Genomic DNA, 72089 nt, shown 5'->3' with positions numbered 1-72089 from the left:
ATGTTTTAGCCAGAAGTAAATTGTCCTGCCAATATCAAGGACCCTTTGGCATGGACCAAATGCCCTACTGACCAAATATTCCGTGGATCAAGTGTCTTATAGATGTTTTGGAATAGATCAAATGTCTCTGTTGTTCAGTAACTCAGTCTTGTCTGGGTCATTGTAACTCCATGGACTGCAGCATGCCAGGCTTCTCTGTCCATTTCTGTCTCCCAGAGGTTGCTCAAACTCATGTACATTGAGTCAGTGATGCCATCCAACCACCTCATCCTCTGCTGTCCCCTCCTCCTCCTGCCTTCAATCTTTCCCAGCATTAGGGACTTTTCTAATGATTCAACTTATCTCATCAAGTGGCCAAAGTATTGGAGTTCCAGCAACACTCCTTCTCTGGATTAATTTACTTTAGGATTGATTGGATTGATCTTCTTGCAATCCAATGGACTCTCAAAAGTTTCCCCCAATATCACAGTTCAAAAGCATCAATTCTTTGGATTTCAGCTTTGTTTATGGTCCAATTCTCACATCCACACATGACTAACAGAAAAACCATACCTTTGACTATATGGACATTTGTTGGTAATGTAATGCCTCTGCTTTTTAATCCACTATCTAGGGAAGTCCCAATGCATTAAATCTTGAAATTTCTAAGTTACCTGGAGATCCAGATGAGGATAATAATTTTAAAGGTCCTCAAATGTCTTTATACAATGTGATTTGCTCATTCCTAGACATTTCATCCTGATCGGTGTTTAAAGATTGCAACATACTGGTAGTAAAGATTTAACTGAAAGCAAACAATCAGAGATAAAGATATATTCTTCATCTTAAGAGTCAAAGATTTTTAAAGGTAAAATTCACAGAGTGATAAATGTAAGAATTACTGCAAATATTGAAACCAGAAGATCGAACATGGACCCTATAGAAGACACCATCAAGTGTTATTTTAGTTTTCTCCAGTGAAGTTCTATAAAAGACTAAAATTTTTTATTATTAAATAAATTTATGCAATAAATAATACAGAAAAAAATTAATGAGTTAGAAAAACATAAATATTAATTCAATTCAGTTCATTCACTCATTCGTGTCTGAAGCTTTGGGACCCCATGAACCGCAGCACGCCAGGCCCCGCTGTCCATCATCAATTCCCGGAGTTCACCCAGACCCATGTTCATCGAGTTGGTGATGTCATCAAACCATCTCATACTCTTTCCTCCCCTTCTCCTCCTGCCCTCAACCTTTCCCAGCATCTGGATCTTTTCAAATGAGTCAGCTCTTTGGATCAGATGGGCAAAGTACTGGAGTTTCAGCTTCAAAATCAGTCCTGCCAACGAACACCCAGGACTGATCTCCTTTAGGATGGACTGGTTGGATCTCCTTGCAGTCCAAGGGACTCTCAAGAGTCTTCTCCACTCCACAGTTCAAAAGCATCAACTCTTCATCACTCAGCTTTCTTTATAGTCCAACTCTCACACCCATACATGACCACTGGAAAAACCATAGCCTTGACTAGATGGACCTTAGTTGGCAAAGTAACGTCTCTGCTTTTTAATAGGCTGTCTAGGTTGGCCATAACTTTCCTTCCAAGGAGTAAGCATCTTTTAATTTCATGGATGCAAGCACCATCTGTAGTGAATTTAGAGTCCAGAAAAATAAAGTCAGCCACTGTTTCCCCATCTATTTCCCATGAAGTGATGGGACCAGATGCCATGACCTTAGATTTCTGAATGTTGAGCTTTAAGCCAACTTTTTCACTCTCCTCTTTCACTTTCATCAAGAGGCTTTTTAGTTCCTCTTCACTTTCTGCCATAAGGGTGGTGTCATCTGCATATCTGAGGTTATTGTTAGTTCTCCCAGAAATCTTGATTCCAGCTTGTGCTTCTTCTAGCCCAGTGTTTCTCATGATGTACTCTACATATAAGTTAAATAAGCTGGGTGACAATATACAGCCTTGATATACTCCTTTTCCTATTTGGAACCAGTCTGTTGTTCCACGTTCAGTTTTAACTGTTGTTTCCTGACCTGCATACAGGTTTCTCAAGAGGCAGGTCAGGTGGTCTGGTATTCCTATCTCTTTCAAAAATTTCCACAGTTTCTTGTGATCCACACAGTCAAAGCCTTTGGCATAGTCAATAAAGCAGAAATAGATGTTTTTCTGGAACTCTCTTGCTTTTTCGATGATCCAGCCGATGTTGGAAACTTGATCTCTGATTCCTCTGCCTTTCCTAAAATGAGTTGAATATCTGGAAGTTCACAGTTCACTTATTGCCGAAGCTTGACTTGGAGAATTTTGAGTATTACTTTACTATTGTGTGAGATGAGTGCAATTATGTGGTAGTTTGAGCATTCTTTGGTATTGCCTTTCTTTGGGATTAGAATGAAAACTGACATTTTCCAGTCTGTGGCCACTTCGGAGTTTTCCAAATATGCTGGCATATTAAGTGCAGCACTTTCACAGCATCATCTTTCAGGATTTGAAAGAACTCAACTGGAATTCCATCACCTCCACTAGCTTTGTTCGTAGTGATGCTTCCTAAGGCCCACTTGGCTTCACATTCCAGGATGTCTAGCTCTAGGTGAGTGATCACTCCATCGTGATTACCTGGGTTGTGAAGATCTTTTTTGTACAGTTCTTCTGTGTATTCTTGCCACCTTTTCTTAATATCTTCTGCTTCTGTTAGGTCCCTACCATTTTTGTCCTTTATTGAGCCCATTTTTGCATGAAATGTTCCCTTGGTACCTCTAATTATCTTGACGAGATCTCTAGTCTTTCCCATTCCATTGTTTTCCTCTATTTCTTTTCATTGATCGCTGAGGAGGGTTTTCTTATCTCTTCTTGCTATTCTTTGGAACTCTGCATTCAGATGGGTATATCTTTCCTTTTCTCCTTTGCTTTTCACTTCTTTTCACAGCTATTTGTAAGGCCTCCTCAGACAGCCATTTTGCTTTTATGCATTTCTTTTTCTTGGGGATGATCTTGATTCCTGTCTCCTGTACAATATCACGAACATCCATCCATAGTTCATCGGCACTCTATCAGATCTAGTCCCTAAATCTATTTCTCACTTCCACTGTATAGTCATAAGGGATTTGATTTAGGTCATACCTGAATGGTCTAGTAGTTTTCTCCACTTTCTTCAATTTCAGTCTGAATTTGGCAATAAGGAGTTCATGGTCTGAGCCACAGTCAGCTCCCAGTCTTGTTGTTGCTGACTGTGTATAGCTTCTCCATCTTTGGCTGCAAAGAATATAATCAGTCTGATTTCAGTTTTGACCATCTGGTGATGTTGATGTGTAGTCTTTTCTTGTGTTGTTGGAAGAGGGTGTTTATTTTCTATGACCGTGCGTTCTCTTGGCAAAACTCTATTAGCCTTTGCCTGCTTCATTCTGTAGTCCAAGGCCAAATTTTCCTGTTATTCCAGGTGTTTTTTGACTTCCTACTTTAGCATTCCAGTCCCCTATAATGAAAAGAACATCTTTTTGGGGTGTTAGTTCTAGAGGGTTTTGTAGGTCTTCATAGAACTGTTCAACTTCACCTTCTTCAGTGTTACTGGTCAAGGCATAGACTTGGATTACCATGATATTGAATGATTTGCCTTGGAAATGAACAGAGATCATTCTGTTGTTTTTGAGACTGCGCATTTTGGACTCTTTTGTTGACCATGATGGCTACTCCATTTCTTATAAGGGATTCATGCCCACAATAGTAGATATAATGGTTATCTGAGTTAAATTCACCCATTCCAGACCATCTTAGTTCTCTGATTCCTAGAATGTCGACGTTCACTCTTGCCATCTCTTGTTTGACCACTTCAAATTTACCTTGATTCATGAACCTAACATTCCAGGTTTCTATGCAATATTGCTCTTTACAGCATGGAACCTTTTTTCTATCACCAGTCCCATCCACGACTGGGTGTTGTTTTTGCTTTGGTTCCATCTCTTCATTCTTTCTGAAGTTATTTCTCCACTGAGCACCAGTAGCATATTGGGTACCTACTGAACTGGGGATTTCCCCTTTCAGTATCCTATCATTTTGCCTTTTCATACTGTTCATGTGGTTATCAAGGCAAGAATGCTGAAGTGGTTTGCCATTCCCTTCTCCAGTGGACCACATTCTGTCAGACCTCTCCACCATGACCCGTCAGTCTTGGGTGGGCCCACATAGCATGGCTTAGTTTCATGAGTTAGACAAGGCTGTGGTCAGTGTGATCAGATTGGCTAGTTTTCTGTGATTGTGGTTTCTGTCTGTCTGCCCTCTGATGCCCTTTTTCAGTGCCTTCTGTCTGACTTGGGTTTCTCTTACCTTGGATGTCGGGTATCTCTTCATGGCTTTTCCAACAAAGCATAGCCACTGCTCCTTACCTTAAACTTGGGGTAGCTCCTCTCAGGCACTGCCCCTGATCTTGGACATGGGGTAGCTCCTCTCTGCCTTGCTTCTGAGCTGTCCAATATAATGTAAATTATATCAGTGATTAATAACCAATATTGGTTGTTGTTTAGTCACTAAGTCATGTCTGACTCTTTGCAATCCCATGCCAAGCCCCTCTGTCCATGGAATTCTCCAGGCAAAAATACTGGAGTGGATTGCAATTTCCTTCTCCAGGGACTATACAATGTTACCTTATACTAAAATCAATAAAAAGAAAAAGTTGATATATATTGAGGTTACATAACAAACATGAAAAACACTGAATAAAAGAAAATTATTATGAAAATGAATCATTTCCAAGTCACAAAATATACCATCAACTTTATTTTTATTGATTTATTTTATTCCTTTTTACTGATTCATATGGATTGTTTTTATTCTTCAAGCATAATTCCTCCCTGGATTCTATAAGGAAAAATTTTAATAAAATGTTATCACCTGAAATAAATATTCTAAAACTGACTTGAATGCTGAATCTATTTGAATGTATTTCAAGTCCAGAGTCTGTGAATAATAGGCTACATCTTTAAGAATTTTTTGAAAGAAAACTGGCTTTCAGTGTAGGTTTTCATCAACATCAAAGAGAATAAAACCATATATATTTTAGCATTAAAGGAGAAGTGTGAGAAATCTGTACTATAGGCAAATTTAGCACATATTTTACATATAAATCCTTTAATTTAGCTGTTATAATAAACTAAATCAGAATGCTGGTAGTCTGTGATTAAGCATCAAATATGATACATTCATGTCTGGTAAAGAAAAAAATTGATTAGCTAATAAGGTATCTCTCTCTTCACACATTTAATCATTGATCCCTTTTCTGAAATGTTTACTTAGCTTTTTCCTGAATTTTGAAGTACTAATTTCTTTATAACTACACAATATGCTCTCAAAATCTTTATTAAATATAGATTTGGAAAACTAAAGCATAATTGTATCTCTTCTGTAGTTGAATTTTAAAATAATTTTAGATCATTTTGCTGAGGACAATAAAATATAATATTCTTTTAGTTTCATATTGTCTCTATAGAAAATTACCACAACTTGGCTTGAAACAACATAAATTTGTTACTTTATGTTGCTGAAAATCAGAAGTCAGAATGGAACTCACAGGGCTAAATTTCTTTCTGAAGCCATTAATGTTGAATTCATTTCTCTCCTTTAACAGCTTCTGAAAAGCATTCCTTAGCTGCTGGCTCCTTCCTCCAGCTTCAAAACCAGCAATGACCATTGGAGGTTTTCTCACAGTGTCAGCTCTGTTTCTGATTCTTCTGCCTCTCTTCCCAGATTAAGGCCCTTTCAGATAATTTTAAATAGTTTTTTTACCCTAAAATCAGTAGATTAACAACACTGATTTGATTCTGTGACCTTAATTCTCTTTTTCCGTGTTCTATAACATTTTCATAGGTTCCATTGATAAGAATATGGACAGCTTTAAGGTGTGAAGTAGCATTATTTTTTCTCCCTCAATTCTCATTATAAAAATGTAAATCAATTATTATGTTTGTTATTCATTAAAAATACTGATTATCTACAATGGGCAGGGCACTATGATAGGTGTTGATGATACATTAATAACATGGTTCTTACTCACAAGATATATGGTACATAATGAGAGAGTAAGGGTTGTTAATAGACCATTAAATGTGCTAAGTTGCTTCAGTTGTGTACAACTTTTTGCAGGCCCATGGACTATAGCCCACCATGCTCCTCTGTCCATGGAACTTTCCAAACAAGATTACTGGAGTGGGATGCCATTTCCTATTCCAAGTGATCTTCCTGATCCAGGGATCGAACCACACTTCTTGCATCTCCTGCATTGGCTGGAAGATTCTTTATCACTAGCACCACCTAGGAAGCCCAACACCATTAAATATTATGTATTAAAAATATATTGAGAAGGGCAAGAAAATACACCAAAAAGGTCCTCATTATCCACTAGGGATGACATTTTCTTGCTGAAGATGGTGTCTTTTAAACTGAGGTTCTGGAAAAAATATAAATATCCCATGCGTACCTATGTGCATGGATATGTGTATATGTACATGTGTGGCTATACATGCTTGTAATGCATGTTCATGTAAATGAAGATTTTGTGCAATGAAACTGAGGTGGAATGGCACAAAAGACAAATTTTAGGAAATAAATTATAGAAAACCTCTATATTAGCATACAGGAAATAGATGATATTGTTGGTGGTAAACACGGGGATTAAGAAATAAATCAAATGGGTAGGAACATTTTTGTCTGTATAAAGAGATCAAGAATATCTTTAACTCTGAAAACCTGATGGAGAATTAATTTCATCAGACCTGTATTTAAGAGGATTATTCTAACTGCTATTGGAAAATTAAACGGAGGTTGGCATAGAATTATGAAGGATTAATGACAAGCTCACAGTTTGTTGCAATTATCAAGAGAGAAGAGAATGAGATACTCCAAGTAACTGAAGCAACCTGTTATGTGAAACAAGCAGGTTCGTTTTAACCTGTGAAATCTTTAGTGTATGAGTGCCTATCAACAGTTTCCCAGCGTAGACACATCCACCTCTTCATGGAGAGATGCTCAGTCCACAAGAAAGTGCAAGGTTTTATGTCATATCATATTATACAGTCTGGATTTTCAAAGAAGTGTGAAGTGCAATACTTATAAATGTATCTGTTCAACTCATGTCTGCCATAGGAAAGGTGGTTTTTAGTGTCCACAGCTCAGAAATTTCTAGAAACTTCAGTTAATGTATGTGTAACATATATATAATATATATTTAAATTTTTCCTAACTGCATATGTGGACACTGCCTTCATTTTCTGAGCCAACATTTCAGTAGCTCCTTGCCCCAAACAAGCTTCTACAGCTAAACCGCATGCTAAATTATTTAGCAATTAACCTATTGAGACCATTTCCCCCATTTTCTCTAGAGAATCACAGCACTTTCAGAGAGACAGGACAGTTATTTTTATTGTTATGGATATCAAAGGCTTACAACACTCAACACAAGAATTCAACTTCATTATTTTCTCTATTAAGTGCAATCTCCTTTCTAATTTACCTTTAATGTATTAAGGGAGGGTTCTCATGTTAAAAAAATAATAATCATGACATAAGTAAACAGTTAATATGTCAAGATTTTATTGATAAACAGATGGCATTAGCATCATAAAAATGGATTTCTGCCAGATTTTGGACAAAATTGTTAAGAAATGAATACAATAGTAGAATGAGTAAACCACTCTAAAGTTACCAAGAAATATGTTCAAGCCATGTACTGCAAATCCACCAAGCAGGAAAAGAGGAGGTCCACTGAAAGGGCAGTCAGATTTCACATAGGGAAGAAGTTGGAATGGTTGTTCTGTGAAGATTTTTTTTTTTTAATTTAACTCTTGGGGCTTCACCGATAGCTCAGTTGGTAAAGAATCTGCCTGCAATCCAGAAGAACCTGGGTCAGGAAGATCCCCTGGAGAAGGGATAGTCTATCCACTCCAGTATTCTTGGGCTTCCCTTGTGGTTCAGCTGGTAAAGAATCCACCTGCAATGTGGGAGACCCAGATTAGTTCTCTGGGTTGGGAAGATCCCCTGGAGAAGGGAAAGGCTACCCACTCCAGTATTCTGGCCTGGAGAACTCCATGGACTGTATAGTCCATGGGGTCGCAAAGAGTTGGACGTGAATGAGTGACTTTCACTTTCACTTTAAAAAGAGAGATTTGCTTTTAAGGCACAGTGAATTGGGTCAGGAGAGACACAAACTCACAAAAAAATAAAATGGGAGGAAAGATGAAAATCATAAGAATGGAAGCTTGAGATAGGAAACATGACTACTGAATTGCATTTGATATAGCATAGTACCAAAGGCTAATAGAAATGAGAACTATCATGAATTGATCTTGAATAGTAGAATCAAAGAAATTTTTTTTTCCAGTTAGCAGCTGAGGTCTTCATGTAGGTTTTCAAATAGAGCATTGATAGGAAACTGTTCAATGCATTTGAGGATTATGCCAATAATGACACAACATTTTTATTAATATTACAGATAGTTCCCAACTTATGATGGCTCCATTTAAAATTTGTCAACTTTATGATAGTGTGAAATTGATACACATTCAGTACAAACTCCACTTTGAATTTTGAACTTTGATCTCTTCCCTGGGCTAGCAATATGTACTAAGGTACTAGAGCCTCAGCTTGCAATCAGTTATATTATTATGAGCATGAATAACCAATACACTTAACAACCTTTCTATACCCAGACAACAATTCTGGTTTTTACTTTCAATACAGTATTCAATAAATTACATATTCAACACTATAAAATAGATGGTGGTTTGATTATTTTGCCCCAATTGTAGGCTAATATAAACATGTTCTGAGCATGTTGTAGGTAGGTAGGCTATGTATGCTGTGCTTAGTCGCTCAGTCATGTCCAACTCTTTGCGACCCCATGGCTGTAGCCTGCCAAGCTCATCTGTCCTTGAGGATTCTCCAGACAATAATACTGGAGTGGATTGTCATGCCCTCCTCCAGGGAATCCTCCCAACCCAGGATTGAATCCAGGTCTCCCACATTACAGGTGGGTTCTTTACCATCTGAGCCACCAGGGAAGCCCAAGAATGTTGGAGTGTATAGCCTATCCCTTCTCCAGGAGAGCTTCCTGACCCAGGAATTGAATCAGGGTCTCCTGCATAGGTTAGCTCTTTTGTATTTCCCTACAAATTGATGAATTTTCTCTTCTTGAAAAAAATCTGATTATAGTAGGATTTTGTACAATGTTGAAGATATTTTGTATGATGAGACTGGCAATTCAGGATTAATATTTTCATCTTGGCAAGTATATTGGTCAAATGGAGGAGGATGGAACTCAGAAAAGGCTTCTAATTGATTGTAGGCACATAGACTTCTCTGTTTAATGACATGACACTGGTAAAATTTAAGGGCTATAAATTTGGAACTGATTGGAGGAAAACCTTCCCATGGTGTGGTGACCACTGGCAAAATACTCTGTATCAGGAAATCAGAAAAATACTATAACTTCCCTTTAAAATGGACTATATAATTTTATGGCTGGTGTAACATGTGTAGCTATGAAAGTTAAAATAATGATGGGTAAAGTAAAAAGAGGTAATTAAATATCACACTTCAGTGCATTAACCATTTATCCACAGGGACAAAAGAAGTGCTTCTTCTCTAATTGATGCTAGTAAAATATGTTTGAGTTGCTATGCTTTAATAAGATCTATTTTATTTTGCTATTGCTGAAACATCATTTATGGTTTTGTGTTAAAAATGGATTGCAAAAAACCTCGAATAGCCAAAGCGACCTTGAGAAAGAAGAATGGAACTGGAGGAATCAACCTACCTGACTTCAGGCTCTACTACAAAGCCACAGTTATCAAGACAGTATGGTACTGGCACAAAGACAGAAATATTGATCAATGGAATAAAATAGAAAGCCCAGAGATAAATCCACGCACATATGGACACCTTATCTTCGACAAAGGAGGCAAGAATATACAATGGATTAAAGACAATCTCTTTAACAAGTGGTGCTGGGAAATCTGGTCAACCACTTGTAAAAGAATGAAACTGGACCACTTTCTAACACCATACACAAAAATAAACTCAAAATGGATTAAAGATCTAAACGTAAGACCAGAAACTATAAAACTCCTAGAGGAGAACATAGGCAAAACACTCTCCGACATACATCACAGCAGGATCCTCTATGACCCACCTCCCAGAATATTGGAAATAAAAGCAAAAATAAACAAATGGGACCTAATTAACCTTAAAAGCTTCTGCACATCAAAGGAAACTATTAGCAAGGTGAAAAGACAGCCTTCAGAATGGGAGAAAATAATAGCAAATGAAGCAACCGACAAACAACTAATCTCAAAAATATACAAGCAACTCCTACAGCTCAACTCCAGAAAAATAAACGACCCAATCAAAAAATGGGCCAAAGAACTAAATAGACATTTCTCCAAAAAAGACATACAGATGGCCAACAAACACATGAAAAGATGCTCAACATCACTCATTATCAGAGAAATGCAAATCAAAACCACTATGAGGTACCATTTCACACCAGTCAGAATGGCTGCGATCCAAAAGTCTACAAGCAATAAATGCTGGAGAGGGTGTGGAGAAAAGGGAACCCTCTTACACTGTTGGTGGGAATGCAAACTAGTACAGCCACTATGGAGAACAGTGTGGAGATTCCTTAAAAAACTGGAAATAGAACTGCCTTATGAGCCAGCAACCCCACTGCTGGGCATACACACTGAGGAAACCAGAAGGGAAAGAGACACGTGTACCCCAATGTTCATCGCAGCACTGTTTATAATAGCCAAGACATGGAAGCAACCTAGATGTCCATCAGCAGATGAATGGATAAGAAAGCTGTGGTACATATACACAATGGAGTATTACTCAGCCATTAAAAAGAATACATTTGAATCAGTTCTAATGAGGTGGATGAAACTGGAGCCTATTATACAGAGTGAAGTAAGCCAGAAGGAAAAACATAAATACAGTATACTAACGCATATATATGGAATTTAGAAAGATGGTAACAATAACCCGGTGTACGAGACAGCAAAAGAGACACTGATGTATAGAACAGTCTTATGGACTCTGTGGGAGAGGGAGAGGGTGGGAAGATTTGGGAGAATGGCAATGAAACATGTAAAATATCATGTAGGAAACGAGTTGCCAGTCCAGGTTCGATGCACGATGCTGGATGCTTGGGGCTGGTGCACTGGGACGGCCCAGAGGGATGGTATGGGGAGGGAGGAGGGAGGAGGGTTCGGGATGGGGAACACATGTATACCTGTGGTGGATTCATTTTGATATTTGGCAAAACTAATACAATTATGTAAAGTTTAAAAATAAAATAAAATTGGAAGAATAAAAAAAAAAAACAAACAAAAAAAAAAAATAAAATAAAAACTAAAAAAAAAAAAAAAAAATGGATTGCTATTTGGAAGGACATGGTGTCTATTACAACACTTGGCATAGTACAGATATTCAGGCAACTTGTAGCCTTCCTTTGTATTTCAGATCATAGCAGCTTGGGGGTATAAAATGGTTTACAATCTCACTTATATCCTCTGTTTCTCTCCATTATAAATCTTTTCAATACTTTCAAAATTTCATGCAGTTTTCTTTTTCTGAGAGCAACAAGTGATTATATAATCCTGATATAAATTATGACCAATCTTAGGAAGTTTTCAGAGTATAATTAAAAATTGTAATTTAAAAGAAGCTCTACTTTTGCTTTTTAAGGCCTCCAGTTATGAAAATAAAAGGGAAAGTGTTTGAAATACTGTAAAACTAGTCTGAGAATAGGTAATGAAGTTGGCCCAACACTAGGCTTTCAGTCAGCCTCTATTATTTCATGTAACATTGTAATTCAGGATGATCTTAACAAAATTTTTAATGCAATTGTTCAATCAATTTTAGGATCAATTTTCCTCTCATCTTTTCAGATTCTTCTGGTTGGCCTGATAATTAACTTGACATGGAACAGATCAAAGGAAAAATCAAACAAAAGTTTAGTAATAGGTGTACATGGAAGTGACCCTCCAAAATTGAGTAATTCACTAAAATGTCTGAAGCAATTACCTTAAAATTATCTTTGGCAAAAGACAAAAGATGTTGGGGATAATGGTTTTGGGTCTCAAAGGTGAGGAAGGCAATTTATATAATAAAGCAAATGTTTGGTAAATGAAAGTTTGTTGAGCCATGCAGAAGCAATAGGATACAAAGTAGACTCTGATTTTTAAGCCCTGCCAAGTTTTTCCCACCACACCTAGCCTATATTTTTTGCAGATATCTCAACTAATGGCTCTACTTCAGGAACAGATCCTCCATCTAAATTCTTTTACACAGTTCGAGGGAAGGTTAAAATTTCTTTCTCAGTCTTTTGAGCTTTGATTGTTTTCAGCTTGAAATAATCTGCATGCTGTAGAGACACATTTCAGGGTGGCAAATTTTAGTTCCCTAGAAATATAAAATAAAATCATTTAAAATTAAAATTACATGTGACAGTTAAATAAATAATAGACTAAATTGAATAAACTGTATCTCTGGTGTGTCACTAAATTAGCTTCAGCAATGAGTTTATTATCTCTCTTATGACTGGTTATTGCACTATTTCAAAAACATTTTATAATTGCAATTTTTCTATATTGAATCCTAGTTTTATGTGAGAAGCTGTATTTGATAATATATCTGATTAACTCACTTAATTACCACAATACATTTCCATTATCAATATATTGCCTTAACTTTATAGTTAAGTGAATTAAAGCAAAGAAAGGTAAGATCACTCAGAGATCACCAGTTACTTCAGGGGAAATCTGGGATTCACTCTCAGATTGGATTCAAAAGCTCTTATTCTCAGTTGCTGTGTTTGAAAACCTATACCAAAATTACCTCACTGTGATACAGTTCATGTGTAGACACAAGTATCACAAAGTAGTCATTAAATTCTTTAACAAAAGACACTACAATTTGCCCAACTTTATATGCCTGTTATCAATAACAGTTGTTCATATATTGTGCTTCTGCCACTTGTTGGCTGTGCAAGATTGGGAAAGTCAACTTACTTCACTCCGCCTCAGCCATCGGAAAAGGCAATGGCCCCCCCCACTCCAGTACTCCTGCCTGGAAAATCCCATGGATGGAGGAGCCTGGTAGGCTGCAGTCCATGGGGTTGTGAAGGGTTGGACACGACTGAGCAACTTCACTTTCACTTTTCACTTTTATGCATTGGAGAAGGAAATGGCAACCTACCAGTGTTCTTGCCTGGAGAATCCCAGGGATGGGGGAGCCTGATGGGCTCCGTCTATGGGGTCGCACAGAGTCGGACACGACTGAAGCGACTTAGCAACAGCAGCAGCAGCATGGGATGAAGATGACGCCTAACCGCCCCCACATATTCTGTGAGGTCAAATGGCCCCCCGTGGGAGTAGGATGGCCACCAGAGAACAACATGAACTTAAAAATAATGGAAGCAGTCTATACAGTAGTACAGGAGAGTCAGGAAACCTGGATCAAAATCCATATATTGACTCATGGCTAGGGTTAGCTCAAGACCCTCTTATTTGGACAAGGTTCTGTATCCAGAAGGGAAAGGGAAAAATATTAATGGCACAAAAATTGACTAGTGGTAAAAAAGGAAATTCTACAGGATTTGGACGGGGATGACCTTCCCCCTCCCCCATACTGGATAATAACGGGCTGCCTAGTTCTGCACCAGGACTGGAGGCGGGCTTAATGCCTGATCCACGGCCAGATGAAGTCCTGCGGCAGCTGCTGCTTCTCTGCCAGCTCTCCCAGAGGTCGTAGAGCTGCCACCTCGGCAGGCTCCAATCCCAGTGACAGAAGCCTCTGACCAACACTTCCAGGATCCGGCTCCAGCTGAACAGCCCAAGTTATACCCGCCTCTCCGGTGAGTACTGACAGAAAGTGGAGGGAGACGTTGAAAGTAAGCAGAGACTGTGCTCTGCTAGAGAGCCAGAGGGAACAAAAGAGAACAGACAAGAGACTTACAATGCTAGCTACTGCTCTGGGAAAGTCTATCTCAGGCCCTCCAGAAAACCTTCTCTGCCCCAAGGACAGGACAGTCCTTCAACCAGTCCCACCGGAAGCCCTGGACCCCGTTACAGCCAAACCAGCGTGCCCGGTGCCAAGGTTTTGGCCACTGAAATAATAATGCTAAGGCAAGGAAGGAGAAGGAAGCTCCCACAGTTGTGGGGCTTGCTGACTTGCAAATCAAATAGGGTTGCCGTGGCTCAGAGATATTAGGTCCCTGAGAACCCATGGTAACCTTAAAATGTGGGACCAAACATCCTTGAGTGACCCCTGTTGGGAAGAGACTTGCTGTCCATACTAGGAGCACAAGTGACTTTCTCCCCGGAGGAGAGGCCCACCTTCCAGATGGACACTATGACTTATTTGCTCTCTCAAGATGAGTGGAGGTTGCATGAGCCTCCGAAAGAAGAACCAAGTGGGCCAGAAGAGCATGAAAGAGAGCTAACTCAATTATTCCCTGAGGTCTGGGCAGAAAACAACACCCCGCCCACCCCGGCCTCAACTAGGCTGGCTAAATAGAGGCCTGAGCTTGCATATCACCCCACATCAATAGATTGAAACAAGCAGGCATTCTGGTAGAGTGCCAGTCGGCTTGGAATATGCCAGTCCTGCCATTCAAAAAGGAAGGAGGATAGGACTATAGACCTGTACAGGATCTCAGGCTAGTCAACCAGGCTACTATGACTTTACACACCACTGTTCTAAACCCCTATACCTTACTTAGTCTCCTCCCACCGAGGACTAAAGTTTATACTTGCCTAAATCTCAAGGGTGCCTTCTTCTGCATACGCCTCACCCCAGTGTCACAGCCCATCTTTGCCTTTGAATGGGAAGATCCAGTCGGGGGCATCAAACAACAGCTCACCTGGACTCCCCGACTAGGGTTTAAGAATTCCCCAACCATCTTTGGGGAAGCCTTGGCTTCTGACCTGAACTCATTCCACCCGGAAAAGTACAGATGTTGGCTCCTACAGTATGTGGATGACCTGCTTCTGGCTGCCGAGACCAAGAAAAAATGCTGAGAAGGGACAAAAACACTGCTCCAGCTGCTGATGGAAGTAGGTTACCGGGTGTTGAAGAAGAAGTCACAGATTTGCAAGGAGGAGGTAAAATATCTGGGGTTTGTTTTAAAGAAGGATACAAGGTTCCAGACCCTAATTGGGTTCTATATACTGATGGCACTAGCCTGATAAAACAAAGACAATGGCTGTCAGGTTAGCCAAAGTGGAATTATTGGTATTGGAGGAGCTGGCACACACTCTGGTAAGCCAAACACACTGGTAAGCGACCCACCTAGGCCATACTGCCTCCCCACAGGTTAATGCTGCCTCTCAGGTATTCAGACAAAAACCTCTGGGTATTTAGCTGAAAGGCACGCTGCCCTTTGAACACCTGGGAGTGGACTTCACTGAAATGAAACCTCACCGACACCACTGTTACCTGCTGGTCATGGTATGTACGTTCTTCGGATGGGTAAAAGCTTTTCCTACCTGGACTGAAAGAACATCAGAAGTAGCCCAGTGCCTGCTTAGGGAAATAGTTTCCAGATTTGGATTTCCTACTAGCATTAGACCAGACAATGGCCTGGCTTTCATAGCTAATTTAGTACAACAAGTAAGCAAAACTTTAAACATCAAATAGAAAATGCACACTGCATACAGGCCCAGAGTTCTGAGATGGTGGAATGAACCAACCGGACACTTAAAGAGACTGTCCAAATGGATCATGGAGACTGACTGCTCCTGGGTGGACTTGCTTCCGATGGCTCTTCTCAGACTCAGGATGACCCCATGGTCCCAAGGCTATTCTCCATACGAAATTGTGTATGGGAGGCCCCCTACCATAATAAAACACATGTCAACAAATTTGCGTCAGGTAAGGGGAGATGGGATTTCACAGCAGATGGAACTGGGTAAGGTAATAAATCGGGTAACTAAGTTTGTACAAGAAAGGGTACCGTTCCGCCTTGGGGAACAGATTCACAAATTTGTGCCTGGGGATCAGGTGTGGGTCAAGGACTGGAAACATGACTCCTTGGCCCCACATTGGAAGGGTCCATATACTGTTGTTCTAACCAGCCCTACTGCAGTTAAAGTTGCAGGTGTCACTCCCTGGATCCTCCATATGAGGGTGAAGAGAGCATACCACGCAGACCTAGAAGACGCTGAGTGGACTATACAAAAGGACCGCACTGATCCCCATGAAACCAAGATCATCTTAAAGAAGAAGAGGTGAAGCTCTACAATTAACTGCTGCTACAAAGACTTGCCAGTATCATCTTGAAACTAACCATAGTTTCAGCACAAAGAGGGACCTGTGCTATAATTAATGTTGAATGTTGTGTATATATTCCTGATTTATCCGGCAACATATCAGCCACCCTAGGTGACATGAAAGGTCAGGTAAAAGCTATGTCTGATAATGATCTTTCTTTTTAGACTTCAGTCCTATCTTGGGTGAAGGGTGATTGGTGGAAAACTATGTTTACCATTGTTAGAGTTGCCTTGATAGTTCTGCTTTGTGGATCCTGTATTTTACAATGTATTATGAACTTTGTAACCCAGAAGTTGGTGTCGTTCTCCCAAATTGGCAGTCAGAGAGCCAGGGTGCAATATATCCCTATGAGTGATGCTCATACTATGAATTAAGAGTATCAAGAGGCGGGAATGAAGTAGGAAACAGACAGAACAGGCTCCATCTTGAAAGCAGGACTCCATCTTGAGCCAGACTATGGACTTTGAGCTATATGCTCAGTATCTATGGAAACAACATACCAACTGGAAAACCAGGCCCCCCAGATGGAAGAACCTGAGGGCTCATACCTAGACTCTCCATTGCCTAAAAGAATACCCTAATTATCTGTGTAACAAAATAGAATCATAAATTCTATTATGCTTATTGGGGTATGACCACAGGCCTATTGATAATTGTCCACTGTTAACTACCTAGGCTTAAGGCATATGAATCACGGGTTAACTTTGATTGTATCTTTCTCTTCCTTTGTTCAGACTAGTTTCAGGGAATTTGGGGAGGTGGGTTTGGGCACACACACTTAGGTATATAAGGTTTTCACAAAAACCGGTTGGGGTCCTTGGCTAAGAGGAGACTCTGCCTTGGGCCCGCCGGTGTAATAAACTGCACTTCCCTATCTGCATTGTCCTTCTGAGTGAGTTTGTTTCCTGGAATGCGTGGCTACAACACTATTGTTTGTGTAAAAAAGTTACCATAAAATTAGTGGCTTACACAATACAAATTTACTATCTTAAATTCTGAAGGTCAGATGTTCATAATGTATCTCTAGTTTAAAATCAAGGTGTGGGCAGGTCTGTGTTCCTTCTAGGGCCTAGGAGAAAATCTTCATCTTTTCTAGTTTCTTGAGGTTGCCCGCATTCCTTGGCTTATGACCCATCTTCTCCCTGTTTTCAAAGCCAGCAAAATTTGGCCAGGTCCTGCTCATGTGGTAATCTCTCTGGTTTTCCTCTTCTTCTTATCTCTTCTCCTTTTAAGGATTGTTTGGGGTTATAGTGGGGCCACTGAAATAATTCAGGATAATCTCCCAATTTTAAGGTCATATTATTAGCAACACAAATTCCACGTACAAGAGAAAGTCATTTTCCTTTTCACACAACCTCACATATGCACAGATACAGGCCTTAGCCTCTTTGGGGACAAATTTTTTGGACATCTTTGGAGACTACTATTCTGCCTACCATTGAGTAATACTCACATGTTGAAAAACTGCTTTGAAATTTATCCTTTCTATTTTAAGAACTAAAAATATGCTCTCCAGTGCTGAGATACCAAAAAAAAAAAAAGATTTAAAATTCACAATACAGCATGGTCTTTTAAAGTCAGAATTTTTAATTCCTTAGGAGAGTTTAATTGTGTGGAAATCAGGGAAGTATGATTGCTCCTTTCTTAGCACAATTGTTACTACAGACAAATGATTTAAATGAAAGATCAAACTCATTATATTTGTAATTGCTTGATTTGCTTTTGTACAGTCGTTCTAAGATATTTGACTAAATGATGAAATCCTGAAAACATCAAATTTGCTATGGTCTTGGAAATAAAAACAATAAAAACATTTGATCAGCATTATTTTTGTTAATCTTGACTATTAACACTTCAGTTTTATTGTGTTGGTTAGTAATTCAAGAAGAAAATCCTTTACAAGGAAGGAGGGGATTAAATTTCAAGAAACTTCTTTAACTCTATTCATTTATGAGTTCTGACAATTTGTCAACTCCATTTATGCTGAAGGTACACAATGCTAATATTTGTCATGACATGTACAGAAGAAAAGTGCTTAGTGATACATTTTCCATATAATTTTAATATTATTTTTTAAGAGATATGAATTCACAAGTTAAATGTCTAGATGTATAATCTCAATCTTTTTAATAGACATATTAGTTTTCCAGAATTGGATGCTTCTGAGCGACTAAATTGACTGAATCAATTAAGTCCATTGAGGCTATGGCAGAGGAAATATTTTTAAATGTAAATGCAATCACAAATGTGTAGAAAATAGTGAAAAAAATATATTGAAAATATTTCTTTACCCACTAGCAATATTAAAAATGTAAGGTTTTTATTCAGACCTGAGTAAAATTCTTTCCAAAAATTGGGTAATTAAATATTCAAAGACACATTAAATGAAACTAATACATGCAAATATAGTTGCTGCTAATATGATTTAAATTTGACTAAATTAACAGTATTAGTGGATCAGCAAGTAAATTGGTGATAGAAATAAAGGCTACCTGATTTTAATCAGAAATTATGTTTTCTGTATGTTGGTGAACAATTACTTTGAAAGATAAATGTGTTTAAAGGCAGCATATTTTAGGAAGTTTATTTACTTCCAGTTTAGTCATAGATTTGCATGTCTGTTTCCAAAAATACCCTCATCTATGGTTTAAATATTTAATAGAATACTCATCAACTCTAGGGGCTTCCCAGTTAAATGGTAAAGAATCTGCCTGCAATGCCGGAGACACAAGAGACATGGGTTCAATCCCAGGGTCAGGAAGATCCCCTGGAGTAGGAAATGGCAACCTACTTCAATATTCTTGGACAGAGGAGTCTGGTGGGCTACAGTCCATGGGTCACAAAGAGACAGACACAATTGAGGGACTGAGCATGCGCGCGTGCTCACACACACACACATACACACATCAACTCTAAGACTTCTCCCAATAGTACTCACTGGAGTGCTTTCAGAGTATATTACTAAAATATTCAGTAAAGGTAAAGACATGCATATCCTATAACCCAGTTACAGGTTATATAATTATGTAAACACAGAGAAACATGGAGGCTTGTAATAAAAAGTTCAGTTCAGTTCAGTCGCTCAGTCATGTCCGACACTTTGTGACCCTATGAATCATAGCACGCCAGGCCTCCCTGTCCATCACCAACTCTCAGAGTACACTGAGACCCACATCCATCGAGTCAGTGATGCCATCCAGCCATCTCATCCTCTGTCGGTCCCCTTCTCCTCCTGCCCCCAATCCCTCCTAGCATCAGAGTCTTTTCCAATGAGTCAACTCTTTGCGTGAGGTGGCCAAAGTACTGGAGTTTCAGCTTTAGCATCATTCCTTCCAAAGAAATCCCAGGGCTGATCTCCTTCAGAATGGACTGGTTGGATCTCCTTGCAGTCCAAGGGACTCAAAAGAGTCTTCTCCAACACCACAGTTCAAAAGCATCAATTCTTTGGCGCTCAGGCTTCTTCACAGTCCAACTCTCACATCCATACATGACCACTGGAAAAACTATAGCCTTGACTAGATGAACCTTTGTTGGCAAAGTAATGTCTCTGCTTTTGAATATGCTATCTAGGTTAGTCATAACTTTCCTTCCAAGGAGTAAGCGTCTTTTAATTTCATGGCTGCAGTCACCATCTGCAGTGATTTTGGAGCCCTAAAATATAAAGTCTGACACTGTTTCCACTATTTCCCCATCTATTTCCCATGAAGTGATGGGACCAGATGCCATGATCTTCGTCTTCGGAATGTTGAGCTTTAAGCCAACTTTTTCACTCTCCACTTTCACTTTCATCAAGAGGCTTTTTAGTTCCTCTTCACTTTCTGTCATAAGGGCGGTGTCATCTGCATATCTGAGGTTATTGATATTTCTCTCGGCAATCTTGATTCCAGCTTGTGCTTCTTCCAGTCCAGCATTTCTCATGATGTACTCTGCAAATAAGTTAAATAAGCAGAATGACAATATACAGCCTTGACGTACACATTTTCCTATTTGGAACCAGTCTATTGTTCCATGTCTAGTTCTAACTGTTGCTTCCTGTAGGAGCGATAAAGTGAGGGAAGGGGGACTAAGTTCACACCAGTGGAATAGGTAAGCATACTGTAGAATATTTATGCAGTAGAATAGTAGACTGAAGTCAAAATAAAAACAAACTGTAGATGTAGCCACTGGCATAAATAAGCATTAACAAATTAGAAGTGAAGACAGTTTAAAATAGAGATATAATAAACTTAGATAAAAAATGCAAACAGTGCATATTAATCAAGGATATATTAAATTCATTAGGGATGAATTTAAATGAATAAAATATGAAGATATGCATGAAAATGCATTGGAATAAGGGTAATCACTATTTCTTGCTTCTTGGATGGCTCAGCAGTAAAGAGTCCACTTTCAATGCAGGAGACACAGGAAGTGCGAATTCCATCCCTGGGTTGGGAAGATCCCCTGGAGAAGGAAATGACAACCCATACCAGTATTCTTGTTTAGAGAATCTCCAGGGACAGAGGAGCCTGACGGGTTACAGTTTAAAGGGTCGCAAAGAGTCAGACACAACTGTGACACTAAGCACATATTTCTTGCCAGACAGGAGAATTCATTCAGGAAAGGAATATATAAGCCTTTCAGTATATTTGTAATGGGTGAATTCTAATGTTGGATGCTGACTACATCAGGTTTTCTAAAAATGCACTTCAATACATTTGAATTGTATAAATTGTCGTATAAAGCACCCTTCCATTGCACAAATCTGATCTGTTAGTTCATACTTTCTGTGGTGCCACTTGTCTGTGTATGTATAACAAAACTCTGGAAAATAAAGTTAGTAGGGATATTCCTTTCCAGAGGTTTTTGCCTCAAGCAGAATCTCCAAGGTGCCAATCCTGATACAACTTGTAGGGTGATTTCCTTTAGAAAATAGGCCAAATTCCGTCTCCATCTCCCTTAGATACTGATGAGGGAATGTGGCCAGCAGTACATTCACAAAATGGAAAGAGTTGGGTGTTGGCTGTCCCTTAACAATTTACAGTCTGCTCTCTCTGAGACAGACACTGGCCTCTTAGCATACTAGAAACTCTAATTCCTCTGCAATCAGGTAATTTGGGAACAAAAATTGTCACTCAAAGTGTGACATTGAAAATCACTGATCTAAAAGATTCTTACCAGAATGTTATATTGAGGTCATAGCAAACTCCTTCCCTAAATACCAGCTTCTATTATTGCTATTAGCAGTTACATTGTCACTGTATTTCTCATTTCTTTGAGTCCCACTGTTATCTATACATATGTGAAAAATTCTTTTGTATGCAACAGATTTTTTTTTGTTTATTTCTAAGTATGTTTAGTGAATACTGGATGAATAAATAAATAGGAACCTCTGGAGAATAAGCTTGTCTACTTTGAGAATCCCTGGTGCCAAAACTGAATATAGTTACTAGATTCTATCTTAGGTGAGATTTCAACACAGGAACATACTTGTCTTAGTCTATTCAGACTTCTATAACAGAATACCATAGGAAAGGTAACTTATAAGCAATAGAAATTTATTTGCCATAATTCTGGAGTCAGGGAAGTCCAAGGTGTACTGATACGGTTAGGTTGTAGTGAAGACATTTTTCTAGGTTGTAGACTTCAAACTCCTCACTGTTTCCTCACTTTGTGGAAAGGGCAGGAGAATTCTGTGGTTTTTTAAAGGGTAATAATCCCACTCATGAGGGCTTCCTTGGTGGCTCAGTGGTAAAGAATCCTCCTACCAAAGCAGATGACAGATTTAATCCATGGGTTGGTAAGATCATCTGGAGGAGGAAATGGCAGCCCCCTTGAGTACTCTTGCCCAGAAAATTCCTTAGACAAAAGAGCCTGGCAGGGTATAGTCCACAAGGTCCCAAAGAGTTGGACATGACTGAACAACTAAACAAAAACAACAATCCCATCAATGAGGACTTGACCCTCATAACCTAAGCACCTCCCAGAAGACTCACCTCTTAATAACAATACATTGGGCATTAAAATTTAAACATGTAAAATTTGGGAGTATACAAATATTCAAGCCATAACAACCTTTGTATGATGATACCAGGAATAATAAGCATCATTGCAAAATTATGTATCAACTTATATTTATGAAATCATTAACTCAAAGCCATTGTCAATGAATCAAAAGTTGTCTTATAAGCATGTAGTTATATGTATTATAGTACATTTAGAATTTGGACCTTAAAAACTATATAAAGTTGGTATGGTAGACCTTAATGATTAGGCTGTAAATAATTTCAGAGCAAAAATACTTTATGTTGTAACTACTCTATGATATAACTCTGCTAAGACAGAATTGATGTAGTAATAGTACATTGTATTTTTTCTTGATGTCATTACTCGAAAACACAAAACAGTTTCCATTCCTTGTCCTCTTCCTCCACCTCTTCCTACTAATCTTTCATTTACTTGGACTTTAAGAACAGTTAAATCAAGCAAAACGAATATTATCAAAGATTCATTCCATGTTTTATTTGTCTTTGGTTATAAATATTTGAAAAGGAGATGAAAATGTAGTACAGCAATATCCATTTTGTTATATAAAGATGTTCAGAGAAAAAGAGATCTCTTTTTCTCCTTGAATCAACCAAGTTACAACTGAGAATTAATTTTAAATTACTTTTCAATGTAGCATTGCTTTTTCAAGATAATTAAAATTCATTATATTATGCACAATACTTAAATACTATGCTTTTCTAAATCTCATAGGACAAATAGAAAGTTTAATAGATTGACTACAAAGTTCTTTTGATTGTATAGCTATCCGATAGAAAAATCCAATTTCGTATTCTAACTGCATTTGTTGAAAAACGCAACAATGATTTCTTTAAAATTCTTCCTGGGATGACTACAGGCACCCAAATTCCATTCTGAAAAGGCTATAGTACTTGTTCCTTGACATTTTCAAAGTTCATGTGATCCTGAGAAATGATTAAAGGTTATCTCTAGAGCATATTGTTGATGACAGTTTCCTTAGTTTGCTATAGTTCATAGGTAGCAAAGAATGCATTGTTTTAAGAATTTTTATTTTCTCTTTTACTCCATCCCTCAAGACACAGTTTAAGCCATTCATTGTTCCATAAGCTGATGTAGACTCCTATTCACTGGGATAGTATATCACCTACAGTGATACAAACACATAATTTGAGTCTTTAAGAAATCATTTTATTTCTATCACTCTCTTTGATGTTCCATGTAAATGATGTATTACTCCTTTACCATAAACCAAGAAAAATAGAACCCAAGAATAATCTTGTAATAAATTACCAGTTGTTTTATTTGTACAAAGGCTATATAAAAGAAAACTAATGGAATATATTTACACTAGAGATGCTTTCATTCTTAACATGCATTTTTATTCTATTATAAACTTGTTTGCTTTATTAAAGCTCATTTAAAAATCAGATGATAAACATACATAAAGTTGATTAATTATTTTAAATTTTAAACTAAGTACCTATAACACTAAATATGTTAATGTGAATAGAATTTCCAGAATTTTCTTCTCTAGCCCAAGGAGTGAAATGGTTCCTACTTTAGAGACCACCAATCAATGGTCTCTTGTCAATTTGCAACTGTTAACTATTGTTTAATCAACCCCAAGATTTTATGCTCTGCTTAGTTAATAATTGGTGTGGTTGTTTAGTCATTTTTTCTGACTCTTTACAACCCTAGAAACTATAGCCTGCCAGGCTCTTTGTCCATGGGATTTTCCAGTCAAGAATACTGGAGTGAGTTGCTGTTTCATTTCCTTTTTCAGGGGATCTTCCTGACCCAGGCATAGAGCCTGCATCTCCTGCACTAGTAGGTAAATTATTTCCACTGAGCCACCAGGTTATCCCTAATTAATAATTGTATTTATTAGTTGCTCAGTTGTGTCTGACTCTGTGTGACCTGGAATTATCCAGGCAGGAAAAGTGGAGTGGATTGCCTTTCCCTTCTTCAGGGGATCTTCCCAACCCAAGGATTGAACCCAAATCTCCTGAACTGCAGAAACTCTTTACTATATGAGTCACCAGGGAAGCCCAATAAATAATTAATATATGTTAATTCTCTCTTTCTCTTTCATACTTTCAAATGTGAGTTTTCAAGAGAAATAGTCTCTTTAGCCCATGGAAATACTGTGGCAATATTTTTATTACATAGTAAATTCAGCAAGACAGTTTTTAAAATATTTTACACTCAGATATCTGCTGATCTTTTTTTTTTTTTTTCCATTCTTTCTCTCCTTTCTCTTATCTTACCCTTTGTTATATGATGCATACTTTAAACTGTTCTCATTTTACAGATGATATAGCTGAGGCTGCTGCTGCTGCTAAGTCACTTCAGTTGTGTCCAACTCTGCGACCCCAGAGACGGCAGCCCACCAGGCTCCCCTGTCCCTGGGATTCTCCAGGCAAGAACACTGGAGTGGGTTGCCATTTCCTTCTCCAATGCATGAAAGTGAAAAGTGAAAGTGAAGTCACTCAGTCGTGTCTGAATCTTCACAATCCCATGGACTGCAGCCCACCAAGCTCCTCCTTCTTTACATTTTTAATCATGCACTCCAATACAGTTGTCTTAGATTCACTTCCCCCCATCTTGCTTACCTTCTTCAACCTTCTACTTTTCCTTTTTGTTCTGTCTATGAAGTTCTTGTTACCCTATGTATTTCTGGTAGTTCCACTCAATGAAACACTTAAATTGCCATTCCGCCTCCTTCCTAATTGGGGTGAGAAGAGCCTTACCTGCTAGATCCCAAAGTGAGAAGGGGGATCAGTGTGTCTTCACCTGACGGTCAGCGTGGCCGAACCAGAACACCACATGGTCCAAGACTGTTTCTCCCTTAACTTTCAAAATCCATTCTGCTTTGGTGGACTTGACCAGGTGCGGATGAAAACACAGATGGGTTAAATATTCCACGTCCTAGGCCATCTCCAGAAAAGCCAATTCGTACTCACTTATGTATCCCCTTCCTTCTGGCCTGACAATTCCAAGGGGGTCAAGAATTTCACAGCAGATGGGACACCTCCTGGGGGAGCACACAAGGAGCACACAAGGACCAAGTTTCTTCCCCTAAAAATCCCCTGGCAATTGCTTAGTAATAATTTTCCCCAAGATGGCATGGACAACATCTCCTAAATGACCTTCACAAATTTCCTTCCTAAGCCCTAACACACTCATCGACCTGTGCACCAAGTAACTGCCACCTGTCTATTCCAGGCTTCTGTGGGTCCCCACTCCTTCTAGTCCCTCCCAGGGGGGTGATCAGGCCCCCTCTTCCACCATGACGGGTGGGTTCCTCCTCACCTGAGCACCCAGTTCCCTTGCTGCTGTTCACTACCTGCCAAAGCGAAGAAACTGGGTGTTGAAAGGCTGAATTCTTCCAAAGGGGTGAGGCGCCTTCCCTGCTTTAGGAAATTCAAGCCACAAAGCCTCGGGGTGGCCTCAAATGAGACCTGTCTCTTCAAAGTGAGGAGTTTCCCAGCCAATGCACCAAATGTAGCCACGCATTCCGGGAAACAAACTCTCTCAGAAGGACAATGCAGATAGTGAAGTGAGGGCCCAAGGCAGAGTCTCCTCTTAGCCAAGGACCCCAACCAGTTTTTGTGAAAACCTTATATACCTAAGTGTACGTGTCCAAACCCACCTCCAAATTCCCTGAAACTAGTCTGAACAAAGGAAGAGAAAGATACAATCAAAGTTAACCTGTGATTCATATGCCTTAAGCCTAGGTAGTTAACAGTGGACAATTATCAATAGACCTGTGGTCATACTCCAATAAGCATAATAGAATTTATGATTCTATTTGGTTACACAGATAATTAGGGTATTCTTTTAGGCAATGGAGCGTCTAGGTATGAGCCCTGGGGTTCTTCCATCTGGGGGGCCTGGTTTTCCTGTTGGTATGTCGTTTCCATAGATAGTGGGCATATAGCGCAAATCCACAGTCCGGCTCAAGATGGAGTCCTGCTTTCAAGATGGAGCCTGTTCCATCTGTTTGCTCCTTCAATAGGAAACCAGCTCTACCCCAGAAGATATTTAAGGTTTTTCATGTGTGTAATTCATGGTATTTCAATGAATAGAATGTCAATCTACAAATATTTCATATTTTGGAATGTATATATGCATCAGGAAATGTATCCCACTTTCAGTCAAAATTCACAGACATGTTTTACTCAGAAGCTTGGATTACCAAATAACTATCTAAATTAAAAATAGGAAGCACATTAATTCTGGGTAAATCTATCTTTTGTTTTTAGCATTTCTTTGTTGATGCTTCTTTTAGGTAGATAGAACTCACTTGCTGCTCTGATATTCTCTAATTCTTTTGCTTTGTGTGTGCCACTTTGATATAACTTTCCTTCAATTATTCCTACCATTTAGATTTAAACATTTCTACACACTTATCTTATTTCAGATTGTAAAGCTTGTATTTTATTTTCTCAAGGATCGCTTTTTTGCTACTAATCACCAAATCCAGGATAAGGCAGTAGTAAGAGCAAATCTTTTTTTTTTTTTTTTCTGTGATTAGATACGAACACTGTTTCTTCAAGTAAGTTATTCAAATTCAGCCAGCATTGGTTCGTGTATAAAGAGTTCATTCCTGAAGAAATAAGTGTCTTCTGCTGCTTTTTTTGAAGGGAGTTAAAATTTTTGTTTTTTATTTGAAGTATAGTTGATTTACAGTGCTGTCAGTTTCAGGTGTACAGAAAAGATTCATTTTTACACATATATTTATCTGTTCTTTTTCAGATTCTTTTCTATTATAGGTTATGATAAGACATTAAATATAGTTACATGTGCTAAAGAGTAAGTCCTCATTGCTTATCTAATTTAGGGGGATTTTTATTAATTAAATTGATTAGTTCAGGAAGGCTGACCAATTTCATCTAATCTTGCACATTTCTGAGTCACTTCAATCTACTTAGTCTTTTTTTTCAGTGGCTATTTTACACAGATGTTTTCTCTCATTGTCATGTCAAATGGTTCATTTGCCTGTTAGAGAGCCATGGATTTCTTTTATGTTAATTCTGACTATGTTAATTCTGACTTTGGTCGAGTGGCTAATGCTTCCTGCTGCTTAGAACTACCTTTAACTCATTCTGGAGAATTTACCTAGCACTGGATTGCACTCCTAGAAGAGATTGGTTTTCCTTGCTCCTCCTATTAAAAAAAAAAAAAAAAATTATAAGAGTATAGTTGTTTTACAAGTTTCCGCCGTACAGCAAAGTGAATCAGCTATAGTTAGTGTTAGTCACTCAGTCATGTCTGACTCTTTACAGCCCCATGGACTGTAGCCCATCTGGCTCCTCTGTCCATGGAATTCTCCAGGCAAGAATACTGGAGTAGGTTGCCATTCTTCCCCACTCAGGGTTGAACCCAGGTCTCCTGCACTGAGGCAGATTGTTTACTATCTGAGCCATGAGGGAAGCCTGAATCAGCTATACGTGTATATACATATATTTACTGGTGTTGACCTGAAGATCCTGGCACACTTGAGCCAGGTAATTGTAGTCTTTCCATGAACCTCCTACAACACTGTACCGAATCGTGTTGGATGTGTCTCTAAGACTAGGAAATGTGAGCTGAAGAAGAGTCTTTTTAGGGAAAATGAGCTGCAAGCCTCCCTCCATCGAGGCGGAGGGGGGGGGGGGGGGGGGGCGTGAGGGGGCAGGGAGTAATCAAAGTAAAATGAAACTTTAAAAGAAAAAAAAATAAATTTCTATGATTAAATGGATTATTTATTTAAATAAAGGAAACAGTGTTTTTGAGTTCTGTGGCTTCAAATAAATCATTTATCTTCTTAAATAGGAACATCTCATTAAATCTGTTGGGAAAAAGTGAACTAATCAAGGATGGCAACCTGGAAACAGGCAACTCAGCAGACCTGGGTTGTAAAAACCAAACACATTCCAAAGAAAAACCTGTCTTCAGAACGAGCCCTTGGCTATATCTGAACCTAACCTCTGATCTCTTAGGATGCTCTGCTTGGTAAGATTATTATTAATTTTTTAATGCCTGAGGCCTTGGACCAAGCCTTACCAGTCTGACCAGATAAATTTATCCTAACGGTGTGATTTGTGGTGAATGCCTAGTTTCTCTTTGGCATTCATCAAACATCCATGAAGTCTGGATGCAGTCTGAGAAACTGAAGTCAATCACGTCAGTACTTCATGTATACTATCACTGCTGCTGGGAGAATTAAATCTATGCCTTTATGATTCCACTGGTCACGGACACCTGAAAGCTTGTACCTGGTTTCTTTGGCCTTCTCCCCATCTGCCTTTTCACTTTGCTGGTTTTGAACTGTGTCCTACATTATGTAATAAACTGTAACCATGGAAATAACAGATTTATATGACTAGTAAAGTCTTCAAGTAAATTATGGAGGCTGAGATGAGTCTTGGGACCCTGATATAGATGAGAAAAAGAATGTTATTGTAGAAAAATACATCTTGTTTAATAAAAGTCCTAGACTCCAATTACAGTTGCCATGAAAGTATTAGCACCAGTCAAAATAAAATTAGCAATAACAAAAAATTAGGCAGTGCATTTTCCTAGTTCTTTTTGTTATATAAACAGCAAAGATGATCATATTTACTCAAAAATAGAAACATTAAGGAAATTAGGGCTACAGAGTCTATCTGCCTCTTATAGTTTACGATTTGATATGATTTTTTTCCATTATTCACAAAAATTCATCTTTAATCATATAATTTAAGTAAGTGAAATCAGGGTCTCATATGTTTAATTTTGATTTATAGTAAACTTTACAAAATATGGTTAGAGATATGACAGGTATGTAATATGTATTGATGCTTAAGATGTAGTTGAATTTTCTTTTAGCATGCATTCGTATACATGCATGCTTAGTCACTCAGTCGTGTCTGACTCATTGCAGTCCCATGAACTGTAGCCCACCAGGTTCCTCTGTCTGTGGGGATTATCCAGGCAAGAATACTGGAGTGGGTTGCTGTTTCTTCTTCCAGGGGCTCTTCTCGACCCAGGAATGGAAACTGCATCTCCTGTGGCTCCTGCATTGACAGGTAGATTCTTTTCTACTGAGTCACCTGGGAAGCCCACATTCATTTACAGAAGATGCTGAGGATCTGAAATTATTTCTCAGATGTCTTTGCAGCTAATTTTCTGGATATACTTTGGTTACTCAAATAGTATAAATTTAGATTTGAATTACTGGAACAGGGAGGTAGGAGTTGAGATGTCCCTTGTATTGACACAGATGAGGAAAGAAAAACAATGCAGTTAGGTCAACTCTGCTTTCTAAGTTTTTTTAATTTTTATTATTATTTTTTTTCTACAGTGGAGCTTATGATCATGGTAGAGGCAGTTTTATTTGGAAGTGAAATCAATCCTGGAAGTGTGGCCAGAACGTTTATTTTAATATACTTCTAATGATTTTGTATCCTCCTAATGGCCAAATTGAAGTGAAAGCCACTCAGTTGTGCCTGATGCTTTGCAACCCCATATACTATACAGTCCATGGAATTCTCCAGGCCAGAATACTGGAGTGGGTAGCCTTTCCCTTCTCCAAGTGATCTTCCCAACCCAGGGATCAAACCCAGGTCTCTTGGCATTGCAGGCAGATTCCTTACCAGCTAAATTACAAGGAAGACCCAGGGATACTGGATTGGGCAGCCTATCCCTTCTCCAGGGGTTCTTCCAGATCCAGGAATCAACCCTGGGTCTCCTGCATTGCAGGAGGATTCTTTACCAGCTGAGCTATCAGGGAAGCCCTAATACTGGCTAATAAATCCCTTTTGATTTAAATTTGCCAGAAAATGTTCAGTTGCCTGAAAATGAAATCAAGGGATTCAATAAAGGGAGGAAAAGAGTCACCTTTAATTTATGATGCTTCACAGCTTTACTTGAAAAAAGTTTTCAAAAAAGAACATCAATATTTCACAGAATTTTCATGTTTTCTTTTTCTTCAATAGAAGACAACCATTGCAGTGTCAATTCACCTAATAAATCCCCAACCTACCAGAGTGAGCTCTTCTCACATAAAAGGCACTGTCAAAACCTTTGTTCTGAAAGGCTCTTTATATTTTAGTTCAAGTATGCAGGAAACAACATAAAAATGATATTATTAACTGGATATAGATAGTTTTCTGTTAAAACCATAAAATGGTTATGCCAACATGAGAGTCACTTTTAATATACTCACCTCAAATCATTTATTTCTTCATCTCTGTCAGAATCTCTGGAGAGTATCAATATCAGTATGTAACAAATGCATCTCATTTTCTGTAGTTGACAATAAAGAAATAGCTGGGAGCACATGCTGAATCATAGCCCAACAAAACTTGTGCTATTCACTATAACTCCTCCATGCCCTAGGTGCCTCCTAATCTAGAATTCTGAGTGAAGGACAATTATCACTCATAATTTCTCTTCAGGTATCTCAAAGAATTTAAGAGCTAAGTAAAGTTAACAGCTAAGTAAAGTTAAAGAGTCTCAGTTTCCAGAACTTTTTGTTTGCAAAGTTATTTACATTTCTGTGCCTGTAACCTGTAAGTAAAACTGAAGAGTCACTTAAAGAAAATCACATTGTCTTGGGAAATTATTTTACAAAACAGACACAAGAGAGACCTGAAGGATCCTTACCATATTCTAATGTGTTTATAATCTTTGTTGCAAAGGAAAAAACCTTCTTGGTATTCTGTCCTTTACTTATATAAGAATTATTGTTAAAATTCTATTCTGAAAATAATAAACACAAAGCTTTAACCTTTTATAAATATTTAATTCCATTGAAAAATGCAAAAAAACACATACGTAAGAAGTAAATGTAGTTTTAGTTACCAAATAGTGAAAAATGGTAACTGTACCAAAAACTATAATCAAAGCAGTGATAGCAAGTAAAGCTGTAATCTTCTAAATAACCCAGGTAATATATGTGTGTAAGTTGAAAGAAATAGTAGTGGTAAAATATTTTGAAATACTGTTTCAATTGTAAGTTTGTGCCTCTAAATAATAAAAAAAAATGTAGGAAAATTATAATTGTGCATATTCTCAACTCTAAGAAAAAGTATATGTGTGGTCTTTCTTAGTTCTCAGTCATCTGAGTCATACTGTAAATACCTCTCACCCCCATGTAAGTTTCATTTAAATGACCATAAAAATCACTCGGGTACTTTTAATTTGGATCTCCCTGAAGAATTTAAGGAATTATAAAGAATTGACCCTTGAGGAGGAAATGGCAACCCATTCCAGTATTCTTGCCTGGAAAATCACATGGACAGAGGAACCTGGCAGGCTACAGTCCATGAGGCCACAAAGAGTCAGACATGACTGCACACACATGCAATAGATGAATAGATTAAAAATGCCCTCTCCTACATAAATTTCTCCTCTACTACACTTTGTGTTTTCCGATCACATAACAAGAGTTCAATTTTGGCAAGAATCCTGCTAATGCAATTTGGAGAGAATTCTCCTACCCCTGTTATTAGATCATCCTCAACATCTAATTAAATTCTTCTATCCCACATCATCTCCTAGGTGATACCTGATCACCATGACATACCTTCAAGGAAGAATTGTGTTAGGTCAGTTTACAGTGAATCTCTCTACTATTTATGCTTCCTCTCAGTAATTTCCCATCTAACAAATCACCTACCAAATCCCATCTAACAAATCACCTCTCCCTCCCTCCCCCACCACACACACCAAATTCTCCTTGGCGATTAACCCCTATTTTTCTTTTTTGTTTTTAAAGTTGAGCCTGATAGCTCTCCCCTACTGTGATACTCTTGACACCTATGGTGATAGGCCTTACTTTTTTAACAGACATCAAAATAAGTTTTTCTTTAACCCTGCTACCTAAACAAAACAACTAAAAACTATCTTTCTGTTTCTTACTTTGGCAAAGTTCCTCATGGGATAGTCTACATTTGGTCTCAAATTCTTCTTTACCACTTTTCTTTTCAGCCCACTTTAATCAGCATTTTACACCTAATATTCCACCAAAACTGTCTTTGTCAAGATCACTGAGATGGAGACATTTGATCAAAGTCTTAAAGGAGGAAACGGAGAAAAACTACTCAAAACTGCGGACCAAGAAAAACAAAGGAGACAGTAAGGCTCAGTGTAGTAGAAGATGTGTTCAGAAAGGAAAAGATCTTAGATGGAGGAAGGATTGTAGGTCATGAAGATAAGGTCAGCTCTACACTGCCCTTAGAGAATTTGAAATAGAGCACGGATAGGGTAAGGAGATGGGCTTCCCTGATGGCTCCATCAGTGAAGAATCTGCCAGCAATTCAGGAGACATGGGTTCCATCCCTGGGTCAGGAAGATCCCCTGAAGAAGGAAATGGCAACCCACTCCAGTATACTTGCCTGGAGAATGTCATGGACTGAGGAGCCTGGTGGGCTACAGTCCATGGGGTTGCAAAGAGCTGGACACAACTGAAGTGACTGAGCACACATGCATGGTAAGGAGATTACCCTGGCTATGGTGCTGGTGCTGTCAACAGACAGAAAAGGAGATGACTGGAAGCAGGGAAACCACTTAGGCTATGAGAATAACCAAGGATCTAGATAACATTGCCTTTGGTCCCAGTGTTTGTGGTGGATGAGAGCAGTAAATTGCTGATAAAAATTGGAAGTATTTCCAGGGTTGAGTCGACAAGATTTGCTGAAGAAATTGACATAGAGTATGAGGAAATGAATCTAAGATAATTCAAGGATCTCATTGTTATCAATGAAGAATACAGTATTCTCATTTTCAGTCCTATAAGGGGATTGGATTTATAGGGAGACTTGAGATTTCAGTGTGGGAAATGTGAAGACAAGAATGATATGAAGTTGGGGGAGGTAGCTTTTTCTAAGAAATTGAAGCATGCTTCATCCTGAGGATAAGGATTCAGTTAAAAAGGGTGGATGGGGGAGAATGAATCAGAAGAGAGATGGGAATATTGCCTGAGAAATATCACTGTGGAGGAAAGTACAGATGGAATGTAATGTATAAAATATGAGTTTTGGGCTTGAAGAAATGCACAGGAACACAGTAAGGGGCTGTGTTTTCATCTTAATTGCTCTTTCTGGAGCACTTTTCTTAGAATGTCCTTATTGAAATATCTTCCCAATGCTTTGCTTTGTTGAGATATATGTTGCATGCTTTGAAATCAATAGATATTAAATATAAGTACTATATGCTTTGGTAAATGCATATATCCATGCAGAATGTGCTTTTATTGAAATATAGACATAACTCCCTTTATCTCAGTTTCCAATCAATAATGTCTTCATTTTGACTAAATCATTGGAAGCAAATTCTCTTCTGCTTTTTTTCACCATAAAATAGCTTTGTCAGGTTTAAATTTCAGAAATATGTTGTTCAGTTGCTAAGTTGTGTCCAACTCTTTGTGATCCCATGGACCACAGCTGGCTAGGTTCTTCAGTCCTTCACTATCTACCTAAATTTGCTCAAATTCATGTCCACTGACTCAGTGATGCTGTCTAAACATCTCATCCTCTGCTGCCTCTTCTCCTTCGGTCTTTGATCTTTCCCAGTATCCGTGTCTTTTCCAATGAGTTGGCTCTTTGTATCAGGTAACCAAGTACTGGAGCTTCAACTTCAGCATCAGTCCTTCCAATGAATATTCAGGGTTTATTTTCCTTAGGATTGATTGATTTGATCACCTTGCTGTCTAAGGGACTCTCAAGAGTCTTCTCCAGCACCACAGTTCAGAAGCATCAATTCTTCTATGCTCAGCTTTCTTTATGGTCCAACTCTCACATCTGTACATGACTATTGAACAAACAATAGCTTTGACAATATGGACCTTTGTAAGCAAAGTGATGTCTCTGCTTTTTAATATGTTATCTAGGTTTGTCATAGCTTTCCTTCCGGAGAGCAAGCTTCTTTTAATTTCATGGAAGCAGTCACTGTCTGCAGTGATTTTGGAGCCCAAGAAAATAAAATCTGTCACCATTTCCACTTTTTCCCCATCTATTTGCCAAGAAGAGATGGGACTGGTTATCATTATCTTAGTTTCTTAATGTTGAGTTGTAAGCCGGCTTTTACACTCTCCTCTTTCACCTTCATCAAGAGGCTCTTTAGTTCTTCTGCCATTAGCGTGGTATCATCTGCATATCAGAGATTGTTGCTAGTTCTCCCAGCAATCTTGATTCCAGCTTGTGATTAATCCAGCCCAGCATTTCACATAATGTAATCTGCATAAACGTTAAGTAAGCAAGATGACAATATGCAGCCTGTCATACTCCTTCCTTTTAAATTTCAGAAATATTGAATGATAAACTATGAAGTCCTCTGCTATTGTGAATTTTAATGTTGTGGATTTATAATGTTATGTGTGTGTTAGTCACTCAGTCATGTCCAACTCTTTGCAACTCCATGGTCTGTAGGCTGCCTTGCTCCTCTATTCATGGAATTCTCCAGGCAAGAATACTGGAGTGGGTTGCCATTTTTTCTCCAGGGGATCTTCCTGACCCAGGGATCAAACCCAGGTCTCCAACACTGAAGGCAGATTCTTTACTATCTGAGCCACTAGGAAACCTGTATATTAGAGTTGGACATGACTGAGCAATGCACACATAACATTATAAATCCCACAACATTAAATTTCACATTAGCAGAAGAATTCATATTTTATCACTCCATATTTCTGAAATTTAAAAGAAAGGAGTATGATAAGGCTGTATATTATAAGGTTATAGGAATCAGTAATTTGTCCTTTTTAACTCCATAGTTGTAGTACATTGTATGAATATATATATTTATACCAGATAAGAGACATTTAGGTTGTCTTCTGTTTCATGTTTGATTATGAATAGATTTGCCAGAAATCTTATTGTAAAATTCTTTATGTTGGCATTTGATTTTATTTCTCTTGGATATATGCTTAGTGGTAAAAATGTTGAGTTATAGAAAAGGTATATTTTTAACTGTATAATAAGTTACCATATTGCTTGCTAAAATGATTGTTTTACACTCCCTCAAGCAATGTAGAGTTCTGGTTGTTGCATTCCTTACCATCATTCAGTTGGATGTGGTGCTCTGTCTCATTATGGATTTAATTATATTTCATTAAAGGTGTTGAATATTTTTTTCATATGGTAACTTACTTATTTGCCATTTTCCTCCATAAAATGTTTCTTCATGCTATTTTAATTGTTCATTTTCTTGTTTGTATCTTTAACATCAGAGTTATTTTGTTTAAACTTAAATATTTTGGGATTCACATGTATGTTATAAACATTTCTACCAATATGTTACTTGCCTATTCTTTAAATATATATATGTGTGTGTATATGTATATATATATATATATATATATATATTTATATATATATTTGACTGGATTGGGTTTTAGCTGTGGCACACAGGATCTTTCTTGTAGTGTTCAAGCCCAGTGATTGCCACATGTGGGGTTAATTGCCTAGTCCATGGCATCTGGGATCTTAGTTTCCCAACCAGGGATCAAATCCATGGCCCCTGCAGTGGAAGGTAGATTCTTAACCATCTGATCACCAGGGAATTCCCTCCTTAGTATTCCTTTTTTTTTAATGTAAATTTAAAAATGATTTTTTTTTCTTTTTATACCTGATATTTCATTGGTAGTATAAAGAAATGCAAATTGATTTCTGTGGTTTAATCTTCTATCCAGCTACCTTAAGGAATTTATTTATTGAGTTGGAGTAGCTTTTGTATGGAGTCTAAAAATAATCATGCCTTTAAAAGAGCATTTCTCTATGACCCAATCTTAAGGATGCTAGCCAATTTAATTTTCTGTCTCCGAACAGTATTTGTCTCAGTATTCTGTGTTCTAAAAAGCAGTTAACATGCACTTTAAAATATTTATTTTCTTGATTATTGACCCAGCTGTATCTATACTTCAGGGACTATATTTGTCATTTTCATCTTGGTAGTTTCCACTCTCCATAAAATGTCTGGAATATTTTAGTCACTTCATAAATAATTTTAAAGCCAAATCATACACTAAAAAATTATTATTGCTGTATTATGTAAGCATTCAAATGATCACTACTGCAGTCTTAAAAAAATGGATTTAAATTGTAGCTTAATGGAAGAGTGAAGCTTAAATGACAAAATGGAAAAAAGGAATTTCAAACATGCTATATACACATACACATTCTAACTTTAAATCAGTGTAGATAGGAGAATAGATCATGTCAATTATGGTATATGGGGAATAATGTCTGAAGTTTAGGGGAGAAACAAAAATAATTAGTAGGGATAAAATTAGATTTGAAGAGACTTATGAACATGCAATATTATGTTGAATGGAAACACATAATTGTTCATTTATTCTAAATGAGTTTATGTTAATACAGATAATTATATCATATCAACTATGTGATTAGAATCAGTCACCTTTTTTCCTCACTTGTCCTGTGTCAACACTGTATGTGACATAACTTAATTGATGGAAGTATACTCTATCTTAGATAATTTTTCATAACTTCAGTATCTGATATGATGTTATGGATCTTATATTTACATTTCCTCTTATGCTTGAAAGATGTCATTTATAGTTTCCCTTTCTTTCATGACAGCACATTTTATTATCAAAATGAGATTCAGATTATGTGATATGATATATTGAGTTCAGTTCAGTTCAGTCGTTCAGTGACGTCCGACTCTTTGTGACCCCATGAATTGCAGCACACCAGGCCTCCCTGTCCATTACCAACTCCCGAGTTTCACTCAGAGGCTCATGCCCATTGAGTCAGTGATGTCATCCAGTTATCTTATCCTCTGGTGTCCCCTTCTCCTCCTGCCCCCAATCCCTCCCAGCATCAGAGTCTTTTCCAATGAGTCAACTCTTCACGTGAGGTGGCCAAAGTACTGGAGTTTCAGCTTTAGCATCATTCCTTCCAAAGAAATCCCAGGGCTGATCTTCAGAATGAATTGGTTGGATCTCCTTGCAGTCCAAGGGACTCAAAAGAGTCTTCTCCAACACCACAGCTCAAAAGCATCAATTCTTCGGCACTCAGGCTTCTTCACAGTCCAACTCTCACATCCATACATGACCACTGGAAAAACCATAGCCTTGATTAGACGGATCTTTGTTGGCAAAATAATGTCTCTGCTATTTAATATGCTATCTAGGTTGGTCATAACTTGCCTTCCAAGGAGTAAACATCTTTTAATTTCATGGCTGCAGTCACCATCTGCAGTGATTTTGGAGCCCAAAAAAATAAAGTCTGACACTGTTTCCACTGTTTCCCCATCTATTTGCCATGAAGTGATGTGACCAGATGCCATGATCTTAGTTTTCTGAATGGTGAGCTTTATGCCAACTTTTTCACTCTCCTCTTTCACTTTCATCAAGAGGCTTTTTAGTTCCTCTTCACTTTCTGCCATAAGGGTGGTGTCATCTGCATATCTGAGGTTATTGATATTTTTCCTGGCAATCTTGATTCCAGCTTGTGTTTTTTCCAGTCCAGCGTTTCTCATGATGTGCTCTGCATATTAGTTAAATAAGCAGGGTGACAATATACAGCCTTGACTGTATATTGTTAGGGTTAGGGTTGGGAAGATTCCCCAGACAAGGGAATGGCAACCCACTCTAGTATTCTTGCCTGGGAAATCTCATGGTCAGAGGAGACATCTATAGCCCATGGGGTCTCAAAACAAGTACTCCTTTTCCTATTTGGAACCAGTTTGTTGTTCCATGTCCAGTTCTAACTGTTGCTTCCTGACCTGCATATAGGTTTCTCAAGAGGCAGATCAGGTGGTCTGATATTTCCGTCTCATTCAGAATTTTCCACAGTTTACTGTGATCCACACAGTCAAAGACTTTGACATGGTGAATAAAGCAGAAATAGATGTTTTTCTGGAACTCTCTTGCTTTTTCAATGATCCAGTGGATGTTGGCAATTTGATATTTGGTTCCTCTGCCTTTTCTAAAACCAGCTTGAACATCTGGAAGTTCAGGGTTCACGTATGGCTGAAGCCTGGCTTGGAGAATTTTGAGCATTAGTTTACTAGCATGTGAGATGAGTGCAATTGTGTGGTAGTTTGAGCGTTCTTTGGCACTGCCTTTCTTTGGGATTGGAATGAAAACTGACCTTTTCCAGTCCTGTGTTACCACCTGCCAATTGAGTAGACATGGGTTTGATCCCTGGGTTAGGAATAGTCCCCAGACAAGGGAATGGCAGCCCACTCTAGTATTCTTGCCTGGGAAATCCCATGGACAGAGGAGACATCTATAGCCCATGGTGTCTCAAAACAAGTCAGACATGACTTAGTGACTAAACAACAATAATAACATATTGAGCTATCTCCATATAAATATGTGTGTGCTCAGTCATTCAATCATGTATATAAATTCAATAGACACATGATATTACAATACTTAATTTTCTTAACTTGTCTAATTTAATAAAGAAACTTAGGTCATGAAACCACAGAAGTTTGGATCTGGTGAAACATTAAAGAAAGTTTATGCTCAAAGATGCTTTAAAACATTGATTCTTAAGGTAATTAGGCCCCAGTACAAAGCTCTACTTTTTAATTTACTAATTGTATGACTTTGGCCAATGTAGTCTTTTTGACTCAGATTCCAAATATGGAAACTGGTGATAAAACTCCCTCTGTCATGTATTAATTAAATAATTATTAAAATTAATTTTAATTAAAATTAAAAGAAATAATATACATAAAAATTTTTGCCCAATGTGTGATATGTAGTAGGCCTTGGTCAATGGTTTTCATTAATATTCAAAAAAATCACTTCACTATAGTATCATTTTTTCCAGTTATTTCATTCATCTAAAATCTTCCATCGTCTAGAGGGAGTTTTGAATCCTGTGCTTTAGAGCAAGGCTATATATTATTATACTAAAAGAGTATTTTCATTACTAAAAGTTGTATTTTTCAGAGAACATAGTGTAATCATTGATTTTCTATAAACAAAGTTGCTAGGTGCAGTGAAAATTTAACATTTGAAAATGCAGGCTACAAATAACCAGTTTTGCCTCAACAAGGCACATCAAGTTGGCTAATTTAGTTTGCACTGACCTTGTGCCTTTGTGTTTCTTTTCCATTCTCTTCCATCAAACTGACAAACTCATTCACACTCAATATATTTTTTTCTGGAATTTATATATAATGATTTTTAAAATATTAGGTAAAACACACTAGAATACCAAACTTAGACTAAAGGCATGTGTGTGCTCAGTGGCTCAGTTGTTTCCACCTCTTTATGACCCCAAATGGGATTTTCTAGGCAAGAATACTTGACTAGGTTGTCATTCCCTTCTCCAGGAAGAAAAGGTATAATTCCTGACAAAACTATAGAAAAATAAGGACAAAATGTTGAGAAAAATACATCATATAACTTCAATAGTTTTCTTGGCACTTCCCAAAATATTATTACATAGAAGACTGCTGGTTCTAAGCACAAGTAACAGAAGACTAGAAGGAACTTTTGTATTGATGTCTACATTATCTACTTAATTGTTTTACTATACATTAACCTACTTCAACCATATAATGATTATATCTTAATTATTTAATATTTAGATTGTCTGGATTCTATAGAGCTAATATGTTCCATTTAGAATCTTTGATAACAAGTGCTTAATATTCAAAGATATTAATTAAAAAAGTTGTCTTTGGTAAAAGTTTTTCTCTAACATGTATTTAATTTGTCTGTGTGACCATAATGATTGCCTTCTGAAATCGGGCAACTTTTATGAGGAGTCCAAAGTAATCAATGCTTACCTTGAATATTTTGCTCTTTTGTTGACCCTGGTTTTACAGTATCAAATGTGACTACTCAGCATCACTCATTAAGTATGCACTTATTTTAATAACATATTTCAATAACACTTATGTGGTAGAGACTTTTATTATTTTTTCTTTCCTAATTACAACTGTGTTTCTTTGCATTTAACAGAATACGTTGCAATTATTAAAAATGGTACTGCTTATTCAGCCTGCATCTTCAATCATGTGTGAAGACTGTCACAGGGGAATGAACAAATTACTTAATTAAAGTTGTTTTATATAAACCACTTTTATGAATGACTTTTAATTTCTGAAAATAATAAAAGTTGTATGTATTTAAAAATATATTGCATACTAAATTAACTTATAATGGTCTTGTCAGATCCTAGAATATTGGAAATATTTCATACATGTTTAATGGGCATGAGCTCATGACAGGTCACTAATGGAGCCCATTTAATGTATGACTTAGGAGTATATATATACATATACTTCATATAAATCAACCTCAAATTAGATATGTTTCCCTATGATTAGTCATGGAGAGCAAGCATAACTAAATTAGATGGGTAAAAACAGGTTATGTTTACTCTCACATAATATTATCTACATATAAATTATAATCAATGTGTCCCAGAATACTATCCTTTTACTTTAGGAGGGAAAAATCTTAAAAAGGTCTTCTTCATTATCAACCTCTGCTCTCCCCAGCCACCATAGTTTATAAACTGGTTATTTTTAGAGGGAGAAACATATGAATTGAGCAATTAAACACTGATTCAGCTTCAGTTCAGTCACTCAGTCATGTCCGACTCTTTGCCACCCCATGGAATGCAGCATACCAGGCTTCCCTGTCCATTACCAAAAGCCAGAGACTACTCAAATTCAAGTCCATTGAGTCAGTGATGCCATCCAATCATCTCATCCTGGTGGGCTGCCATCTCTGAGGTTGCACAGAGTCGGACATGACTGAAGTGACTTAGCAGCAGTAGCAGGCATATTGAGTGCAGCACTTCCACAGCATCATTTTTTTAGGATTTGAAATAACTCAACTGGAAATCCATCACCTCAGCTAGCTTTGTTTGTAGTGATGCTCTTAAGGCCTGCTTGACTTCACATTCCAGGAAGTCTGGTTCCAGGCGAGTGATCACACCATTGTGATTATCTGGATCATGAAGATCTTTTTTTGTGATTTTTCCTACTTTCTTCAATTTAAGTCTGAATTTGTCAATAAGGAGTTCATGTTCTTAGCCACAGTCAGCTCCAGGTCTTCTTTTTTCTGATAGCACAAAGCTTCTCCATCTTCGGATGCAACGAATATAATCAATCTGATTTTGGTATTGACCATCTGGTGATGTCCATGTGTGGATTCAGCTCATATTGGAAGAGGGTGTTTGCTATGACCAGTATGATCCCTTATAAAACTCTCTTAGCCTTTGCCCTGCTTCATTTTGTATTCCAAGGCCTAACTTGCTTGTTTCTGCTTCTTGCCTGTTGCCTTTTTTTTTTTTTTGCCAACCCAAAAAAGGCAATGGCAAAGAATGTTCAAACTACTTCACAGTTTCACTCATCTCACACCAGCAAAGTAATGCTCAAAATTCTCCAAGCCAGCCTTTAACAGTATGTGAACTATGAACTTCCAGATGTTCAAGCTAGATTTAGAAATGGCAAAAGAACCAGAGATCAAAGTACCAACATCCATTGGATTATAGAAAAAGCAAAAGACTTTCAGAAAAACATCTACTTCTGCTTTATTTACTATGCCAAAGTCTTTGACTGTGTGGATCACAAAACTGTGGATAATTCTTAAAAAGATAGGAATATCAGACCACCTGGGCTGCTTCCTGAGAAATCTGTATACAGGACAAGAAGCAACAGTTAGAACCAGACATGGAACAACAGACTGATTCCAAATCAGGAAAGGGGTAGGTCAAGGTTGTATACTGTCACCTTGTTTATTTAACTTATATACAGAGTACATCATGCAAAATGCCAGGCTAGATGAAGTACAAGCTGGAATCAAGATTGCTGGGAAAAATATCAATAACCTCAGATACGCAGATGACACCATCCTAATGGCAGAAAGCAAAGAACTATGAGACCCTTGATGAAAGTGAAAGAAGAGAGTTAAAAAATTGCCTTAAAACTCAGCATTCAAAAAACAAAGATCATGGCATCCAGTCCCATCACTTCATGGCAGGTAGATGGGGAAATAATGGAAATAGTGAGAGACTTTATTTTCTTGGGCTCCAAAATCACTGAAAATGGTGACTTCAGCCATAAAATTAAAAGATGCTTACTCCTTGGAAGGAAAGTTATGACCAACCTAGATAGCATATTCAAAAGCAGAACCATTACTTCATCAACAAAGGTCAGTCTAGTCAAGTCTATGTTTTTTCCAGTAGTTGTGTTATGGATGTGAGAGTTGGACTATAAAGAAAGTTGAGTGTCAAAGAATTGATGCTTTTGAGCTATGGTGTTGGAGAAGACTCTTGAGAGTCCCTTGGACTGCCATGAGATCCAACTTGTCAACCCTGAAGGAAATTAGTCCTGAATATTCATTGGAAGGTCTGATGCTGAAGCTGAAACTCCAATATTTTGGCCAACTGATGGTAAGAGCTGACTCATTGGAAAAGACCCTGATGCTGGGAAAGACTGAAGGCAGTAGGAGAAGGGGATGACAGAGGCTGAGATGGTAGGATGGCATCACTGAACTGATGGATATGATTTTGAGCAAGCTCAAAAGTTGGTGATGGATAGAGAGGCCTGATGTGCTCTAGTCCATGGGGTTGTAAAGAGTCAGACACGACTGAACAACTGAAATGAACTGAATTATTTTACTAAATTAACTACAGCAAACCTTTTCAAATTAGAAATTGTGTGTTAGTAAGCATTAGTTCTATGTATCCCACAAGAGGTAGCTTGTTAATTATCAGGAAATAGTTTAGAGAAGAAAGATATTTAAATTGCTGATTAATTAATTAATACCTCCATCTCCCTCCACCAAGGAAAACTAGTCACCTCTAAAATTATATGTGGTATGTGAATTTTAATTTGTTTTATGCAATGTAGATTTTTATAATGTTATTTAAGGTTCAACTGGAAAATAATATTTGAGTACTAATTAAAATGATTAGATGAAATTTTAGGTGTGGTTTCACACAAAATGGATAAATTTATTTACTGTGTGATAAGTACTTAATTATGCCTTATATGGTTGTTCAATATGTTCCTGAATTCTTAATTCAGCAGTAATTATGAAAATGATAACTTGAATTATTGTACTCTTGGAAAATATTTCATAACTTTTGATAGCATATTGTTTGCTATTTAGTTATTTTAGAGTAAACCCAACAGTGAGTTTGTCACTTTTTATACATTCCATACTTGGCTATTTATCTAATTTAAAATTATAGGTAGTGTAGACATACATGTACTGGATCCTCCATAAATAAAAATAAAAATAGGCTTCATATTATAAAGTTATAAAATGATATACATTCTCTTGCTGTCCTCACATTTATGGTTGGATATAAGATTTGGAATATCAGTTTTTATTGTGAATAGCAATAATCTTAAAAGAGTTTTTACTTTTAAAAATATAACTATATTAGAGATATACTGTAAATATTGTACAATTTTTAAGATATCTGAACTTGAAGACACCTATAAGATCATCAAGAAGTCCAACCAAAATTCAAGATACAAATTAAGATGTTTTTCTTTGCAAATCTAATGAACTGATTTGGGAAACTAACTCTTTTCAAACTTTGTTTCTTTTGACTTGAACTTTTACTGCTCTGCACTTTAAGATTCATCCTCATGTAACAAAGTGGTAGGAGTTTACAGTTTAAAAAATATCAACAGTGAAGGAAAAAAAGAAAAAAAAAAAAAAAAACCTCTAGCCAATCAATCAAATACTCTTTAAAGGAAAATGGTAGTAAGTGTTCTGAATTTGAGCCAAAAGCAATAAAACAAATAAAGTGAAGTAGTGAAGTCACTCAGTCTTGTCCGACTTTTTGCTGCCCCATGGACTGTAGCCTACCAGGTTCCTCCATCCATGGGATTTTCCAGGCAAGAATACTGGAGTGGGTTGCCATTTCCTTCTTCAAAGGCTTTCACTAATATAAACATATTTTCTGTAACTAAGAAAAAGAATCCTTGTTTAGGTCTACAATACCTCAGATAATGCCTGCAAAGACCAGTTCTTAAACCTTTGCACATAGATTAATTATTATAATCTAAATATACCTAGAGTCATAAGCAGCCATATATTTATGTATCAGAATAATAGAAGAATATTCAGAAGTGGAAGAGTAATAAGTGTTTTTTTTTTTTTCAGTTCGGAGTCTAAAAGCTTGATTTATCTTATATGAGAAAACTCAGGCAACCAGGCCACCTATAAGTTAAGCCCCTTTTACTACCCTTCATTTTGCTCTTTTTAATGTAATTTCTATCCTTAATCAGCTATGTGAAATATAAAAAAGAAATGTTTTCCAAGCTTCAGGCTGCTGTATTAGCATCTCATTTAAAGTAGCTCTTTCATCTCCTTAAGTCAGCGTGGAGTAACTTTTTTATTATATGAGTTTCACATTATTAAGAGAATTCCCCACCCAAGCATAGCTACATTGAGTAGAAAGAAAATCAGTTTAATAGAGAAATTTGTTTCTTTCTAATCACAGGTTGCAGTCCTTGGGGTCACAAAGAGTGGGACATGACTTGGTAACTGAACAGCTACAACATCCACAAATATTGGTATACCATATATATATATATATATATTTTTTATTCTATCACTTGTATGAGCTTTATTTAAAGTAACTCAAGTTACTCCTGTGAATGTGAAAGTAGAATATGAGGCATGGAATGTGAAATTCAGTAAAATGTAAAATTCAGTTCAAAAATCACATATTTATGCCAAAAATGCATGAAAGGATTGAATGAAATGAAATGATCTTGTGGTCTGTTTTACCTACTAATAAAATTAAACAATGTTGCGATTCCTTCAAAAAATTAGACCATGTTACTCAGAAGCTTATGCAAAGCACAAGATAATAATCCTTTCAAGAACTCTGAGCATATTAATTGCAAATAATATTCTGTAATCCTATCATCTAGTTTGGGCTTCTCCAGTGGTTAAGCAGTAAAAAATCCACCTGCCAATGCAGGAAACACAGGTTTGATCCCTGGGTGGGGAAGATCCCCTGGAGAACAAAATGCCAACCCACTCTAGTATTCTTCCTGGGTAATCCAATGGACAGAGGAGTCTTGTGGGGCTACATTTCTTGGGGTCGCAAAAGAGCTGGACAAGACTTAGAGACTAAACAACATCTAGCTTATTTACAGTATCTACAAATCTGGGATCATACTACAAGTGCTCAGCCTAGACATGACCACCTCTTTACCTAATATATTAGGCAACTAACAACTAATTTTAGCATTCAATTCTCATTTCCCTGATTATAATATGAGAATATTAAACTTTGCCTTGAGTATTGTGAGAAATAATCATATAATGTTTATAAACTTCCTTCCAGCTCCAAAGTAGAAAAGTCACAGATGTATTTCTTATAGTCACAATGGATGTTCTCATAAATGCAAATCAGGAAGTGTTATTTTTAACTATAATCAAAATTTAAAAATGAGAATGAGAAACAGAGTCAAAGATAAAGATGATACAGTGCACAATGTATATTTTAGCTGTTAGAGGAGTGAGTTTCCATGTTTTATAATTTTTACCTCCAGCCATGCTAAATAAAACAAATGTAAAGAATGTGTCAGATGGTCTAACGTACAGTTGAGTAACAGTAGTCCCTCCTTATCCAAGGATTTCCAAACTGAAGGCTTCCAAGACACAGATTCAACCAACCTAGGATTTGGGGTTGGTTGAATCTGTGAATGGGGAAACTTCAGATAGGATAGGAAAGGCCAAATGAAGTATTTGAGGACTTTGGTATTCCCTGGCATCCTGGAATTAGCATTGCAGATAAGGATAAGGAGGGATGATGGTACTTCTGTGAAACTGGAATCACTCAATGAAAACCAAATTAAATTGAGTCACATAATATAACTTTACAATGGACACCCGTGCAAGTTAGAATCTGTCAGAGGGCGACAGGGAGGCTTATCTGGACAGGGTTTTAACTACATTTTGGGGGCTTCACTGATAGCTCAGTTGGTAAAGAATCTGCCTGCAATGCAGTATATCCCGGTTTGATGGGTTGGGAAGATGTGCTGGAGAAGGGATAGGCTACCCACTCCAGTATTCTTGGGCTTCCCTTGTGGCTCAGCGGGTAAATAATCCTCCTGCAATGCCAGAAGACCTGGATTTGATCCCTGGGTTGGGAAGATCCTCTGGAGGAGGGAAAGGCTACCCAGACCAGTATTCTTGCCTGGAGGATACCATGGACTGTATCTTCCATGGGATAGCATAGAGTCAGACATGACTGAGCAACTTTCACTTTCACATTCATACCAAATAAAGTAATATTATGATACTCTTTCTTACCATTATGTTATAGAGAGAAAAGTAATACAATTGAAGTAAAGACAAGGAAAACTAAACACAATTCATATTTTAATAGTTCTCCAAATTCAAAATATATTAGAAATTTTGAAAAACAATATATAGAATTAACATATGTATTTGGGCTATGCCAAAATTTGGTGAGTTGATAAAAGTTTTAACCTTTCTCCTTCAACCTTTCTATTGGTGAAATTGGGCTATGTTATCACATTGAATTTTTGGAGTCATAAATTTAAGAATAATCAATAATGTGAAGCCTGTAGTGCTAATCTCATTGTTCTTTCAGAAAGATTGATAGAAAGGCCTGGCTTTAAAACACTAAGCTGTCCAGTTTTGGCCCATGACAAATAGCATCAACATGATTATATCTGCAATAAGAAAATAAAACTCCTCCCAAAAGCTTAAAGTCTGTGCTAAATAAAACACTGGGAACCATTCAGCATTTTGTGTTCCTAAATGACTAAATTTTACTTAAGCAAAATTGATGAAAAAAGGAAACAATGGCAATTTTAAAAATCTGATTTAATTTAAATGGCTTTTGATCAAATATCCAGCTTTGAGCAGCAAATATTCCCTACTTAGTAACTTTGCCAAATATCTTGCTTTGTGTTTGGCCACTGCAACATAAAAGTGCTTATGTTGGCCGTAAAACTAAAGGGGATTAATTAAGCTGTATAAACAAATATAAATGTGGTATTATAGTGCTTCAAGAAAATCAAGTTTTGTTTTATTTTTCCCATCTAACCCTGGTCTCCAAAACTGCCTATTAGAAGTACATATATCTTACATAAATTAAACATTATGAGCTGGATCTTTTTTTTTAAACTAAGCTATTTGAAAATCAATTTACTTGCCTCATTTTTCTTTTAAAAGCCCAACTAGAAATAAGTAAAATTATATTTTAAAATTTTAGATATAAATGACAGAAACATAAATTAAAACCTCCTGTGTGTGTGCTAAGTCACTTCAGTCATATCTGACTCTAGGATATGTAGAGTGTAGCCTGCTAGGCTCCTCTGTCCATGGGACTCTCCAGACAAGAATACTGAAATGGGTTGCCATTTCCTCCTCCAAGGGATCTTCCTGACCCAGGGATTGAACCCACATCTCTTAAATCTCCTGCATTAGCAGACAAATTCTTTACCACTAGCTCCACCTGAGAATCTCCAAACCACCTGAAGTTCCCTAAATATAGTGTACTACTTCTTTGAGTAAACTCTAACCAATACATATTGGGGCTTTCTTTGGCAAGGATTCTGTGTAAATATTAAATTAATACTAAATATTTTGTCATTTTATTGAGTTTTTTTGAGACTGAGTATTTTTGTTGTTTTGTTCAGTCACTCAATTATATCTGATTCTTTGCAACCCCATGGACTGTAGCATGCCAGGCTTCCCTATCCTTCATCTTTTCCCAGAGCTTGCTCAAACTCATGTCCATTGAGTCAGTGAGGCCATCAACTCATCTTGTCCTCTGTCATCCCCTTCTCCTCCTATCTTCATTCTTTCCCAACATCAGGGTCTTTTCTAAAGTGTTGGCTTTTCGCATCAATTGTCCAAAGTATTAGAGTTTCAGTTTCAGCATCAGTCCTTCCAATGAATATTCAGGGTTGATTTCCTTTAGGATGGGCAGGTTTGATTTCCTTGAAGTCCAAGGGACTCTCAAGAGTCTTCTCCAACACCAGAGTTTAGAAACATCAATTCTTTGGTGCTCAGTCTTCTTTATGGTCCAACTCTCACATCCATAAGTGACTACTAAAAACCCATAGCTTTGACTATACAGACCTTGGTTGGCAAAGTAATGTCTCTGCTTTTTAATATGCTGTGTAGGTTTGTCATAGCTTTTCTTCCCAGTAGCAAGCATCTTTTAATTTCATGGCTCCAGTCGGCATCTGCAGTGCTTTTGGCATGTAAGAAAATAAAGTCTGTCACTGTTTGCATTTTTTATCCAACTATTTGCCAAGAAGTGATGGGACTGGATGCTATGATCTTTATTTTTTGAATGTTGAGTTTTAAGCCAGCTTTTTCACTCTCCTCTTTCACTTTCATCAAGAGGCTTTTTAATTCTTCTTCAATCTCTGCCATCAGCATAGTGTCACCTGCATATCTGAGGTTATTGATATTTCTCCTGGCAATCTTGATTCCAGCTTGTGCTTCATCCTGTCTGGCATTTCTCATGATGTACTCTGCATAGAAGTTAAATAAGCAGGGTGACAGTAAACAGCCTTTACATACTCCTTTCCCAATTTTGAATCAGATTGCTGTTGTGTTGCTTTCTGACCTGCATACAAGTTTCTCAGGAGGCAGATAAGGTAATCTGGCATTCCCACTTCTTTAAGAATTTTCCACAGTTTGTTGTGATCCATACAGTCAAAGGATTTAGCATAGTCAGTGAACCAAAAGTAGATGTTCTGGAATTCTCTTGCTTTTTTGATGATCCAGCAGATGTTGGCAATTTGATCTCTGGTTCCTCTTCCTTTTCTAAATCCAGCTTGAACATTTGGAAATTCTTGATTCACATACTGTCAAAACCTAACTTGGAAAATATTGAGTCTTGTTTGCTAGCATGTGAAATGAGTACAATTGTGCAGTAGTTTGAACATTCTTTGACATTGCCTTTCTTTGGAATTGGAATAAAAACTGACCTTTTCTAGTCCTGTGGCAGCTGATGAGTTTTATACATTTTAGATACAATTTATGTATTCAATATATGCTTTGCAAAAATTTTCACCCAGTCAGTGTTTGGTGTTTTCATATTTTCATTCTTTTAACAGTATCTTTTAAAGAGCAATCATTCTTATTTTCCCTCTCTGTCTCCTCTTTTTGTTGTTGTTGTTTTTTCCCTTGATTGAAAACTGGATTGTGCTTTTGATGTCTTGGCTAAAAAAAATTTCCCATAATCCAAGAACACATTATAGTTTTGTTTTGCATTTCTTTAATAATTATTGATGTTGAGCATCTTTTCATGTGCCTCTTAGCCATCTGAAAGTACAGATTTTTTTTAACTCCCCAAAAATTAAATATTTTGAAGACACAGTTCTGGTATAAATATCCACACTTTTGAATACTCTGAGTTTGCAATATTAGCATATTAAAATAATTATGTCATAAAATTAATGATAGTATATCATGTTTCATAGAGAGAACAAAATTTTATTAGGTAATTTTATCTAAGATTAAAAGTAACATGGAATTTACAATGAGAATGTAAATAGCAAATGATGACTATCTTAAACTTATATAAATTTTAATGCCACTCTTACACAGTTTCTTTGACATATTTTGTTAATAGTATGAAATAATTAGTGAAAAGAGAAAGAACATTTTAGTATAAATGTTAAAGTACAAAATATACTTGAAGCATATACTATTATGTATGACTTTTCAATATTTATTTTACAAAGACTGACTGTAAAATGAAAAAATAATGACATTTTATGAAAATATTCAGAATTTTTATGTTAAGACAAGAGAAAAGGGAAAGTTGGTTTTTTTTTTTTGGTGTGTCTATTGTATTTTCAAGTACTATAAATAGAATATCAAAAATAAAAAGAAGAATTTTAAGAAGCACAGTAAAATATAGAACTTACCTTTTTTGTTGCTAGAATGCTTGGAAGTTATAACTGAAAGAGCTCTTGACCTTATGAGCACCTCCATCTTTTATGAGAGCAAAAATATCTCAAGTGGTACAATGCTTCTCTTTCTACCCCTAGTTTCATTAATTTAGATATACAGTAAATGTTCTTTTTCAGTATTCTTGTTTGGTCAAATCAAAAGAAACCGTAATAACTGTGGGATCACAGGGAAAATGATGATGGATTGGTCAAAGTAAAGTAAATCGGTTGCAGTATTGTTCCGTCAGTAGAGATGAGTGAGGATACAGCAGCCTTTCCTTTTAATTTTTTTTTCCCAAAAAAAAAAAAGAATTTTATCCTTGAAGCAAGTACTGCCTCCAAACTACTATTGATCTTATTCACTGTTAATAGAAACATACAGTTCAGGAAATTCTAGAAACTAAGTGTATATTTTAAATGTTTTAGTTAAAATGTATTTGGTATATATTTCAATGGGAAAATCAGAGTGCTTGCACCCTTCCCTAAGTTCATAAAAGTTTGCTAATGCATTATTTAATAAGCATATCCTGCCATACAGAAAAAAAGCTAGATAGGTACCTAACCACGATTAAGTTGTTATTTTGAGGTGAAAGTAGCAAGGAAAATAAGCCACCAAATTTTACTTTTACCTTTAATTGACTAACTACTAGAAAATAGGTTTTTATTTCCTTCAGCTAGCTCTACAATTCTGTTGTCATTCTCTTTGGTTTCTACTATTAGCCCTAACACAAGAAGGAGATACAAAATAAACAAATCTAAGTTCCTAGGGGCTTCCTCATGGATGGCTCAGCAGGTAAAATCTCCTCCTACAGAGCCAAATACCACTGAACACACAAGTTCCTAACCTCTCCAAAATATATTAAATCTCTCAAAATTAAATTAGCAACCAGACTGTGCTCAAATTAATAACCTAAAAAGAATACAGGACTTTTCTTTTCTTTCTTTCTTTTTTTTTTTTTTTTTGGTAAAGCATTTTGAGAGCATATGCAAAGTTTCTGAGTGGTCTGTTCCTCAAAGAAATAGGTTTTTTGCACTTTGTCACTGATTTACAGCTTTGCTTACTTTAAAATTTTTTTCTAGCTTTATTGAGGTATAATTGACAGTTTCCACTCCAGTACTGTTGCCTGGAAAATCCCATGGATGGAGGAGCCCGGTGGGCTACAGTCCATGGGGTCGCTAAGAGTCCGACTTGACTGAGCAACTTAACTCTCACTTTTCACTTTCATGCATTGGAGAAGGAAATGGCAACCTACTCCAGTGTTCTTGCCTGGAGAATCCCAGGGATGGGGGAACCTGGTGGGTTACCATCTATGGGGTCGTACAGAGTCGGAATCGATTGAAGTGACTTAGCAGCAGCAGCAGCAAACATTGTATATATTTAAGTGTACAACTTGATGATTTGATACACTATATATAGTAAAATATTCACACAGCTAATTAAGATACCCATAAGTTCACATAGTTACTTTTTCCTGTTTTTTGTGTGTGCAGTGATAAAATTTTGATCTACTCCCTTAGCAGATTTCAAGGGTACAGTACAACATTGTTAATATAGTCACATGGTTGTCCATTAGATCTCTATGACTTATCTTCTTACATAACTGAAACTTTGTAGTTTTCCTTACTTTTTAACATGCCAAGAATTTTTAGTTTTTCTGAGTCTAGGAGTAAGATAACTAAATGAAATGGGAACTTTAAAACTGAATCAGGCTTCATTGGCCTTTCACTTAATGCCTTGAAGATTTAACATACAATGGTCTCTACTAAAATGCTAACTACATAAAAAGATGGAAGAGAATAATAATCACACTGATAAAAATTTTACTTTTGACTTTATTTTACTTAAGAAGTCCAATTCTTAAGATTTAGATAAATTGTCTCATATTTCGTTTAATGTTTGAAGTTTTCCATGTGCAATGAAAGTGATCATTTGACATAAGAAAGGAAGAATACTATTCCTGGAAACTGTTGTAACCACTTTCTCAGAAGAATAAAGAATCTGACTAGTAGTGAAGAGTCTGCCTGGTCAAACCGTGCTAGTTAGTAATCGCTTCACCCATCTAATACTATCTTAACTTCAAAACACTGAAGCAGATTGGTTCTGGAAAAAAAGAAAAGTGACTTGAATAAGTATGTACTCACCATTCATTTTAACTCTATTGGATTTGGAGAGTTGATGTATGGCAATTTTGAGCAATTGCCCAATTTAAGAGGAATTATTTCAGATAGTGTTCACTGTAATTTTAAAGTTCCTGTCTTTTCTAGAGGTTGCTATATCATTGATAACTGAAATTTTTCTCAGAGCTCTTCCATTGCAAATAAACAATTTGAGCTTCACTTTATTATTTATAATTCAATGATGTCAGGAACAATGAAAGAGATATTCATCTACTTGGCAGATTTCATAGAAACATGCATTTATGAAATACTGATGCTATATCTGCACTGCATAATGGCAATATGTACTCAAGAATAACCTGTTTGGAAGACTATTGTATTATAATCTCAGTCCTCTGGGGAGTTATTTAATCAAAATAGCTCTGCTCAAGTGCACTACAAGAGGAGACATGAAAAAAATGTCAGAGGATCAAGGAGAGACAAAGGACTAGCAATTGTAATACTAAAAGTAATTTAGTGCCTTGAGGAATGGTAATTTTTTTTTCTTGAAGTGGAAAAAGCTCTGATAAGTCAGGAATGTCAGAGCTCCAACTGAGATCTCAGTGAATGGCAAAGTAAATTCTCATACCCGTGAACAACTAAACACCTAAAGAAAATGTGTTAAGTGGAAATGGAAATGTAAGTCACACTGTGCTCCTTAATAATCAGTGTTAGTGAAACACTAATTGGTATCATATGATGATAAGCAACCATATTCGATCGTATTCCTCTATCTTCTTAACTCTTTTTTGCACAGCATAACTTCAAGTAGGCTTTCCAGTAATTCTATGAGCTAAATTCTAGCAATCCTCATGAGTTATAATAAGGAGTTAAAGAACACAATGTTTTTGTATAATAAATCGAGTATTAAGATATACACTCTTATCTTACTGTAGAAATCTATGGTAATTACTCTATTAATGAGTAGTATGTGTTTAACTAACATGCTTAATTATCTTAAACTTTCATTATTGAGGATAAAACAATATGGGAGGTACAGAACAGTACAGAGAGTTTAACTGCTTCTATTTATTTGTTTTTGTGTATGAATTCATTGTCACCCTTCTTCAGTCTAAATGCATCACGTCAAAATTTCCTCCAAACTATCTTCACAGAGCTTTCCTCCCATACTACAATACCAGTAATTTTTCCTCCTCCTTAGTAGTCAGTATTTTAGCATTATACAAGTATTGATATTACCATATTAATCTTTTTTAAAGTATTCTAGTTTATAGCACATGCTTGTGCATGACTACCTTTTTGAAAATTTGTCTTCTACTTCAAAGTAATTGAGATTAATGCTTTGTTGATCTTCTCTATCTCTGGCATTAACTGTTATTACTGAGCAATATATTTCTACAAATATCTCCAGATACTGTTGGTGGTAGGTGAGTTTTAAAACATAAATTTTGAATACAAATTTGACCCTCTATTTCTGGCAGGGTTTATTTGCTTGGTGTTTGATAAATAACTTGCTTCAATATATTCCATGTGTGCTCCCATCATTGCTCTGATTTCAAGAGCATTATCCACCTTTCATACAGATTAGTGTGTAGCCAGTGTTTCAACCAAACATGATTCAAAGCTTACCTCTTTTGAGAGGGTCCTACAGTCATGAATGGTCCTCCTTATGAAAAAAATCCATCCAATACTGATCTACTCCCTTTAGATATGTTTTTATATTTCACTGTTTGAAGGAAGACTGACTGTTTAATTCAAAATGTCTTTAAATGTCAGTGATAATGATATTAATAATAGACAGCATTTTTGAGTATTTATTAATTTCTAGAACCTGTGCTAAGTTATGCATATGAAATATCTCAATGCCATAATACTAAGAGATAAGTTTAGCTCTATTAATTTTTGGCAGATAACATAGAACTGGGATCTAAATTATGTCTTAGAACAACATAGATGATGGCCTACAGAAAGAAATCTTAGCTCAGTTCAAATGTTATTCTCTCTAGGAGGTCTTTCCTAACCACTGTATACAAATATGATCTCTGCCATTATCACAGCCTGCCTTCTTCGGCACAGGTAGCTATAATCTATCTTCTGTAGACAGTGAAATGTGACTGAGTTTTCTATTTATCATATTTGAGCAGGAGAATTTAAGAAACAATGTGAAGTTGGCTTAATCCCTGAAAGGCAACGTGTCTGATGGTGAAGGCTCCATCAACTCCTAGAACAAGATTGGGGTATTTAGCCAATGCAATAAATAAAACTTTATTATAAATCACCACAATGCTGGGGTTTCCTTTTTTGAAATCAGAGGCTGATTTCATTGTGCACTATTAGTTCATGTATCCATTCATTCAACAAACCACAATGCTGGGGTTTCCTTTTTTGAAATCAGAGGCTGATTTCACTGTGCCCTATTAGTTCATGTATCCGTTCATTCAACAAACCACAATGCTGGGGTTTCCTTTTTGGAAATCAGAGGCTGATTTCACTGTGCACTATTAGTTCATGTATCCATTCATTCATTCATGTGTGTACCTACTATGATTAGGAACTGTTCCAAGTACTAAGAGCATTATAGTAATCAAAACAAAAATCCATGTCTTTGAAGCTTGCTTTCAGGAAGAAAGACAGATAAGGGAGAACAAGGACAACAAATAATACTGTTTTTCAAAATTATCTGTTAATGATGATAAGTGCTGTGGGGGAAAATATGAAATTGTCATAGGGAGGGATGCTGTTGGTGAAGGAATGAGTTGCTAATACAATGACATGTGACCAAAGGGCTGAAAAAGACAAAAGAAAGCCTGGCATACAGTTATGTTGAAAAAGAACTTTCCAGGAAAAAGGGACAAACTTCTGTCACTGAAGGACAGCAAGGAAACTAACATAGTAGGAACAGAATGACTGAAGGGAAGTATAGTGAAGGCAAGATGACAAGCGCATAGGAGGGCCTTGTGAGCTCTTCAGTTTTCACCTGGTGTAACTTACTCACTGTGAACAGTGCATGGTTGTTGAATAAATGAAAGAACAAACTCTATAATGATAGGATTTGGGTATTCTGCTTCATTCCACCATAAAAGGAAAAAAAAAAAAAATCGCAGTTGAACTGACCAGGTCCACATCAAACAAATGCACGTACTATGAACCAACATAAGTAGGTATATCCTAATGACACTTCTCATTGGCACAAAATCTTAATGAAAGAAAAAAATTTAAAATATATAGTGATGCCTATAAAAATGAGTTTCATTAGTTTTAACTTAACCACTTATAATAAAGAACCACTGGCTAATGTTTTATTTACAGGGATATTACAGATTTTTTTCCACTAAATAGCTTCTAAAAACTATCTTTACAAAAATTGTTATAGAAGAAGAATGAGATTATCAATAAACATTTTGTACGAAACAACCGTGTAGCTCAAATGGTAAAGCATCTGCCTGCAATGTGGGAGACCTGCGTTCAATTCCTAGGTAGGGAAATTTGCCCTGGAGAAGGAAATGGCAACTCACTCCAGTATTCTTGCTTGGAGAATCCCATGGACAGAGGAGACTGGCAGGCTAAAATTCAGACTATAGTTCATGGAATTGCAAGAGTCGGACTTTTTCTTTCTTATTCTTTGAAGTAGCCAGCTACACTTTGAGATATTTTCTTTCATGATTCTTAACAATTTTGTTTCAGTTATCTAATGTTATGTAGATACAACAATGGATCACCAACATTAGAACAAATCATCTCTAAACTTAGTTTATTATGTACTCACAAAATGTGAGTCAGAAATTTGAGCTGAATTCAGCTGAGAGTTTCTTCCAACTTGTTTATAACAGTCCTTAGATGGAATGGATCCTGATTTTCCACACACCTTTTCATCCTCTAGATGCTAGACTGCTGCTGCTGCTGCTGCTAAGTCGCTTCAGTCGTGTCCGACTCTGTGTGACCCCATAGACGGCAGCCCACCAGGCTCCCCTGTTCCTGGGATTCTCCAGGCAAGAATACTGGAGTGGGTGGCCATTTCCTTCTCCAATGCATGAAAGTGAAAAGTGAAAGTGAAGTCGCTCGGTCATGTCCGACTCTTAGTGACCTCATGGACTGCAGCCTACCAGGCTCCCCCATCCCTGGGATTTTCCAGGCAGGAGTACTGGATTAGTCTTTTTTAAATGTTTGTAAAAGCATTCAGATGTTGCTGTTTAAAGACAATTCCCCATGAATCCCTTATGTTTCTACATGGCTAGGCATTTATGGACAATTTAAGAATATTTGTAAAAGGAGTTATGGCAACTTAGTACTTTGTTATCAGGGAAGACTTCCTTACATTCTAGAGTAATACATACAGTATCTCCTTTGAAGCAAACTTTAGGCAAGTTTTTAGCCTCACCTAAGAGTCTTCTCCAACATCACAGTTCAAAAGCATCAATTCTTCAGCGCTCAGCTTTCTTCACAGTCCAACTCTCACATCCATACATGACCACAGGAAAAACCATAGCCTTGACTAGATGAACCTTTGTTGGCAAAGTAATGTCTCTGCTTTTGAATATGCTATCTAGGTTGGTCATAACTTTCCTTCCAAGGAGTAAGCATCTTTTAATTTCATGGCTGCAGTCACTCTCTGTAGTGATTTTGGAGCCCAGAAAAATAAAGTCTGACACTGTTTCCACTGTTTCCCCATCTATTTCCCATGAAGTGGTGGGACCAGATGCCATGATGTTTGTTTTCTGAATGTTGAGTTTTAAGCCAACTTTTTCACTCTCCACTTTCACTTTCATCAAGAGGCTTTTGAGTTCCTCTTCACTTTCTGCATAAGGGTGGTGTCATCTGCATATCTGAGGTTATTGATATTTCTCCCGGCAATCTTGATTCCAGTTTGTGTTTCTTCCAGTCCAGCGTTTCTCATGATGTACTCTGCATGTAAGTTAAATAAGCAGGGTGACAATATACAGCCTTGACGAACTCCTTTTCCTATTTGGAACCAGTCTGTTGTTTCATATCCAGGTCTAACTGTTGCTTCCTGACCTGCATACAGCGCCGAAGAATTGATGCTTTTGAACTGTGGTTTTGGAGAAGACTCTTGAGAGTCCCTTGGACTGCAAGGAGATCCAACCAGTCCATTCTGAAGGAGATCAGCCCTGGGATTTCTTTGGAAGGACTGATGCTAAAGCTGAAACTCCAGGACTTTGGCCACATCATGCGAAGAGTTGACTCATTGGAAAAGACTCTGATGCTAGGAGGGATTGGGGGCAGGAGGAGGAGGGGACGACAGAGGATGAGATGGCTGGATGGCATCACTGACTCGATGGATGTGAGTCTGAGTGAAGTCCGGGAGTTGGTGATGGACAGGGAGGCCTGGCATGCTGCGATTCATGGGATTGCAAAGAGTCAGACACGACTGAGCGACTGATCTGATCTGATCTGAATGAAATTGGGTGTTTCCTATCCTTGGGGTTCCAAAGCTGGATGCATATTAGCTGTGTGTTTAGAATTCCCCTAGGCCCATGTTAAACTGCCCCTATGGGACTTGCAAGGTAAGAGAAATAATGAAAGCAAGAAGTTCAAGCTGCCTGCTCTACTAAACATTATAAACTGTCCAAAATCATTTGGTCTGACTGTCTCCTTACTAAGTCTGTGGAAGTGTGACATGTTGACCAAGCAGCTGCTTGCAGTTTAGGGGCTACTTGATTGCAAGGCTTTCCAATAGTAGACTTGAAAATAAAAACAGTATCATTTTTGCACATTCTATTGGTCAAAGAGTGCCCCAGGGCCATACCAGATTCAAGCCTTGAGGGACTAAACTCTGCTCTGATGAGAGGAGTGGCAAAGATACATTAGAAAGATGAATGTGTAATTGTAGCATTCTCATTTTCTTCTACATATCTTGTAAACTCTTATTCATAATTTTATCTCTTTGAATCTCTATGCTGTAAACTCATAATTACTTAAATTCATATTTATTCTACTAATCCTCTTCAGCTCTATCTAATCTGCTATAAACAAGTTCACTGAGATTTCCAACTTCTAACTGAAATATAACAAATGTATTAAAATGTGCATAAATCACAAGTATAAACAGCTTAATGAATTTTTACAAATTACCAATTGCAAGTAGAACCTTGATCAAGAAGGAAAATATCACCAGCATTGTCAAAATCTCCATTATGCCTTCACCTAGTCACTACATACTCTCCAAGGAGAAGCAATAGTTTGGCTTGTTTTAAACTTTATATATGAATGGAGTCATAGGTATGTTTTATCTTGTGCCTGTCTGACTTACTTCTATAGTACATTTGCTGTTGCTCAGTGGCCCAGCTGTGTCCTACTCTTTCTGACTCTATGGACTGCAGTGAGAATCATCTATATTAAGATTCAGTTTACATTCTCTGGACACAATGCTATTATGCTAGAAAATATATCTAAAAGTTAAGATATTTCAAATACATTTTTAAAAATTTAAAACACATTAATAAATAATTTATACAAAAAAAGAAAGAATCTATACTTGAAATTAGAAAATCTTTATACTTAAATATACAAAAATGTTAACTTCTCAAAACTTATGAGATGAAGCTAAATTATTATTATATAGGAATATAAATATGCTAATGTGTAGGAAAAGAATAATAACAGCCAATTAAGTAGACCCTGATGACTCAGACAGTAAAGAATCTGAATGCAACATAGGAGAGCTGGGTTCAATCCCTGGGTCAGGAAGACCCCTGGAGAAGAGAATGACTACCCACTCCAGTATTGTTGCCTGGAGAATTCCATGGATAGATGAGCCTGGCAGGCTGCAGTCCGTTGGGTCACAAAGAGTCAGACATGACTGAGAGACTAAAACTTCAAGTAGATAAGCATCAGACTTGACTATTACTAAACTATTAAAATATCCCAAAACAACTATATAAAGAAAAATTTAAAAATAGGACAGAAATAAAAGACATACAGACATAAAATTGTTAAGATTGTCAGAGACAATTCAGTTCAGTTCAGTCACTCAGTCGTGTCCGACTCTTTGTGACGCCATGAATTGCAGTACTCCAGGCCTCCCTGTCCATCACCAACTTCCAGAGTTCATTCAAACTCATGTCCATCGAGTTGGTGATGCCATCCAGCCATCTCATCCTCTGTCATCCCCTTCTCCTCCTGACCCCAATCCTTCCCAGCATCAGAGTCTTTTCCAATGAGTCAACTCTTCGCATGAGGTAGCCAAAGTACTGGAGTTTCAGCTTTAGCATCATTCCTTCCAAAGAACACCCAGGACTGACCTCCTTTAGAATGGACTGGTTGGATCTCCTTGCAGTCCAAGGGACTCTCAAGAGTCTTCTCCAGCACCACCCTCTTCAAAGATTTACACATGTAAAAATATACCAAAATTAATGAAAAAAATTTCAATTTTCAAAAAAATGTCCCAGATCCTGTTTACTTCCTTGTGACTATTCATTTGATAACATATAACATGGCATTGTAACTTTAGAAGAGTTGGACCTTATTTCATGAACCTTTAAATGTGGGCTGGCTTTGTGATTTGCTGTGGTCAATAGAGTATGAAAGAAGTGCCAGTATTCCATTTCCAAACAAGACATCAAGAACGCCTGTGTTCTCACTTTTGTTTCTCTAACTGTACTCTGAGAACAAGTAAATGTGAGCCAACCTGCTAGACAATTAAAAAAAAAATCTAATAATTTACAGTCCAGCCAGGACAAACAGAACCACCTAGTTGCCTGCTGCTAAATATAGATGTGCAAGTGGGTATCTCTGGGCCCTTAGAGACTAGGTGATCCCCTAGCCAACCCATACACATGTGAGCCTAAAAGAGCTTATTGTTTTAAGCATATAGGCTTTGTGTGTTATTTTTTTTAATAAATATCTTATGATTTTATTTATATAATTCTTATTGCTTGCTTATTACTTATCAATATAATTATTAAAGTTAAGAGATTTTTACTTATAAAATATATTCTTTGGAAATATATGCTGTTATAATGGATTAAGTGCAATTACCTACTGCCATTATAAATTTGTGTAACCAGCAATCACAATCATGCTTGGACCTAGAGTGTGTCATACAGAGTGAAGAAAGTCAGAAAATAAAACAAATATGGTATATTAACGCATATGTGTGAAATGTAGAAAAATGGTAACAGATGAACCTATTTACAGGGCAGGAATAGAGATGCAGATGTAGAGAATGGGCATGCAGACATGGAGGGGAAAAGAGGAGGGTGGGATAATTGAGAGAGTATCATTGGCATATATATATATATATATATATATATATATATATATATATACTGCTGCTCCTGCTGCTGCTGCTGCTGCTAAGTCGCTTCAGTCATGTCTGACTCTGTGCGAACCCATTGACGGCAGCCTACCAGGCTCCCCCGTCCCTGGGATTCTCCAGGCAAGAACACTAGAGTGGGTTGCCATTTCCTTCTCCAATGCATTAAAGTGAAAAGTGAAAGTGAAGTCGCTCGGTTGTGTCCGACTCTTAGCGACCCCATGGACTGCAGCCCACCAGGGTCCTCCATCCATGGGATTTTCCAGGCAAGAGTACTGAAGTGGGGTGCCATTGCCTTCTCCGATATATATATACTACCTTTTGTAAAATAGATAACTAGTGGGAAGCACAGGGAGCCCAGATCGGTGCTCTGTGTTGAAAAAGTGTGAATGACCAACAGGAAGAGGGCCGTGGATGGAACTGGGAGTCCCTAGAAATGACTCAGTCCCACTCCAACTTTGAGCAAGGAATAGTCAAAATGATGAAGTAAAAGGGGAGCTGGGATATGACCGTGGATATGTTAGACATGGGGCCCTCTCACTACAAGAAGTGCAAAAAAGAATAGGGAAACAGATGAAGAAACAAAACCAATCCTGTGCAGGCAGGAGAAGTACGATTTTATTGATGACCTTAGGCTGAGTAATGACACTCAATACATGCCTGAGCAGCTACCCTAGGGCTGTGTGGTGTTGGTTTAATCGCTAAGTTGTGTCCGACTCTTTGCAACCTAAGGGACTGTAGCCCACCAGTTTCCTCTGTCATTGAAATTTTCTAGGCAAGAATACTGGAGTGGGTTGCCATTTTCTTCTCCAGGAGATCTCCCCATCCAATCAAAGCTGGGAAGCCCATGGTGGCTGACCCACTTGAGCTGGCTTTTTAAGGAAGAGAATGGAGAATCAGATGTTAAAACCTGGCTGGCCCCAAGGAAGAGGACTTGGAGGTGACGTGCCTCCTGGGAAAATGAAAGAGAAGCCATGAGATGAGAAGAAGGAGACCAAGATGAAGGCTCCCCTAGAGTAGCCAGGAAGATCTCTGGCCTCCCAAAGGATGGATCTGCCTCAAGGCTGCTCAGGAAGCTAAGCCTCATGCAGGAGGAACAGTTGTTGTTCCTGCAGCTGCCAGACTGGATCCCAGCCAGCTGCCTCTTCAGGACATCAAGACAAAGGTGCCGAATAAGGATGGACAGATGGTGGTTATAAAGCAGGATGAAAAGCAGGAAGCCAGGTTGCCAGAGAATGCTTGTACCCTGGCTGACCTGACAGAGTGTCAATGATAAGTCGCTCACCCACACATCAGGGCAGGGGCAGTACCTCCTGGGCAAAGTCACTCTGGATGTGATGATGGGGACAATCTGCTCTTTCCTGCAGGAACTGGTGGCCATGGGCTTTGGAGACAATAGAATGAGTGAGATGACAGTCTTGGGATATGCAAAACACAAACTCATCTGCTCTCCCAATTTTGAATCCCTGTTGGATCACAAACACCAGTAAAATGAGCAGATGGAGAATGGTGGTGACTGTGCCTGTGATTGCTGCCTGCTCCAAACGTTATGTTCTCATATCTGTTCCACCCAGAAGTGGCCTGTTTAGCCCGCCCACTCTAGCCATTGTCCCAGTTTGCTCTACCCCATGTAGCTCCCTCCTACAGCAGTTGTGAACAAGGCATAGCCTTCCCATGGCAACTGTGAACAAGGCATAACCTTCCCAAAGCATGCACCCTCACTGCTGGAGGGCTTGTCCCTGCTATTTTCAACAGGCTGCATCCTCCCAGGTGGTGAGGTGTCTGTGGGAAAGAACAGGATCCTTCTCTTGGGGTGGTTCCCAGGTAGGAAAAGTAAGAAGGGCTGCAGCATCTTTGGCTCCCTCATCCCTCCTGAGAGATGACAGAGAGTCTCTTGAGTATCTTGAGGGAGAGAGCAGAGGTCTTTTGAGTCTGAGACTCAGTCCCTGCTCTCTCTGTTACTAAGTGTGTAATTGGACAAACTCTGTAAACTTTCTGAACTTCATAGTCCTCTTCTGAAAAAAAATGAGGATGATATCTACCTCATCAAGTTGGTATGGGGATGAAATGGAATAATCTCAATGAAAACTCCTTGCTGAAGCCAGACATACAAGTAGGTGCTCAATTAATGTTAGGTTAGTTTCTCTTACCACCCCCCCCCAAAAAAATAGGTGATGTGTTATCAGTAGTTAATAATTCAAATATTCATAGAAAATTTCTATTGTACTTTACTTAAAATCAAAATACTGAGCAGTATGAATGACTTTTGGGAATTCATTGCTGGGATATATGATCATTCTTTATCTGAAATATTTAATATCTCAAGTAGCTGAAAGAAATTTAAGAAATGGTATATATGTGGTCAAAGGTGATCAACAGTACAAAAAAAAAAAAAAAACAAATTGTGCCTTTGTAGCCCTGTCTATGCATATAGTCTGCAGCCCAAATAGCCAAGATAGAAAGAAACTGAATTTTTGATGGCAAAAAAACAAAACAAAACATGCAGTTAGAAATATAACTTGTGCTTACCACCAAAATAAAAATTGAAAATATGACTTGATAATGTGACTGACAGTGTTTAGGAGTAGAATTTAAAAGTCACAGTAGTGATCAACTTATCAAGATGAGTGTTTACTGATAATAAAATATTGTTGTTGTTCAGTCTCTCTGTCATGTCTGACTTTGCAACTCCATTGAATGAAGCACGTCAGTCCTCCCTGGCCTTCACCATCTCCCAGAGCTTGCTCAAATTCATGTCCATTGAGTTGGTGATGCCATCCAACCATCTCATCCTCTGTTACCCACTTCTCCTCCTGCCCTCAATCTTTCCCAGCATCAGGGTCTTTTCAAATGAGTCAGCTCTCCACGTCAGGTGGCCAAAGTATTGGAGTTTCAGCTTCAATATCAGTCCCTCTAGTGAACACCCAAGACTGATCTCCTTTAGGATGGACTGGTTGGATCTCCTTGCAGTCCAAGGGACTCTCAAAAGTCTTCTCCAACACCACAGTTCAAAAGCATCAATTCTTTCGTGCTCAAGTTGACTTCTTTATAGTCAACTCTTTATAGTTCCACATCCATACATGACTTTTGGAAAAACCATACCTTTAACTATATGGACCTTTGTTGGCAAAGTGGTTTCTCTGCTTTTTAGTAATGTTGTTTAGGTTTATCATAGCTTTTCTTCCAAGGAGCAAGCATCTTTTAATTTCATGGCTTCAGTCAGCATCTGCAGTGATTTTGGAGCCCCCAAAACTAAAGTCTGTCACTGTTTCCACTGTTTCCCCATCTGTTTGCCATGAAGTGATGGAACCAGATGCCATGATCTTAGTTTTTTGAATGTTGAGTTTTAAGCAAGCTTTTCATTCTAGCCTTTTCATTTTTAGTTCCTCTTTGCTTTCTGCCATAAAGGTGGTGCCATTTGCATATCAGACTTTATTGATATTTCTCCCAGCAATCTTGTGTCCAGCTTGTGCTTCATCCAGCCTGGTATTTCACATGATGCACTCTGTATACTTTAAATAAGCAAGGTGACAATATACAGCCTTGACATACTCATTTCCCAATTTTGAACCAGTCCGTTGTTCCATGTCCGGTTCTAACTGTTGCTTCTTGACCAGCACACAGATTTTTCAGGAGGCAGGTGAGGTGGTCTGATATTCCCATCTCTTCAAGGATTTTTCAGTTTGTTTTGATTCACACAGTCAAAGGCTTTGATGTATTCAGTGAAGCAGAAGTAGATGTTCTTTTGGAATTCTCTTACTTTTTCTATGATCCAACTTATTTGGCAATCTTATCTCTGGCCTTTTATAAATCCAGCTTGAACATCTGGAAGTTCTCAGTTCACGTACTGTTGAAGCCTAGCTTGAAGAATTTTTGAGCATTACTTAGCTAGCATGTGAAATGAGTGTGGTTGTGTGCTAGTCTGAACATTCTTTGGCACTGACTTTCTTTGGGATTGGAGTAAAAATTGATCTTTTAGAGCCATGTGATTACTACTGAGTTATCCATATTTGCTGTCACATTGATTGTAGCACTTTCACAGCATCATCTTTTAGGATTTGAAATAGCTGGAATTCCATCACTTCCACTAGCTTTATTTGTAGGGATGCTTCCTAAAGCCCACTTGACTTAGTATACCAAAATGTCTGGCCCTAAGTGAATGATCACACCATCATGGTTGAGTACAGTTCAGTCTGCCTCTTTATGACTCCCATGGACTGCAGCACGCCAGGCTTCTCTGTCCATCACCAACTCCTGGAGTTTACTCAAACGCATGTCCATCAAGTCAGTGATACCATCCAACTGTCTCATCCCTGTCCCCTTTTCCTCCTACCTTCCATCTTTCCCAGCATCAGAGTCTTTTCCAATGAGTCAGTTTTTTTAGGTGGCCAAAATATTGGAGTTTCAGCCTAAGCATCAGTCCTTCCAGTGAATATTCAGGACTGGTTTCCTTTAGGATTGACTTGTGGTTATTTGTGTCATTAAGATCTTTTTTGTATAGTTCTGTGTATTCTTGCCACCTCTTCTTAGTATCTTCTGCTTTTGCTAGATTCATACCATTTCTGTCCTTTATTGAACCAATCTTTGCATGAAATGTTCCTTTGGTATCTCTAATTTTCTTGAAGAGATCTCTAGTCTTTCTCATTCTTTTGTTTTCCTCTATTTCTTTGCACTGGTGACTTATGAAGTCTTTCTTATGGTTTCTTGCTATAATAAGCAAAAGAGATAGGATATTTCTAATTATTTTTCTGTTAAGCTATGGGTTTCATAGGTTGACATAGATTATTATACGCTCCTGAATAAAATGGAAACATTCCCACTGACAAAATTAGGTCAAGATTTCTAATATGAAAATAAATTTTCCCTTTCATACTTGCCTTAATAAATGCTCTTAGGAACTTTACTTGCAAATTTCCATTGTTTGTCTCTGCTAAATACAGGCTTTATTTTCTTGGGCTCTAAAATCACTGCAGATGGTAACTGTAGCCATCTGCATGAAATTAAAAGATGTTTGTTCCTTGAATTAAACCTATGACAAACCTAGACAGTGTATTAAAAAGCAGAGACATCACTTTGATGACAAAGATCCATATAGTCAAAGCTATGATTTTTCCAGTAGTCATCTATGGAAGTGAGATGACTTCTCACCTATGAAAGTGAGAGTTGGACCATAAAGAAGGCTGAATGCCCAACAATTGATGCTTTTGAACTATGATGTTGGATAAGACTCTTGAGAGTCACTTGGACTGCAAGGAGATCAAACTAGTTAATGCTAAAGGAAATCAACCCTGAATAAATTGGAAGTACTGATGCTGAAGCTAAAATTCTAATAATTTGGCCACCTGATGTGAAGAGCTGAGTCATTGGAAAAGTTTCTGATGCTGAGAAAGAATGAGGGCAAGAGGAGAAGAGAGTGACAGGATGAGATGGTTGGATGGCATCATTGACTCAGTGAACATGAGTTTGAACAAAGAGAGTGAAGGACAGAGAAGCCTGGCATGCCGCAGTCCCTGGGATCTCAAAGTGCCACACATGATAGAATAACTGAACAACAGAAAATTCAGTCTCTTTGATGCTTTCCAGGAGAGCAGGAGCAAAATAAAAATAAGGAAGTTTTTATTGTTGTTTCTATCTTGCTATATTTCAGACACTATCTTCTTCAAAGTGTAGTATTTTTTGGATTAAATGTGAAGGTTGAGTCAAGGACCTAGTTTATAGCACAGGGAACCCTTCTGAATAGTCTGTGGCAGCCTGGATGCAAGTGGAGTTTGGGGGAGAATGGATACACATATATGTATGGCTGAGTCCCTTTGCTGTCCACCTGAAACTGTCACACTGCTGTGACTCAGATATACGCCAATACAAAATTTAAAAATATAATGAAAAAAGACAGTAAAATATTTTTTATTTTAAAAGAGTGAAGTTTGAATACACTTCTGACATAGATCAAGTTTTTGTGTCTTTGCCTCACTACACCTGCTTTCCTTCATTTGTAGATTAGGGTGTCTGGTGGTACCATAGAAGTCTCTTATGAACATTAATGGGAAAATGCATATGAACAATTTGGCACAATATCTAACAAATAGCAAATAATGACTAAAAAAGTTAACTATTTATTATAGATCATTCCTGAAGGAGAAGCATTTCTGGGTTAGTATATCCCATTCATTATATACTGACTTTCATAACCTTTTGTTTTAAAAGATGACTTTTTCTTATCTTCATACCCATCACTCAGTAACAGTGGTCTTACCTGAGCCATTGTTCCCCAAAGAGCAATTGCATTTTCTGCTCCATTAAAAGAGAACTACATCAAACTGCACTAGCGGATTCATCTAATCAGTAAATATTTATTGTGCATTTAATGCATCTTAGTACTCTATCAGATTCCTCAGGTCCTGGGGAACCAAAATGATATGGCTTTTTCAGACTCTGTAACTTATTAACCACCCCACTATGCTCTAAGTAAACAGCACAACCATAATTTTATTAAAAACTGATCTAAAATGTTCCTTTCCCATGCCTTTCCTGCACACCCCAGGTTCAGGTTATCCCCCACCCCTCTGAACTCTCAGAGCAGCTAATCCAAGCCACCATTATGACACATTTCATTTGCAAGGTGTGTTATGGTCTCTAAATATTTGGTCTGGTTTTCAAATTACAGAGAAAATATGATCACAGCACTTTACTAGCACAGGTCCATGAAAGGAAAAATAAAGGCAGGATAAATCAGTTTGTTCACTTCAAGTGAAAAACTAATGGTGTGCTAAATACACTAATTTGAAATGCATGGGTATGAGGAAGCAATAATGTTCTCATCATCAAGGTGAAGATACCTTCTTGGAAAACAAAATGGAAGTAAACAAAACACTACCAGGTGTCAGCGGGGAAAGAGAAGAAACAAAAGAAGTTGAATCCTTACCAAAAATGCATTATTTATGAAAAGATGCATAGCAGCTGTTGCATAAAAGATAGCATGACATCAAGAGTTCTCAAGAAGCACAGAAGTAGAGGGGGAAAGAGTGTGGCTTCAATATTTCTGAAAGCAACTGCTGAAAGTATCAAGCCCAGAGAATGCCAGCTGTTGGTTCTTTGAGCAGTGCCATAGACTTCACATACTAAGAATTGTAATGCCTGGAGAAAACTTACATTTAAAGCAGGTATTGATGAGGAATAGAAGTCAAAGTTAACAGACAAAAAAAAAAAAAAAAGAAATCTGGTTCTTTAAGATAAATTGGATATCTAGTTCCAAATTGTGTTAGGATTTTGTAGCTTGGGGTAAATCACTTAAAACTTCCTACTCCCTTCAGTGTCATCTTTTACACAATAAAAAGAGGAACTTAAGACTGCCTATTTGTAGGTTTTCTGTGTGGATAATATAAATTATTATTCTAGAATTATTATCAATTTTGCTCATTATTTTTACTACATATTCGGAAGAAGAAAATTAACTATTTTATTATTTAACCTTTTATTTTATATTGGAGTATAGCTGATCAACATTGTTTTGATAGTTTCAGGTGGACAGCAAAGGGACTCAGCTGTACATATACATGTATCCATTCTCCCCTTAACTACCCTTTCATCCAGGCTGCCACATAAACACTGAGCAGAGTTCCATGTGCTATACAGTAGGTCCTTATTGGTTAGCCATTTTAAATGTACCAGTGTGTACGTGTCAATCCCAAACTCCATAACTATCTCTTACCCCTCTCCCTCCCCCGATAATCTTAAATTCTTTCTCTACATCTATAAGTCTGTTTCTATTTTGTAAATAAATTCATTTGTATCATTTATTTTTAGTTTCCACATATAAAGCATAGCAGGATATTAACTATTTTAAAACATTGTTTTATTAAAGAATAATTTATTTTTGGAAAACAATTTCTGCTTTGAATCCTAAAAAAAAAAAAAAAAAAACATGATCTTAAAACTCACCTAGTTGAAACCATTTGGAATTTTTCTCCCATTGTTAGTTTATCACCTTTTAGAGGCCCTAGTTTATTTAGCAATTGTTAAAAGAGTTGTGAGCTGGACTGGACCAAATTTGCCAGCTGGACAAAGTAGGATTTTTATGCAATATATCAATAAATTGCTAGACTAAGGAGACCTATGGCCCAGAGTATGAAAACTGTTTTTGAACATTTTAGATAGTGGTACTTTTCTCAGGAAAATTCTTTGATAAGACTTATCCCAAGTGCTAAAGTCATCCTTTCCCTGAACCCAACCTGGGATAAGTCATGCGTAACCATTTTAAAGTTTCTTTTGTAGTTTTTATCATAAATGGTCCCTGCTTGATCTCCCTGTAGTTCCCAAACTCCAGCCGTGTGTTCTCTGCCAAGCAAGTCTTGCCTATTGTGTAAATCTCAACACAGTAAAATCCATGCTCTCAGGCTCTAACTCAAGATATACACTTGCTGAGCAGGATTACCTAATGGTCTCATCCTATCATTTTATAGAGGAGGAAACAGAGTTCTCGAGATTCACTCAGCAGCAGTATTGTAGAAACATACTTTATATCTAAATTAACATTTATTTCCATGAGAGGCTACTTCCAAAGACTCCTTCAAAACTACTCCCAGAATTATGTTGCTAAAAAAGCAAATAAAAGAATGCAGTCTTGTCACCCTTCTTTATAAACAGTGAACCTTTAAAAGGACCTCAAAGAAACTTCTTGGTTTTATCGAGTCTAAGTCCAATGCATCTATCAAGCCATGTCTCCATCTGTCATTCATCCATTAAATGTGTATTGCTTGAGAGGCAGACAACATTGAGGTAGATGCTAAAAGGAGAGTAAATGACACACAAATAGTCCCTGCCATCAAGTCCCTGCCTTAAAGTTTAGTGTATGAGAAAGATTGCAATTATGATCCCAACTGCATTGTTAACACAAATGACCGAACTTCTGGATTTCTCCCACCCACACTCTCAACACTAGTCACACTACGGTTGCCACATAACTCCCACCTTTCCTAATTAAGCCCAGTTGTTTCATATGGCCTTCAATTTTCATATGTTGTATCTTTCTTGTCTAGAATATTCCAGTTTCTTTCTTACTTCGGCAAACTTCTAAATATTCAATTTGTTGAGTTATGACCTCTCTGAAAGCCCTCTTCACCAGAGTTGATTGAGGCACCAGGGTTTTGTAGGTATATCTTGTGTATTCTGCTAAGAAGTCATCTTTAAATAAGTGGGTTTTGTTCACCAGTCAAAAGCAAAATTCTAACATGCATGGGTTTATCTCTGCTAATTTCTCACAAGGCCCTTGCAGAAATAATTTAACTTTTCCAATAATCAGCTTCCTTACCTTTAAATGCGTTTATAGTGTCATTTACCTTTGTTGGAACAAGTGAATGAGTTAATTAATACCTGTAAAATATTTCAGCAGGGTTTAGCATATCTTAGGTGGTTTATTAATATCAGTTTTTTATATGATTATCAAACCAAATGTCCTGACTCACAATAATTCTCAGTAAATGTATATTGAAAATGTGAAAGTGTGAATTTATAATTAATATAAGTCTTTGCATTGGACTTTAAATAAATTAAAAAGGAAAAAGCTAGAAATTAAAACTAAGCCTAAGACTACCTGCCCTAAAGTCAAAAAGTATTTAATGAAAATCAACATTTTTAACAAATAGACTTTGCAATTCTAACCATATCAAATATGAAAAATGCTACAGATATATAAATTTTTATTGCATTCATTTGTCTTAGGTTGACTTGGATAGTTTTAATAAGCTAAATTCTGAGTGTTTCAAAATATTTTTCCTTCATTATTTGGTTAGGAGTCTAATGAAGCAGCACAACAGTGTTTCATTTTTTTACTGTTCCTCAAGAGGCAACTCATTTAATCATCTGAACACTTGGAAATCCATTGTGATACAAATAAATAATTATGTAGTACTCCTTTAAAATAAATCACTGAAAATTTTATTGAAAACATGCAAAATGAATTTAAAGAATGTATACTTTGCTGTAAAATTATATTACTTGACTTACTCAAATATTACTACATGTACACAAAAAATAAATACATAAATAATACAAGGCAAGAAAAATAAATTATGTTGTCATTCCAAAAATGCATATTTCTACTCTGGTGGTCAAAGAACAACAAATAGCAGCTTTACAACCACATCAGTGTCGTAGGTATCTCATTCTGAAGAGTAGTCAGTACCCTAGAATAGAAGTGATTGCAATTTAAAATGTCACGAACCATATAGGATGCTTTTGGTCCCAGAAACTAAAATTTTTACGTGATGAGACTGTATGATTTTTTCCCCATATATCATTAGAAATTACCATATCCATATTGAATATTCTCCAACAAGGTCTATTTTCAGGTTTCAAAGTCACATATTTGTGGATTATATTCTTCAGATTGTACATTAATATGGATCTGAAAGAGATAGAATGCTGCCAGGCCTTAAATACTGATCTTACATCATTACATTTACTTATTTAAAAGTTTTTTATTTTATATTGGGGAACAGTTGATTTACAATGCTGTGTTATTTTCAAGTATTCAGCAAAGTGATTCAATTACACATATGCATATATCTATTCTTTCTCAGATTCATTTCCCATATAGATTATTATAGAGCATTAAGAGTGCCTTGCGCTATACAATAGGTCCTTATTGATTACCTAGTTTCTATATAGTAATGTGTATGTTAATGCATCATTATATTTTTAAAAAAACAATTAAAAAAAAACAAATCTGAACAATTTAAGTAATTTTAGCGAAAGCCCTATAAATAATGTTTGAATGAATTGAACAATTTATAAAGATGAAAAAACAAAATTTAAAGAAGTGGACAGAGTAATAGATTATGATCACTTCATCAGCATCCTGAAAGAAGAGACTGATTACTTGATGATTAGAGTAGAACATTAATTAACAATGAGATTAAAACAATTACTTTAAAGATTATATTTATAGGAGACTATACAATCATACAGGAAATGCTAGCCAGTATTAAAAATCCACTGATACTGTTTCAAGAAAATTACAAGGAGCTTACAGTACATGGTGGTTACCTATCATCACTATTTTAAAAAGGAACAATCCTCAACAGCACGGTCTACACACAAAAAATTTTTCAAAATCAAATGGACATAACCATGACATCTCATTCTTTGACACCTAAAGCTGAGGTTCACTGCCTGTTAGACTGACATCAGAAACTAAATGCCTAACAGCTGCCTTCCATGTGAAATCACAGGAAAAATAATACCAATTATAGCAATGTGCACAGCATCTATATTCATCTGTTCGATGTTCATTTGGCAGATGTAATCCTAGTCAACATCATCATCATGTAATATCCCTGCATCAGCACTGGCTTAGCAGTTTTACCATGTCCTTATCCTAGTGAGACTATTCTAGGTGGAATCTGTCTTAGCTTGGGCTGTCATAATAAAATACTGAAGACCCTGTGGCTTAAACTACGTAAATTTATTTTCTCAAGGTTCTGAAGGCTGAAAGTCCAAGATCAGGGTTTC

At 37.2% G+C, this 72089-nt stretch overlaps 1 pseudogene; it reads left to right on the top strand.

The window, feature by feature from the left end:
- Nucleotides 1–15226: 15226 nt before the first annotated feature.
- On the top strand, nucleotides 15227–62071 carry LOC113894612 (annotated as a pseudogene).
- The last annotated feature ends 10018 nt before the right edge of the window (nucleotides 62072–72089 follow it).

The sequence above is a fragment of the Bos indicus x Bos taurus genome, chromosome 6, assembly GCF_003369695.1.
Source record: "Bos indicus x Bos taurus breed Angus x Brahman F1 hybrid chromosome 6, Bos_hybrid_MaternalHap_v2.0, whole genome shotgun sequence".
Classification (NCBI taxonomy): Eukaryota; Metazoa; Chordata; class Mammalia; order Artiodactyla; family Bovidae; genus Bos; species Bos indicus x Bos taurus.
The sequence above is the reverse complement of the archived record's forward strand: the minus strand, read 5'-3'. Positions and strand labels throughout refer to the sequence as shown.